We start from the raw sequence: 72,089 nt of genomic DNA on the forward strand, positions 1-72,089 counted from the left end.
TGTCTACCACACACAAAAGATGAATGAATTCTATGGCTTGAAGCAGCTAGGATTATCCCTTGAAGCATATTATTCAAAGTTCGTTTCACTCCTAAAGTATGCATCCCCAATGGATATGACACAACAGGTGTCAAAATTCTGTGTTGGGTTGAATCCACCCATAAACACTCGATTGAAATCAATGCGCCCAATGGACTTGCAAGATGCATTAGTCCGAGCAAATCCAATCGTCCAATAACTTAAATTGGAAAATTGTAGCAAACATGACTATGGAGATCAGGATAAGAGATGCCATACGTGTGGAGAGATAGGGCACATCCGTAGGAGATGTCCCTACCGTCAATGCTTCCATTGTAATGAGCTAGGACACATCCAAGCAGACTGCCCTGATCTAAGTCCAGAAGACATTGAGCCTCCGAGAAAACGAAACTATACAGGCGCAGTCTATGGATATATAGACAAATCAGATGAAGACAAAGATCTAGAGCCCACTAAACCTTATTGGGAGGACTAAAATTCCTAGAAGCTTAATCAACATGTAACACAATTGAGAATAAATCCTACTCTTGCACCTATGGTCAATTCAAATAATGTGAGTGCACTACTTGAAACATTAAGAGTAGCACAGCGGATGGATGGTGGGTCTTAACCCACAGGTCATAAGTCTATTAGTGCTTGTCTTTCCCAGTTTCTTTCGAGATGAGGACATCTCGATTCCTCTTAGGGGGAGAGGATGTAACATCCCCCGTGTGCCCCCGTGCCTTCCCCATGCGAACCACCCCCTTTAAATTTTAATTTTCTTTAAAAAAAAATTATCCCTCTCTCTCTCCCCACCGACAGCACATTGGGGAGAGAGAGAGAGAGAGAGAGGGAGTAAAGTGTGAGATGGGGGCCATGTAGCCCCCCAGATGGCAGGAGGTGCTATCCTCCCCCCCCCCCCCCCCCCCCCCAAGCCACCTCCCCCCCTTATAACAGTGTGCCCTCCTCTAGCTCATCGGCAGGCAAATCCTCCCCCCCCTGTGGCCATCGATTGGACCCCCCTTCTGTTGCGGCAGCTGCGCCCCCCTGGCCGTGACGTCAGGTTCCCCCTCCTCCCCCCCCTGATCAGTGAGAAGAGAGAAGAGAGAAGAAGAAGGGAAGAAGAAGAAGAAGAGGAAGAAGGAGAGAAGAGAGAAGGAGAAGAAGAAGAGAAGAAGAAGAAAAAGAAGAGGAAGAAGGAGGAAGAAGAAGAGGAGAAAAGAAGAAGAAGAGGGAGAGAGAGAGAGAAGGAGAAGAAGAGAAGAAAAGAAGAAGAAGAGGAAGGGAGAGAAAGAAGGAGAAAAAAAAGGAAGGGAGAGAAAGAAGGAGAAGAAGAGGGAGAGAGAGAAGAAGAAGAAGAAGAAGAAGAAGAAGAAGAAGAGGAAGGGAGAGAAAGAAGGAGAAGAAGAGGAAGGGAGAGAAAGAAGGAGAAGAAGAGGGAGAGAGAGGAGGAGGAGGAGGAGAAGAAGAAGAAGAAGAAGAAGAAGAAGAAGGAGGAGGAAGGGAGAGAAAGAAGGAGAAGAAGAGGGAGAGAGAGGAGAAGAAGCAGGAGAAGAAGAGGGAGAGAGAGGAGAAGAAGAAGGAGAAGAAGAGAGAGAGAGGAGAAGAAGAAGAAGAAGAAGAGGGAGAGAGAGAAGGAGAAGAAGAAGAAGAAGAAGAGGAAGGGAGAGAAAGAAGGAGAAGAAGAGGAAGGGAGAGAAAGAAGGAGAAGAAGAGGGAGAGAGAGAAGGAGAAAGGAGGAGAAGAAGAGGAAGAGAGAGGAAAAGAAGAAGAAGAAGAAGAGGGATAGAGAGAAGTGGAAGATAATTAGGGGAGGATATAGGGAGAGCGAGAGAGAAAGAGAGAGGGAGAGAAGACTATGAGATGGAGAGGGTGAGATAGATGGAAAACAAATTGGGGAGAGGGTAAAAGAAGAAGAAGAGTTATGCATGTTGAAGTCACATTGCTTGGCCTTATATTCCTTGTGAACCTGCGTACCACTTCCTTCCGCTAGGGCAAGAGCGGTCATTTTACCTCAAGGGTTGCAAGACTAGGAACGCACAAGGATGGCACCCAAGAGACGAGTTACAAGGAGCACAAGTGCTGAAGTTGCAAACGGAGCTAAATGCAAGCGGAGACATGAATACCACCAACCCTCCAGCAACTATAGCTCATATCCAAGTTGTACCAAGATCTAGATTCTTCTCACACATCTTGAATTCTTAAATAGAGGTAAAATTGCATGTATTCGCCATTGAAAGGGCTTAGGATGGGTTGATCTTCTACCCTAAATAGGTAGCCATGATTAATAAGGGTCAAGGTGAAATCACTTAGATCATTTAAAGGATCTAGAAGGAATTTGTTCAATTGACCTTGCGAAGCCCTAATTCAAGGGGGAGAGTGAACTTTAGGGTAGTTGATTTATGCTAAGCATGTTGCTTGGAACTGTTGAAATGGTTTTAACGAAGGTTGATCTTGTTAAAGATGGAAAAAGTGATTGCTAGACAGAGTGGTTACTTGTTGGATTAGGAAATGATGTTTTCATAGTTAAAGGATGTTAGGCTAGTTGTTTCAGCTTGATTGTTTCCGAAAGGATACTTAAGGATTGGTTGTGGTTTTGGATGAATATCCAAGTGATTATATTTTCATGGTGGGAACTGTAAGGATAAATTGCCATGGGAACAAATGGGATGTTTTTCCTAGTAAATGCTATTGGGCTAGTTGCTTCAGCTGTGGATGATTTCCTAAAGAGATAATTAAGGAAGGATGGCGCTAGCTACCCTCGCGAACCGCCAAACCCTAACCAAGGGGGTTATGAATCCGCGCTGGGAATGTGGACCGAACCCGCCGCCCGAGAGGTCTCTCCGTGGAAAATACTTGGCGTAGGAGGACGCTTCGGTGCCACGGGGCTCTGGCCATAAATCCCAATGCCTCCAGACCCTACACAAGTGTTCTACATGACTCAGGATGGGATTTTGAGGCTCTGGATACTAGTTACAGGGCAGAATCTTGGTAAGATAAACCTTCAGGTTTTTATTGCCGGGAGACGGAATGATTTTTCTACGGAGGTAGAAAGGGACACTTAATCCTCCTGTATGGGCAGGAGACAAACATTAATCTGAAGATAAGTTAAGAAAGTGTTTGATCTTGTTTTATCTTGTCTTAGTGTCTATGCCCTAAATTACGTAAAGGGACTTGTGATTAATGGATTAATTAAGGAAGCTTCTTTTATGTGTCAAACATAATGTGGTAGGTAATTAGATAACTAAAACAACCCCTGAGGAAAGCGTGGTGGATGTGACCGTCGGGTCCATCCTACGGCAGGGTGGTCTCGGTTAGCCGAGAGCTTTCCTCAATGGAATTTATTTGATACGAATGTTCGATAGACGAGGACCTTAGAACTTGTAAGTTAAAAACCTAATTCATATCGTTTTAGGGGACCGGAATGTGACTATGCCCTACGGGCAGAGAGGTCGAGCGATGCATCCCTCTCATTTCCAATTCTCTTTGAACCAAGTGCGGTATGAGTCTGCTTTGGCCCAGTTGTGTCTGCGCAAAGTGGAGCAGTTATAGACCGACGCTAGAAGGCTGTTAGGAAGACCCAATTACAAGGAACCCGGACTTCAGGTCGATCCTAGTGGGAACGGTTGGATAAGTTTTGTTGTGGGGTAGACTTGAGAGACCGTAGTTGGAAAACCCTGTGTCATTCCTTGGGAGTGCCGGGAAGCGTCTTCTAGATATATCTCTTGTTGGAATGCTAAGATGTGTCCCGCGATTTGAGGAGCGGGCACATTAGAGGTACACAGATATAGCCAACCTCTTGGCCACTCAATAGTATCCTCATGGCATCTCCAACCATGAGAAGAAGCTTCTATTGGAATCAACCCCCTACACCCTATTAGGCAGTGCTCTGTACAAGAGAGGCAAAGATGAAGTGCTGCGAAGATGTGTTTCAGAAGATGAGATTAGGATAGTTCTAAAATCATACCGTGATGAGCCCTATGGAGGACACTTTGCAAGAGAAGCAACAGCTAGAAAGGATCTGCTTGTTGCAAGATAATGGTGGCCTGCATTACACAAAGATGCCTATGACTACTGCAAATGCTCTAATTCTTGTCAGCGCAAAGAGTTGAATAGGAAAGCCTACCAAAACTAGTGTTGACACTACAACCCATTCTTTTCCTAAATCCATTTGAGAAGTGGGGCATTGACTTCGTGGGGCCCATCGATCCACCAACCAAAAGGAAGCAGAACAGATAGATTTTGGTGTGTACAAACCATGATGTGACAAAGTGTTGTGAAGCCAAAGCTCTAAAATGAGATGATGGAAATAGCATGGCCCTGTTTATGTACCAGAATATCATCACCTTCTTTTGGCAGTCCCTTAGAGTTGGTAAGTGATAGAGGTACTCACTTTCTCAACAAGATTATGGAAGAACTGATAGCGCTATTAGGAGAAATATGGACTCTCTTTTTTGTCCCTTAAGGAGTGAATAAACAAATATAGGCCTAACTAATGAGAGAGCTGGGATTCCATATTCATGTAACATGAAGCTTCTAGCCATATCTTGGCCCAAATCTTTCCTCAATAATAAAATAAGGGAAAATGTGTAGAATACAATGCTGTCACTTCCTGGAAGTTTGTGACTTAAATTTTCATTTTCTTATTTTTTAATGTTTGACTTTTCATTTCTCTCTTTTTCAGTTTTCCCCTCTTTCTTAGGCGGAACTTAAATTTATCATATCTCTTTCCTTGCTTCTTCTTTTTTACAGCCTCATTGTTGGCTACCCTATCTGTAACCCTGTGAAATTTCATTTCCTATACACAAACATAGAGTGAGTTTCACATGTTTTATGAGATCAGAGTTTATTCTACCAAAGCCCTAAGATTTTATTCATAAAATTTTACAAGTATATTGTTCTTTTCCATGGTTGTTCTATGGTAAAGTTTTATCTTGTTTGGACAAACCCTGTGCAAGTTATGTGCATTCTCTGACATGTAATTTCTTTTGTGTTGGTACTCTAGGAGTCTCTTACAGTCAAGAACAATGATCTTTTAAACACTCAACTTCTTCTTCAACATCTTAACCAATCCACCCTTATTTAACATCAAGGTCTTCCATGGACTCCATCTTGGCCTTGTAGGGATTTGATTAATCCTCGACAATCCCAAGGGATTTACGGCCAGAGTCTCCCTAGCACCCTTGTTGCTCCCAGTCTAACTTCCTCTCTATAGAAAAACCTATCGCATTTGCAATTGGTCCTAATCTCTAGCATGGTCAAACTGTCCCTTAGTAAAGGGCTTCTGCCACTAACCTTGGGTTACATTACAATCACTTTAAGTATTCCAAAAAAAAAAACATCCTTTCTTAAAAAGACAAATTTAATAATCCATCCAACATCTTTTGGGATTTTTGCAAAAGAGGATGTAGCTCCCACAATAACTTATTCATCCTTAGAGTGCAAACATATAAAGCGATACATGCCACTCCCCTTAGATCATACTTAAAATAATAGCACTAGCCATTTTGTTACATCATAAGCTTTTCCGCGATTTATTCAACACTTTACCATGCACAACTTATGTATAACATTCTTATGGCCTTGCAAGGTATCTACCATTACACACTTCTCATCTTAGGAGTATGACATTTCCATGTGCTTAAGGAATAGGTTTTATAAGGCCCTACCCTTACAAGTATACTTATGAGTAGGTTATAATCCTAACTACAAAAGTAACCCTTTGTTCCCTTTCTATTTGTAAACCCATGAATTTGTGCCATGAGTAGGTTATAATCCTAACTACAAAAGTAACCCTTTGTTCCCTTTCTATTTGTAAACCCATGAAACCTCCTATACCATGAATGACTTACCCTCCCTCATCATTATGATGCAAGTGTATTTGGACTTACATATATTTATGAGTCTAAACTAAGGTTCATGTCTCATCTTAATAGAACTAAATAGAATCGATTTTTGACTTGATAAAAAAGAAGTTGATGCCCAATCGAGACATGACTAAGCCTTAGCTAAGGCTTTTATAGCCATAGCTATAGGCTATTTATTTACTATAATCACATAATTATGGTTGATGATATGAAGCTAATTGGGTGGTGGCATGGCAACCCTCATTGCTATCATTGAGAGGGAGTGGTGCATGCTTAGTTGCAACAGTTGTTTGTTTTTATTTTTCACACTTTTTCTCTTATAAAAATACTAAGGGTTAAAACCTTTAAACTTGTCCCCCCTCCTAATGCTAGTTCACGTGGAGGGGGGAGGAGCATTACAAGTTTTAATAATTTTAGTGATGAAAGATACAATCAAAGAACCTTGAAATCCCAAAACATAGCACTAATAATTTGGATGTGTTGTTTAATGATGTCTAACTAATCCAATAATAGTGTAGGCAACACACAAACTAAGAACACAATTATTAAATGGATGTTTGATGATGTCAATAAGGGATCCCTTTAGTGGCTAATATTCACCAACTAGCTAAAATTTTATATATTTGCTTTTTTTTTTTGAAAGTTAAGTTGAGTTATAAATTTGAGATTTTTTATTCACCCACATTTTAAGGTATATCAAGGTTATAGAGACTCTTTCGCCATTCATGTGTGTAATATCTCCGCACAATAAAAGTTAGTTGGTTGGTTCGTAAGTTAGTTAGTCAATTAATAAGTTAGTAAGATTACTAACTAAAGACTAACTAAGGTAAAAACTAACTAACATTAATTATTGATAATTTTTATTTAATTTAAAATATTTTATTTAGAAAAATCAAGAGTCGTAAATTCGATGTTTTTCTCGAATTGGCAAAGACCGTAGCTACCCTTCACGTAAATTACAACGTGAATGAGACTTATGAGTTATATTAATCACTAAGTTCATGTGTATAGTTTGAAAGGTCCAAAAATATTAGATTTTGGGCAAAGCTAGTATATTTTAGATATTATCCTTAAAAAAAAAGATATGGAGATTTTTAGAACTAGATGTCATTTAAAAGAAAAGACAAGTGATATTTTAGTTAGTTTGAAGATTTTATAAAAAGAAAAATAAAGAAAAGTGACTGGCGAAATCGCGCGCGCAGCGATCGCAGTTTACAGGCAGTAGACAGCACTTCGAACAGAGAAAAGAAGAAGGAGTGAACTGAGAGCTTTCTAACCAAGTGTCTTGGGGTTTTACCCCCCTTTCGGAGCCAATGGAACCATCAGATTTATGATCTGAGCATCAGATCACTGATCTTTCCAAGATCCCCCTCCACAAAGAGCTCCACTTCTCAACCACAAGCCCTCTTCTCTAATTCACTATAAATATGAGGCATGGGAGAGGCATAGGAAGCATAAGGAGACCCCGAGAGGCTGCGAGAGAGAGGTAGAGAGGAGGATACTCCTCCAAGAGATTGTGAGGAAGAGTTTGAAAGAGAGCTTGAGAGAGAGAGAGAGAGAAGAGTCAGCCCGAGAGGCTGCAAGGAAGAGAATTGGCTCAATTTCCTCTATCTTGATCCTTGACTTAACCATCTTCTCTTACGCTCTCCCATCTTGAATCTATTCTACCTTCTTAATCTCTTGAGTCTATTTGCGGACGATGGCCTCCAAGCAAAGAATGTCGCGTGTGGATGACAATCCTGCAACCAGCAAAAAGGCTTCGGGCAAAGGCATCACCGTCAATCCAACTGCGGTTCCGGTCGTAAGTAATGTATTTTCAAATTGATTGATGCTTGCTTTGATTCTCGTATGAGATACGTTAGGCCCCATACTATTGCACGAGTATAGGGCATGGGAAAGGATAAATTTCATCTCGCTTACTCGAAAGATGGAGTTTGTGAAGTGCATATATCAAGGGAAGATAATTGCACCTAGTTACATATGACTTATTTGCTAGTAGAGCAATTACAAGGAAGAATCAGTCAAGCATTGTGAATGGCATAGTCATCAAAAGAACGACATTAAAAGATTGGGCATACAAGTGCTAGATTAAAGTATAGTCAAGGGTTATAACTAGCATGATTGCTAAAAGAATATGACATTAAGAATCATGAATAGAGAAGTACTAGTTTAAAGTTTAGATACTTCAAAAGTACTTAGCCTAAGAGCCTAGGAGTCTAATTACTTGAGATCATCTCGCACTTATCTTATCAAGTATTTATATGTTATGCCTATAACATGTTTGATATTTGAGGATAAATTTCTATTTGCCTCATGACTTGACTAAGAGCTAGTACAAGAAATTAATCATAAGGGTTAAAACTAAGATATCTTGAGATCCGTTGGATAAGGATGACTTTTACCAATCCAAATTCAGGGTTGGGTTATCAATCAAGGTAAGTGACCTATAGAACTTACATCATGAATAGTGTTTGAACCCTTAACATATGCCCTAGCCGAAGGAAAGAAGTGTTAAGAACATGTTTGCATGGTATTGCTCTTAGATCCCAAGGGAGAGAGCAAATATACGATGGAAATGTTATATCGTCTATTCTTGCATTGTTTGGAAAGAATGCAACTGATTTTGTTGATTGATCGAACAACATCCTAAATGTTTTTACATTCAATTGGTTGTTAGTTATTGTTTGGATGATTATTCCAAGTGCTTGTGATTTATGGAAAATGCATGGCAAGGGTCTGTGATGACAAGTCGCCATGGGATTAAAGGAATGTTTCCTTGGAAAATGATATTAGGCTGATTGCCTTGTTTGTGCTTGATTCTTAAAGGATTTAATTAAGGAAGGATATATTGTACGGGTGGATCACCTCCATGGTCGCACCGCGTAGTAACCCGAAAGGGCACTGCTCGATTCATGGGCCGAAGGTCGAGTGGTGAAAAGGCCAACCACGGGAATGATGTTTCTCTCCTAGACAGCTTGTGGGTCAGTTGGAGCTCTGGACACCCCTTGCTAGGTCAAGAATGGAGTTGAAGACCTCCGTGGCCCCCAACATCTGGGCATGTTGGGAGATCCTATTCTAGATAAAGGATTGAGTTTGTGGTGCCATGTGAATTGGACCAGTTACTTCTGCATGGCAGAAGGGATACTTCTGTTGGACAGAAGCGAAACATAATTTCTCCTGTATGGGCGGGAGACAAAGATTAACTTGAAGATAAGTTAAGGAACTTGTTTGATCTTGTTTGTCAATAGATTGCTTTGCTCTGTTTTCGTGTCTGTGCTATAATTTACGTGAACGAACCTTGTTCCCTAAAAGGCTTAATTAATGAAGCTGATTTTAAGTGTCACACATAAATGTGGTAGAACCTAATTAGAAAACTAAAGCTATTAAGGGAAGCGGGTGGGCGGAATCCCCGACGGGTCCGTCCTATGGCAGGGTGGTCCCAGAGAACTGGGAGGCTTCTCACAAGTTTTTATCGTCATTCGATCTTTAGATATTGATAGGTCAGAACCCGATTCATGCCGTTTTAGGGGACCGGAATGGGACTATGCCCTATGTGCAGAGAGGTTGAGCAACGTATCCCTCTCGTTTCCCATTCTCTTTGAACCAAGTGTGGCATGGGTTTGCTTCGGACTGGATGTCTCTGCGTAAAGTAGGATGTCCAAAACCCGATGCTAGAATGCTAATAGGAGACCTTGACAACTAAGAAACCCGAATTTCAGGTCGATCCTAGTGGGTTCGGTCGTGAACGTTCCGTTGCGAGGCGGATTCGGGAAACCCTAGGCGACAAAACTCGGAACATTCCTTGGGAGTGCCGGGCAGCGACGCTTAGATTTGTTTCTCGATAGACCGCTAAAAGAGTGCCTGGAACGCCGATGGGCGGGCACCTCACAATGTGAAAGAAAAATTCAAAGAAATTGGTCAAATTGACGCCAATGTTTGCAAGTTTTGGATCACACATAGAAAGATTCGCCACATTGTCAAGTCCTCAACACAAATGCTACCCTTCCCATAGGATAGATTGTAGCTTTCAGACAAACATGCTTTGTTGACACTCCCACTCTTTGGGAGCTTGTTATTTACAAAACAACTACTCACCCCTTTGCCTTCTCTTGTTGCTACAGTGGCATGTTACTCAGCTCTCTTCTAGGCTTGCCACTCCTTCTTTTCCTTCTTGGGTATTTTCACTTCTTCTTGGTATTTGATATTGGTTGTCATGCTTTCAATGTATTGATTAGAAGTCAATACAAGTGAACTGTTGTAATCCACAAATGCCTCTCCTATAGGCCTACACACTCTCACCTCAACATGAGGCATATTTAGGAGTTTTAGTGTTTGTGGAAGGGTTTCAGCCAAAGTGGCTTTCACATCGACATTGGACATGGTCCAACACTCCTCACAAACTCGAGTAGGCTTGATATTCACTATTGAAGATTTGCCAATTTCACGGCAGTAGTAGCCTCTTCATTTCCCATCTTTTATGTGTTGGGTACCTCACTACATGTTGACTACCCAATCAACATTTTCTTACACGCTGGCTTTCATGGCCACAAATTACATGTGCACACAAGGGAGGTGAGAAAAAATGAGGGCATCTCAATTGAGAGGCCAAATGCCCAAGGCTCTAAATCCCACCCATATATTCTCATTAGTTCTTTAATTGCAAATTTTCCTTCTTGAAGGGAGCCTTAAATGGCTTAAAGATGGACACATCCAATGGTTGATGTCGATTGAATGTAGGGATGTGAGAGTGACAATGTCTATGCCCCATAATTTGACCTTTACAACAAACTCTAAACTGGTGTGGCTACTACGATGACCATCCAAGATCAAATAACTTATTGTTTCTCCCATGCTCTTTGAGCTAGCTTTTGAGCCTTCTATTCCTTACATCATTCCTTGTTATCATCAATCTTCATGTCATGCCTCATGATATTGATGATTGTGAGGGTCTTTCTAACAATCTTATCAATGGAAGTATCAATCTCGTAAGCTTTAATGGTCCTTATCATTGCCATAATACCAATCTAATTGGTAATCCATTTATCATGATTAGATGTTAGCCAAATTGAATTTCAATAGTAAAAAAATGCTTGATACCAACACACAGAATCCATTATCTCTTCGAAGTATTTGCACAAACACATAAAAAAATCTAGCTTGCTTTGATGTCTTGCATCCCAAATAGAGGATTGGCTAGCTACACTACAAAACAAGTGTAGATGATCTACACATATTGGAAATAGCTCAAACATTAGAAAAAAATTGAGTTTCAAGTTGTCAAGGGTGGAGATGATATTCTCAACAATTGGCAACTATCACCCTATTCTTAGATGCTACAAAATGCAAAAACTTGCACAATTATAGCAAGATATGCGTGGTCTGTCTTTGTAGAAGCTTTGGGTCCTTTCCTTTGGTGATCATACCATGTGAGTTTGGAATGTAAGAGAAACATAAACATGGAGAAAGAAGGGAAGTGAGAGACTATTATGAACACAACTAATAGAAGTAAAATATTGCATTGATTTGAAAATCGAATAATGAAGATATAATGGACTAATCAATCCTTGCACATAGCCCCAGGTGTCAATGAGGGCATGGCATCAATATAATGATGTGAAGCAATCACATGGGCTAGATAGAGAGGGAGTGTTGAAATATGCAAAAGGAATGGAGGGGCTACTTAAGGGCTATTATTATACAAGTATCTCCAGGATGTGAGTTGACTATCTTAATTGCATCTAACCTTATGCACATGGCTACAATTAATGTGTCTAACTTGCATAAACATGTCACCCACAACCCCAAACATCCTCCTATAGAATGAACACAACCCCAATTCCATTAAAACTAAAATGTTTTGGAATTGGTTTAGTGTCTAGTAGTATAAACTCTCAAAACCACATTGAAAATATAGTATAAATTCCATTAAAACTAAAATGTTTTGGAATTGGTTTAGTGTCTAGTAGTATAAACTCTCAAAACCACATTGAAAACTAAAATGCACTGAAATGCTAGGGGTAGAAACTAAAATGCATGAACACTCATCAATAATCCAAAAATTACAAAGCAATAGTACAAAAACATGTTAGCACCATAAGCATGTAAATGCCCCCAAAACTGCAAAGTAATGAATGGACATGGCACTATAAACTTTTCCTAGTCCCTATCAGTCACTTTGCTTAAGTTTTTGCCTCTCTTATGCAGGGCCAAGTGACCACATAAGGTGTTGCATGACATGATTTTAGACCTAGTATACTTGCATTTATCAATCAAAACCTTTTTTTATCATGATATATCTCCTTCATACGGCTAGGAGACACCTTGGCTAGTTGTACACTTTCTATTTTTTCTCCTAAACAATGGATTTTTAGGTTTGTAGCATGTTCCCTAGCTTTTTCCTTTTTGGGTTTTCTTTTTTCTTATTTTGTTGTTGCTACTACAATAAAGATTGCAAACCTTGTAATCTTTGCTATTGTTGAATGAAGTCTTAATTCTAAACTTAAAGCATAACAAATATTATCCCATGCAAATTCTTGGTGACTCACATACAAAACATGCCATTTAGACTTATACAAATAAGAGATCCTATCTCTCTTTCTTCCTTACTAACAAAGAAACTCCACTTTCTTGGCATGCAAAGATGCAATAGCCTATTGATTCTCCATCATCCAGCCTCCAACAAATCACTTCTTCAATCTAGTAACAAAGAGTGGAGGAGGAAGAGATGAATCGTGTTTATTAACACCCAAACGAGACCCAAATATATAGCACCCTGCTTTCAATTTGCAACACAGAGAGCTAATCATTAGTGTTTGTGCAACGTGCCTGGGTTGCGACACATTTTAATAGTCCATCGAGAGTCTAATCTAAAAGATGCTGCCTGGCACTCCCACGGAATGTCATAGGGTTTGTGAGTTAGCAACTCCTGAGTCTACTCCGCAATAAAACGTATCGGCCAACCTTGTTAGGATCGACTCGAATCTTTCTGGTTTCTAACGGTGTCGTGCCACTATGTGCACATCATGTAAAAAAAATCTAGAGTGTGGCTTCCTTTTAGATTTAGAGAGCCAATGCCATTTTAGACATTAGTGTTAGGGTCCGTGGTTCAAAAGTATTAGATTTTAGTCAATTTTTGATATTCTAAATATTATCTCTTGTAAAAAATCCATAAAACTATAGACAACTTCTAGATTAGGATGACATGTAAAAGAAAGCATGTAGCTTTAAGCTAATTTGAGAGGATTTTATGTAAAAAGAGAGATTAGCGAAATCACGCGACGTGCGATTGCTGTTTTCAGGCAGTGAACATCACTCCGAAAGTGGGAGATGAAGAAGGAGTGATCTGGCATGATTCTAGCCAAGTGTCCTAGTATTTAACCCCCCTTTTGGAGCTATTGGAAGCATCAGATTGGCGATCTGAGCTGCATAGAGGAAGGTATTATTTTGTACACGTTTTTGTCTATTAGAGTTATATTTTCTCATAATGTTGAAAGAAACTGACAGGCTTCATCTCTATTAGTATTCTTCTATATTTTCTGATTCTTTTTGGGAGCATTCTTCTACATCTTCAATCTCTTCGAACCCCTTCTCTTCCGTCTACTCCTCTCCTTGAATCTATCTACACCCTACTGTCTCTTATATTCAAGAACTCGGCTTGAAACCTTCAACCCTTCTCTTATCTCTACCATCTTCAAAGTCAAAGCTCTTGAACCCCCATACATTCTTCTCTTGCCAAACCCCTGTGGTGACCTTCAACCCTATGCATTGCGACATTGGTGAACCCGATGTGAAGGTCGGTGTAAGAGAACTCCAAGATGGGGGATTCTTCAGGAGATACTCTACAACAATTGGTGTGCATACTGCAACAGACTCAACAACAACAAATCCAAATGTTACAACAACAATAACAAAGGCAAGACGAAGAGAAGATTGATTCCATAGCTATCAAGGCCCTAGAGGAAGTTGGGCATGAATTAAAACAATTTAATGGTCAAAATGTCTCTGTTTTTATTCACTTATATGTTGAAAAAATGCTCTTCTTTGGTATACCATAACATGCATGGAGCCGTTATTTTGCCAGACTAGCCAAGCATGGTCTTCAAGAAAGAATCCATGGTCTTTTTCAACAAGATACGGATTGGGCTGCATTCAAAAAAGCCCTACGCGAAGAATTCTTCTTAGAAGACTCTGGTCTAATGACGAAGAAAAGTTTCACTGAATGGGTTGAAAAACCCAACAAAGGTTTAGCTACAACAGCTCTATACCATGAGTTTGAAAGTAAATTTGGACAACAAAATGCTGAAGACCAATAAAGTATGGAAGGTCAGAAGATTGAATTATTCCTTAAGGCTGCAGATCCCATTCTGCAAGAGAAGCTTGCTGATCGCCTAGAAGATGCTACCTCCGAATCAAGAGTTAAGAATGCATGGACAGATGTTACTGATGCAGTTAACATGATTGCTCGAAGAGAGCGGATGCGACTAAGATTGGCCTCTACTTCAACTTCAACAACTCCATTGATGGAGCTTGTTCCACCTTCAAAATCCCCTATTCCTTTGACTAATCAACCAACTCTTTCTTCTTCTGTTCCTTCTAAAAATGATGTAATGGATGAACTCATTAAAAGCATGTGTGACCTTCATCTGAATCTTACAGAAATTAGTTCCAAAGTAGAGAAGTTGGATGTCAAAGTCGAAGAGCAAGGACGAGCATCAACTCAAAGACCCATGAGAGAAGGCTTTACGAGGCGCTGTATTTGGTGTGATAGCCAACAACATGACAAGAGGGAGTGTTTTGCCTTCCGTGAGGCTGAAGCACATAAGCTCGTCTTTTGGAAAGATAAAAAAATTCATGCGGCTGAAACTGGACTTCCAATGGAGCCAAATTTTGGCAATGGTGGAATGAAGAATACATTAGAAGATTTAGCTGTAAAGAATGCCTATGCAGCAATTGATGCACCTATGGGCTGCAAATGGAGCCAATTAAATCAAGTTTGAAAGCATGTAAACCTAATGTGCAATCTAAAGTATGGATGCAGGCACTAGATCAAATGGAACATGGTAAAGCAGCCAAAGAAAATTTGGCTAACGCTAGTCAGTATATTTGAGGAATAACTGGTTGGAAAGAACATGTATATTCTTTTTCTACCTTTGCACATTTGGCTAATGTCAAGAAGTCTTGATTGAAGAAAAGAGAAGAAGAGAAGATGAACCACGGCCTTCCTCTTCTAGCCCTCCAAAACGGGTAACTAGAAGAACACTTGAACAACCAAAGCTTGCTGAAAATATAACCCCAGATCAAGAGATGGAAGATGCGCCACAAACAAAGAAGACCGAAGAAAAGAAGAAAGGCAAGCAGTTAGGCTACAAATTGCAGTTTGACATAGAATCTACAACCGATCTCAAATGAGTCCTAGAAGAACGAATTCTAGGAAGCAAAATTGAATTCACCTTAGGCAAAATTCTTGGAATTTCCAAATGTGAATTCCATGATGTAATTATTAATGTGATCAAAAGGAAAAGACAATATGTTGGTGATGAAGAAATAGTGCATGCTTTTTTGCAAGTTCTTCGAGTTTTTATGCAGAATGAAGAGAAGTTGACTTCACAAGGGATTCAACTTGAAGTAGTTAAAGAATTAATTGCAGCAATTGAAGCTGAAGATAAAGAAAACATGAATGCAAAAATTAAAGAAGTGAAAGCTGAAAATGTAATGGTCAGCTGGTCCAAACCAGTTGGGCAGCCCACCTCTCAAAAAGAAGGCTATCTACAGCACATGCATGAGGAAGAAGAGGCTCGGTTTATTCCAAGCAGTCACTACTCCCGTATGCATTGGGCAAGCGTAACAATGGAGACAGAGTCGTCAAAATTGGAGAAAAAGAAACACCACGTATTGCACTCTTAGACCATGGCTCGGAGATAAACGTCATGGCAAGGAGTCTCTATGAAAGTGGCGGATGGCCCATAGATGTTGATCCAGGTTGGCGAATGAGAGATGCAAACAACTCTTCTAGAGAGTTATATGTTGCATGTCCTAATGTGCAGGTGACTATTGGAGACATAAAAGATAATTTTCACTTTTTTGTTCAAGACTCTTGAAGTTACCCTATCATTCTTGGGCAACCTTACATTTCTGAAGCCTGCTTCGAAACAAAAGCTCTTGATGATGGTTCTTCCTATGCTCGAATCCAAAGTAAGGATAATGAACAAACTGTCCAATTTCTTACTGTGTGTGTTAACCATCATCGAAACAGAGATCGACTGCGTGATTATCCTGTGCCTCCTAATGCCCAAGAATTCAAGGGTTTTCGGGCAGCACTACTATAAAGGGAGGCTATGGTAGTGCATCATGTAGAAAGATTGAACCTCCTTATGCTATAGAAATTGTGTATCTAGCAAATTTGTATGTATGTATAGCCAATAGTACGGGTTGTTATAAGTCTCTTTCGGCCATGACTAAGGCTGAAAGAAAATATTTATGTCATGTAAAAAGGGAGTTGAAAACTTATGACATGATGGATAAAAGTGAAGATATTTCGGGCATTTTTTTTGGACTGATTACTACTGACACATTGGCTGAAATATATACAATTGCTCATGTAGAAAATTAGGCTGAAAATTAGTCCATAGAAGTCTGTACATTGGATTTTTATCAAAAAATTCAAGAATTTGTTGGACAAGAAGACAATGGTTTACTCAACAAGGCTGAAGCACAAGTGGAGACAAAATACAAGACAGTGGATAAGAAAGTCAGTCCCACTGCCTCTTAAAAGTGAAGGGCTCGCTGATAGGGCAGCAAATTAGCCAAGTCTTTGTGATCCTTTCAACATTGGTCACAAGTTCACATCTGAAAGTATAAAAGAGCTCAAAATAGGTGAAAATTCTTTTCTTTCGCCGGTTGAAAAACACTCTTTTATGCAAATGCTAATGAAACATGGAAAAGCTTTTGCATTTCAACCAAGTGAAATAGGCTGTGTGGATCCAAATATTGCGGCTCCTACTATGGTCATTTTTACGGTCCCACATGTGCCTTGGAGCCTTTCTAGAAGAGGTATATTTGTAGTTAACCCTTTCTAGAGCTAAGTCGATTTTTGGAGTAGAAGAAGTCCTAGTGGTCGGTCATCTATGTGGCCCCTATGGACACAAACCTTCTCCAATCAAGATAGATGCCATCAGCAGAATGCAAGAAAAATGCACAAATGTTTCAAAGGTGAGAAGATTTCTTGGTGCATGTGTATTCTATCTCATATGGATACCACATTTTGCTCATGTAGCCAAAAATCTTTATCAATTATTAAGAAAAGGCCAAAGATTATCATGGAATAAAGAGCATACTCTCACTACGCGTAAATTAAAGAAGTTATTAATTTCATCCCCCACTCTCAAAAGGGTTGACTATTCAAATGGTCAACCCATCATCCTTACTGTGGATACAAGTCCCATTGGGATAGGATGGGGTGTTGGCCAAGAGGATCTTGAAGGTAACAAGTATGCAATTCATTTTGGAGCAAAAGTTCTCAATGAACGTCAAAGAAGGTATGCACAAGTAAAAAGGGAATTGTGGGGAGTTGTAATAGCATTAAAGTGGGATTGTGAATACTTTATAGGTGCTTCCGTGGCGGTAGAAACTGATTGCCTTCCACTCTTGGGCATGATTGCCAACTGCTCTACATCCGATATTGCTATGCTAAGATGGATTGCATATATTAAGTCTCTCAACCCCGAATTAAAGCATATTGTAGGAAAGGCAAATCCAGTTGCTGACATGCTATCACGTGCAAGATATGACAATGAAGAAGAGCTGATGGAAGAAGATGAAGATGAAGAATCTATACTTGCTAAATTTCATTCCATGGCTACTGAAAATACATTTTCACTTACTGTATATATTGGTCCAAAGTTGAAAACAACAAGATGGTCAACTAGAAGCCATCATGCTCATTACATTGCTCAAGTTCTAGTTCATTTCCGATTGGCTAAAGATCAGCCAATATTTGAGCACAATGAAGAAGAAGGAAACTTAGACTGATGAGGAGTTCAAACATATCAAGAGGAAAGCTTATGGATTTTTTCTTAAAGAAGGACATCTATGGAAGCACGCAAAGAAGAAGCAAGGAGCACCTGTCCAAGTTTTAGGTAACAAAAGAGTGCAATAATAGGTAATGAAGGAATTTCATGAAAGCATGTGGGCTGGCCATAGAGGCATATGGGGAACCTTTAGTAAAGTCAAAGAAAAATATTGGTGGCAAAACATGTATCGGGACATAGCACATTTTGTTGAAACCTGTTATGTGTGTCAAATGTATTCTATGGTCAAGCATCGAGATGGGTTACAACCAACTTATCCTTTGTCTATACATTATAGATGGGTTATTGATCTTGTAACCATGCCTACAAGAATATGGAATATGCGGTATTTAGTGCTTGCAAGAGAGGATCTAACCAATCAAGTTGAAGGAAAAGCCTTAACAACCAAATCCACTCAAGCTGTTTGTCGTTTTTTGCTTGAAGAAGTGTTTTGTAGATATGGTTGTGTGGGTAAAGTAACTGCAGATAGAGGAGAGTTGGATGCTGATGAGGCACACAACTTCTTTGCTCAATTGGGTATTAAGTTGGCTTTAACATCATCCTACAACCCTGAAGGCAATGGAAAGAGTGAGAGAGGTCATCAACCTATTCTCAAAGGATGAAGACATTGACATGGCAGAAGATACTTCTTCTGACACTGCAAATCTATAAGACTTTGGCACATGCCAGAGGATGTGAAGGTTAGGATGAAGACATTGACATGGCAGAAGATACTTCTTCTGACACTGTAAATCTGTAAGACTTTGGCACATGCCAGAGGATGTGCAAGCTAGGAGGGGGTGGATGTCGTGCCATTACGCACACACCATGTTAAAAAAATCTAGAGTACGGCTTCCTTTTAGATTTAGAGAGCCAATGCCATTTTAGACATTAGTGTTAGGGTCCATGGTTCAAAAATATTAGATTTTAGTCAATTTTTGATATTCTAGATATTATCTCTTATAAAAAATCCATAAAACTATAGGCAACTTCTAGATTAGGATGACATGTAAAAGAAAGCATGTAGCTTTCAGCTAATTTGAGAGGATTTTATGTAAAAAGAGATATTAGTGAAATCGTGCAACGCGTGATCGTTGTTTTCAGGCAGTGAGCAGCACTCTAAAAGTGGGAGATGAAGGAGTGATCTGGCATGATTCTAGCCACGCGTCCTAGTATTTATCCCCCCTTTCGGAGCCATTGGAAGCATCATATTGGCGATCTGAGTAGCATAGAGAAAGGCATTATTTTGTACACGTTTTTGTCTATTAGAGTTATATTTTCTCATAATGTTGAAAGAAACTGACAGGCTTCATCTTTGTTAGTATTTTTCTATATTTTCTAATTCTTTTTGGGATTATTCTTCTACATCTTCAATCTCTTCGAACCCCTTCTCTTCTGTCTACTCCTCTCCTTGAATCTACCTAGACCCTGCTGTCTCTTATCTTCAAGAACTCGGCTTGAAACCTTCAACCCTTCTCTTATCTCTACCATCTTCAAAGTCAAAGATCTTGAACCCCCATATATTCTTCTCTTGCCAAACCCCTGTGGTGACCTTCAACCCTACGCACTGCGACTGCGGTCAAGTCATTCTACAGCCTTCTAGCATCGGTCTTCAAATGATCTACTTTGCACAGAGCATATGAACCGAAGCAGACTCATATCGCATTTTGCTCAAAGAGAATGGGAAATGAGAGGGATGCATCGCTTGACCTCTCTACCTATAGGGTAAAGTCCCATTCCAATCCCCTAAAATGATATGAGCCAGGGTCAATACCCTACATTATCTAAGGTTAATATGTCGTCGTGATTTGAATGTTGAGGAGCCTCCCAATTTTTTGGGACCACCCTACCATAGGACAACGGACCCGTCGGGGGTTCTGCCCACACACTTCCCTTGATAGCTTTAGTTTCCTACTTATCTAAGGGCACATTAGTGGTAACACATACAAGCAACTTCCTTAATTAACCCATTAGTCACATGTTCCTTTACGTAATTTTATGCACTGATGCGAAACAATTCAGATAAATTCCTTGAAAGTAAATTTTATAATAAAATTTCAACTGAGATACAAATCCCATCCATAGGACAATTCCTCCAATCCATAAGGATGTGTCTTATGTTCCTCCAAGTTTCCACCCTTGCATTAGTAATAGGGCCTCAAGATTCCTTCCCGAGTCACAAAGACCATCTGAGTAGGACTTGGAGGCAATGGATTTACAATTAGGAACCCAAGCATCCTCCTACGAACACATGTTTCTAGAGAGAGACCTCTCGTGATGGGCTCGATCCACATTCTTGACGAGGCTATCAAAAACCCCCTTGGATAGGATTGGCGGCTAGCAACGGGTGCTCAACGCTCCTCTCCCAGGGTGTTCACCTTGAATCCAATTTGAAGAATTCTTTATCAATATTTCTATTAGATAGCTCCTTTTTCCAAACAGGTGATCCTAAGTACAATCACAAGTAGAAGTGCACAATTTATACTAGACAATTCTTTATTCTTACTATCAACGGAATTTTCGATTTGATGCGATAGCATCTAGTCTCAGCTTTATTCCCCTTATCGTCTGAGATTTCCAAAGATAGCCTAACTTAATTTCCTCATTATTTTGAATGAAGGAGTATCCTCACAATCTTGATTGTAATTTGGGACATTGGCTTCCCTACAACAAAATCCTACCCATTCCTTGAATTAGGGTTTGTCACATAACTCATAAAGTTACTTAAGGGTTTTGAATTCGTTTCAGCTTCAGGCAAGATAGGGCTTGAAAAGAAATCCTTTACTCCTAATATTTTAGGGTTTGTAATCCTCTTAGCTTCCTAGGAGACTTATGTTAGGGTTTTTCCATACCAAATACCCTTCTTGATTTCATAATAGAAATCATAGCAAACTTGAGGCTTAGTAAGAACAAGATAATACAATCCGCGCATCTTTATCAAAAGTTACATGGGTCATGAGATATTGGCCAACACAACTGGTACTAGCAGTTTTGCACGAGGAAAAGAATCCGATGATTTTCAATCATCGATTAATAGCTAGCTACTATTGTATGGTATGGAACCTAGGTTTAAATCTAAACGTCGTAACCCTTATTCCAATTATTCAATTGACTAGTAAGTTTATTTTACCATAGTTTACACATAACTTTAAGGCTAAAATATTCTAAGTTGTGATCAGCTCACCTACTTGCGGGAAATGCATTCATCTTCTTTTCTTTTTCATGGGTTCAGCTTCACAAGCGTGTTCTATCTAATGCATAATATAAGTGCAATTTAAAGGAGTTATAAAAAAGCCTTCAAAATTATTGTAAATTTTCCAAAGCAAAAAGTCTATTTTCCATTTTCTAATGCAACTGCTTAAATCATAACTTCGTGAATCTATTTGATGCAAATGCACTAACCCCATACGTACTCTAACACAAGTTCAATCTATATTTTATGAGATGTAATGAGATTTCCTATTATTTCAACCAAGATATGGATGCATAAAATTTATTTGGCTTAATTACAGTTTAATGTGTAATCTTGAAAATTTTATATATATATTGGCATGAAATCACTATGCAATTTATGTGCAAATTAATGGCTTCTAAGTGTAATTTTAATCGATCACCTAAGATGAATGTGATGAATAAAATTTTCCTAGTACGCTTACTATCTCAGAACATGCTCAATTAAATTGTGATAATTATGTAAACATTATTTTCTCCCAATTTCTTTTCCTAATACAACGGGGTGCACCTGGTTTATAAGAGATGTGTTTCTCGTAGTTGCAGTCCCTTGGTCCACGGTCCTGTTGGTTGTGGTGGGAGTTGCAACATTTTGGGAGATCTTTCGCTTGGGAGCCATGAATGTGTGTGGAGCTACGGAATAACTTAGTTGTGGGCCTTGAGACAGAGTTTGTCCTAGAGTGTGGGTCTTCCTTCTCGACCGGTGGCTGCCAAAAATTGGAAAGAATTTCTCTGCTTGTTGGAGTAGGGTACTCTACCCTCGAATGGATTTGAATTGACTGCTGAGGGGGGGGGCAAGAGAGAAAGAACACACAAGAGGTCTTCTAAATAGAGCATGTGAAAGCATCCCTTGTAAGAGGTTGTTCTAGAAGTTTCTAGAACCTCCTCTCTTCCTGCTAGAGATGTCATAGGTGAGACGAAGAAGACACAGATGGCTTCCTCCCAAGTCGACCGAAGACTGCTGAGACTAATGGGGAGGGGGTTTTATAGGTGAGTGAGGAGAGGGGAGGTGATTTGTGATCTCCCTCTCCCTTGTAGCTAAGTATGGGGCCGCCCTCCTTCCTTTGTGGCGAGCATGGCAATAGGGCCAACGGGCCATCCATCTGGAATAGAAGGTGGAGTGGGTGGTTCAAAAGGGGAGGAGGTTATGGTATCGAGGTTCTCCCTCCATGATTTTATTTGGCTACAGCTCAATGACTCCTTGGCTAGGCATTACAATTTTTTGATCATTCAGTGCATGGCTAGGATTAAGCACATATTTCTTCAGTAGACTAACATGAAATACGTTGTGAACTATTACATTTTCAGGAAGTTGAAGTTTGTAAGCATTAGGTCCTAGGCTTTTGAGGATCCTGTAGGACCCGCAATACCTTGGACTAAGCTTTTTAAACTCTCCCAAGGATAAGGAACTCTTCTTGGGTCGTACACAAATGAAAACCATATCCCGCTCCTTGAAGAGCCACTCTTGCTTGTTCAAATCCACATAAGCCTTGTGCCTATCCTTGGCGGCTTTGATGTCTTGCCTAATGGCCTTAACCTATTCATCCATTTCTTCTAGCATCTTCTTGGAAACCTCTACTCTTAAAGTAGGGTCCAAGAAATTTAATGGAGAACGGAAATCATGCCCATACAATGCTTGGAAAGGTGTCATTTGAATGCTTTGCTGGAAGGACGCATTGTAGGCAAACTCCACCAAGGGTAGATATTGGATCCACTTCTTGGGTTTGCGACAACAATATGCTCTAAGCATATCTTGAATCACTTAATATTGACCCTTTTTGTTTGGCCATCTGTTTGAGGATCATAAGCCATACTAAAGTAGAGCTGGATCCCAATAACTTCAAATATCCCTCTTTAGAAATTAGATATGAAAAGGGAGACTCAATCATCTCACTGATGATCCTTTTGGGCAGACCATGGAGTCTAAATATCTCCTTAATGAACAATCTAGCAATATTTGAAGCCTTATAATTTGTCTTTACTAGTATGAGATGTGCAACCTTGGTGAGCATATCTACTAAAACCATAATTGAGTTATACCCACTTGGAATTGGAGGTAACCCAACAACAAAGTCCATGTTGATAAATTCCCACTTCATCTGAGGGATGTCGAGAGGTTCTAGCTTTCTAGGCATCTTGGCATGCTCTGCCTTGATGTGCTGGCAAGACAAACATTACGTGAAATATTTGAGTACATATCCCTTAAGTCTTTCCCCATGATAGATCTTCCTAACCATGTTAAGAGTCTTGGCATATCATGGATGACCAAAGAAAGGGGAATCATGTGCTTCCCAGAGTATTCGTTGTTTAAGTCTTTGGCTTGAAGGAATACATAGCCTTGTCCTGAAGTAGGCTAGGCCTTCATAGACATAGTACTCTTGGTATTTAACTTTGATTTTGGGACTTTGGTCCTTTTCTAGGATCTCCTTTATCATTTTTTGATATTGTGGGTCATGTTTAGAGTCCTCCCTAGCCAATTCGAGGATAGGGTTGCTTGGGATTGACACCATGATGGATAGTGATCTGCCAGCCGCCATCGAAGGTTCCTCCATAATGAGATAGTTGATGAACACTTTACAACTTAAGGCATCAAGGACCACATTTTCCTTGCCAGGTCTATATCTGATCTCAAATTCATACTCTTGTAGCACCTTGATCCAGCGTGGCATTTCCTCATGTTGAGTTCAGCCTAGGTGAAGATCCATTTGAGGCTCTTGTGGTCCGTGTGACCAGGGAGAATTTTTTTTTGAGTAAGTAGTGTCTCCAGAGTTTGAGGGAATGAATGATAGCCAACAGTTCTAAGTCATGAGTAGCATAATTTTTCTCATGGGGTTTTAACTTCCTTAAGGAATATGCCACGAGATGGCCTTCTTACATTAGTACATAGCCTAGTGCAAGTGAGCTGGTATCTGGAACAACTTCGAACTCCTTGCTCAAGTCCAGGGGCTTTAGAATTTGCATTGTCACTAAGCTATGTTTGAGTTGGTCGAAGCTTGCTTGTTCAGTGGCTATCCACGCTATGGCAACCTACTTCTTTAGTAGATCTATGAGGGGTGCCGCAATTAAGGCATAATCTTTGATGAAGATTCTATACCATCTTGTTAGACCAAGAAAGCTACGCACTTCCTTAATAGTGGTTGGTGGGGGCCATTCTTGTACATCTTTAACCTTTGCAGGATCCACAAAGATTCCCTCTTTTGATACAATGAAGGCTAGATACTCAATATGTTACATTTGAGGAAGGCACACTTCTTCTTTTTGGAATAAATCTTGTGCATCCTCATGATTTCAAGGACAATGCAAAGTTGAGGTTCATGGTCTTCTTCTTCCTTGGAGTAGAGACCAAGGTGTCATCAAAGAAAACAAGTACAAACTCGTCAAGATATGGTCTAAAGATATCCTTCATTACCTATTAAATGTAGCAGGGGCATTGGTTAATCCAAAGGACATTACTATGAACTCAAAATGACCATATCCGATGTTAAAAGCTGTATTTGGAATATCCTCATCCTTTATGCTGATTTGGTAATACCCTGACCTTAAGTCAATTTTTTAGAAGATTTTTTTTCCTTGTAAGCGATCGAGTAACTCATCTATCCTTGGGATAGGATATTTATTCTTGACGGTTACTTGATCTACAGGAACTCCCCATGGTGAACTACTAGGCCGAATGAACCCCTGATCTAAAAGTTGCTTGAGCTTCTCCTTTAATTCTATGGCTTCGAGAATAGACATTTTGTAAGGTCTTTTTGCAACTGGAGCTGTGTCTGGTATGAGTTTGATCTCATGATCAATCTCCCTTGGGGGCAGTAGCTCCATCAAGTCTTCGTGGAACACATCTGCGTACTCCTTCAGCCATGAAGGTTCTTCTTCAAACTCCTTGCTTTGCTTTAGCTTATTCAGCTTGATCAAGTAGATGGGTAAGCCCTTCTGCATTCCCTTAACTATCCGTGATGCCTTTGCTAATTGGATTTTGGGTTTACCAGTCTCCTCTTGAGTTGTGACTAGTCCTCCTTCAGAACTTTGGAAGGAAATTTGGCCCCTTCCATAGTGAATCTGGCCCCTAAGTTCATTACTCTGAATTTTACAAATGTTGGCTTTCCACCGAGTAGGAATCTCACTTTGGCAGTTTGTCTAGTACAAGTGATTTCACACCCATTTGCTAATTCTACAAGTAAAGTGGGTGCATCTATTATGGTTATTCCTAGCTTCCTTACACAAGTAGGAGAAATAAAAGAATGCATACATCCACAATCAATCAAAGTTTTGAAATTCTTACATTGGTAGTTTGAAGGGGTCTGGATCATTGAGAATTGGCAATTTGGTCCCTTTTTATGGAGAGCGGCATGGACTATCACCTTTTCAATCGTTGCTTTCGTAGTCGGTTCTTCCTCTTCATTTACTTCCTTGATGGTGATATTGGAAGTCCTTGCCCTCCCCATTCCTGCTTGACCCCAACCACACGTAGCTCTGGTTTGCCCACGGAATCATCCTTGGCGGTGGTCCTCACCAAGTTGGGACACTCTCTTTTGAAGTGCATGGGTTCCTTGCAGTAGAAGCATTGCAGGTTTTGGTCATTTCTCTATGTAGGAACAAATTCACTGACTGCATTCGCCTTTGGTTTCTTCCGCTGTCCTTGACCTTGTCCTTGTACTCTTTTAAATTCTGCTTTTGTCATTCCCTAGTTTTGGTCTTTGTAAGACCAAGATCTATTATTCATGGATTTGGGCCGAACTTCTTAGGCAATGGGACCTGCTCTTATCAACGTGTCTTGTAAATCTATAGGACACATAGATTCCAATCAAGTATTCATTGGTGGATTTAACCCATCGCAAAATTTGGAAACTTGTTGGGATATGCTCATAGTCAGGGCATACTTTAGCAAGGAGACAAATTTTGAGTGGTATGCCTCCAGAGATAGACCAAACTGATTTAACTTAAAGAACTTGTTCATCTTCTGAGCCCTATATGTAGGTGGCATATATCTCCCTTGCATTGCTTCCTTGAGTTTATTGCAAGTTACTATACTTTTAGCTATTGCTTGATCCTTGCACCATTACTTCCACTAGAGCCTAGCCTCACTGGTCAACTTGAGCTTGGCAATCATGGCCTGGTTTGCATGTGTTGTTCCTGCTGTACTGAAGTAATCCTCCATGGATTCAATCCATACCTTAGCATTGGCTTCAACAGTCTTATCCTTCCCATCACATTGCGGTAGTTTGATTTGTTTGAGAAGAAACTTCTTCTCTTGAGCCTCTGTTGGTGGCTTAGTGCTGGAATACAATTTTGATTCTACGTTTAGGGTTGTATCTGAATTTGATTAAAATTTTCATGTTAAGATTGCATTTACACATCTCTTCGCAACTTGTCTCAATGCACAAATTATGATTGAATCACACATACTTCAACACTGTGCAACAAGTCAGATAATCATAAAATTCTCATTTATTCAAAAGAGGTATAAGCCTCAAGTACAATCATTTGGGGGAGATAGAGATAAGTTGGATAATTGTCCAAAAGATACATCAATGCTAGGAGAACAATTTCTTACTGGATTCTTCTACAGGGACATGGATAGTCCATCATGAGGACTCCTGATGGATAATTGTCCAAAAGAGTAGTAATATGGATTTGAGGAATGGATTCTTAGGAAGCGGTAAGTTATGGAAAGTTTAAGAAATCCTGGCTTCTGATAGCCATGACGTTGGTATCACCCCATTACTTTAATTCTATCTGCCGAGAAGACTTTGACCGCCTTTTCATAGATGTAGCAAGTCTGTTCTACCTGCCGGCATCTGATGTGCAGGATCGAGTTCACACGTGCCTCATGGAAGATGAATAACTTGATAATCTTCAATTCCTCCAACCATTTTAGCCTCTTCAAATTGTTTTGAAGATAAGAAAACCGGTTGGCATCTATGTAGCAGTAACCTGCACTCCAGGTTAAACACTTTTCCACATACAACGGTGAAGGGTTGTAGAGGCAATCCAGGATCCCCATCATGTAAGTTCTTTGGCGATAGCTTGAGGAGCTCGTAGCAATCCAAAAAATGATATGAAATATGAGGAATCTGCTCCACGCCTCGTAGGTTTGGACACAAAAACAATCCTCATGTGAGTAAACAAAAAAAATATTTTCTAGTGAAAACCTTACTTCACTCTATCTGATTTATTCTTATCTTGAGTACGTTATTTGTTGCTTTGCTCTGATGCCAATTTAGTAGTCCATCAGGAATCTGATCCAAAAGACGTTGCATGGCACTCTCACGGAATGTCACAGGGTTTGTCGGTTAGCGACTCCTGAGTCTACTCCACAACAAAACGTATTGGTCAACCCTAATAGGATCGACTTGAATCTTTCTAGGTTTCTAATGGTCAAGTCATTCTACAGCCTTCTAGCGTTGGTCTTAAGACGATCTACTTTGCGCAGAGCATCTGAATCAAAGCGGACTCATATCGCACTTGGTTCAAAGAGAATGGGAAATGAGAGGGATGCATCTCTCAATTGCTCTACCCGTAGGGTAAAGTCCCATTCCGGTCCCCTAAAACGAAATGAGCCAGAGTTCTACCCTACATTATCTAAGGTCAATACGTCATCATGATTTTAATCTTGAGAAGCCGCCCAATTTTCTCGGACCACCCTACCATAGGGTGGATCCATCGCGGGTTCAGCCCACCCACTTCCCTTGATAGCTTTAGTTTCCTACTTACCTAAGGGCACATTAGTGGTAACACATACAAGTAGATTCCTTAATTAACCCATTAGTCACATGTTCCTTTACGTAATTTATGCATTGATGTGAAACAGTTTAGACAAATTCCTTGAAAGTAAATTTTATAAAAAAAATTCAATAGAGATATAAATCGTGTCCATAGAACAATTCTTGCAATCCATAAGGATGCGTCTTATGTTCCTCCAAGTTTCTGCCCTTGCACTAGTAATAGGGCCTTGAGATTCCTTCAGGAGTCATGCAGACCATCTGAGTAGGACTCGAAATTAAGGGATTTACAGGCAGAGCCCCCTGGCACCCGAGCATCCTCCTACGAATAGACATTTCTATAGAGAGACCTCTCATGACGGGTTCGAATCACATTCCTGACATGGCTATAAAAAAATCCATTGGATAGGGTTGGCGGCTAGCTGGGGGTGCTCAGCGCACCTCTCCCAGGTGTTCACCTTGAATCCAATTTGAAGAATTCTTTATCAATCTTTCTATCAGATAGCTCATTATTCCAAATAGGTGATCCTAAGTACAATCACAAGTAGAAGTGCACAATTTGTACTAGATAATTCTTTATTCTTTCTAACAACATAATTCTTTATTTGATTCGATAGCATCTAGTCTCAACTTTATTCCCCTTATCGTCTGAGATTTCCAGAGATAGTCTAACTTAATTTCCTCATTCTTTTGAATGAAGGAGTATCCTTGCAATGTTGATTGCAATTTGGGACATTGGCTTCCCTACAAAAAAATCCTACCCATTCCTTGAATTAGGGCTTGTCGCATAGCTCATAAAGTTACTTAAGGGTTTTGAATTCCTTTCAGCGTCAAGCACGATAGGGCTTGAAAAGAAATCCTTTACTCCTAGCATTTTAGGGTTTGTAATCCTCTCAGCTTCCTAGGAGACTTACGTTAGGGTTTTTCCATACCAAATACCCTTCTTGATTTCATAGTAGAAATACTAGCAAACTTGAGGCTTAGTGAGGACAATTTAATACAATCCGCGTGTCTTTATTAAAAGTTACATGGGTCACGAGATATTGGCCCGAGATATTGTCCGACACAACTGGTTCTAGCAGTTTTGCTCACGAGGAAAAAAATCTGATGATTCTCAATCATCGATTAATAGCTAGGTACTATTGTATGGTATGGAACCTAGGTTTAAATCTAAACATCGTAACCCTTATTCCAATTATTCAATTAACTAGTAAGTTTATTTTACCATATTTTACACATAACTTTAAGGCTAAAATATTCTAAGTTTTGATCAGCTTACCTACTTGTGGGATATGAATTCATCTTTTCTTTTTCATGGGTGTAACTTCACAAGCACATTTTATCTAATGCATAATATAAGTGCAATTTAAAGGAGTTATCAAAAAGCCTTCAAAACTATTGTATACTTTCCAATGCAAAAAGTCTAGTTTCCATTTTCTAATGTAAGTGCTTAAATCATAACTTTGTGAATTTATTTGATGCAAATACACTAACCCCATATGTACTCTAACACAAGTTCAATCTATATTTTATGAGATGTAATGAGATTTCCTATTATTTCAACCAAGATACGGATGTATACAATTTATTTGGCTTAATTACATTTTAATGCGTAATCTTGAAACTTTTATATATATTGGCATGAAATCACTGTGCAAATTATGTGCAAATTAACGACTTCTAAGTGCAATTTTAATCAATCACCTAAGATGAATGCGATGAATAAATTTTTCCTAGTACGGTTACTATCTCAAAGCATGCTCAATTAAATTGTGATAATTAATGTAAATGTTATTATCTCCAAATTTCTTTTCCTAATACAACAGGGTGCACTTGATTCAATAAGAGATGTGTTTCCCATAATTGTGGTCCCTTGGTCTGCGGTCCTGTTGGTTGTGGTGGGAGTTGTAGCATTTGGGGAGATCTTTTGTTTGGGAGCCATGGATGCATGCGAAGCTACGAGGAATAACTTAGTTGCGGTTTTGAGACGGAGTTTGTCCTAGAGTGTAGGTCTTCCTTCTCAAGCGGTGGCTACCAGAAATTGGAAAGAATTTCTCTACTCGTTGGAGCAGGGTATTCTACCCTCGAATGGATTTGAATTGACTGTCGAGGGAGGGGGGGGGACAAGAGAGAAAGAACACACAAGAGGTCTTCTAAATAGAGCGTGTGAAAGCCTCCCTTGTAAGAGGTTGTTCTAGAAGTTTCTAGAACCTCCTTTCTTCCTCTTGGAGATGTCGGGTGAGACGAAGAAGACGAAGATGGCTTCCTCCCAAGTCGACCAAACACTGCTGAGAGTAACGGGGAGGGGATTTTATAGGTGAGGAACGAGAGGGGAGGTGACATGTCATCTCCCTCTCCCTTGCAGCTACAAATGGGGCCACCCTCCTTCCTTTGTGGAACATAGCGGGTCTATAGAGAGGGACTAGGTGACCCACTAAAGTAGTAGCTACAAAGTTGAGAGTGCTAGAGGTAGTAGGCAAAATTAGTTGGGAAGTAATCAAATAGATATGTAGCAGCTAAGAAGTGTCCCAAACCAACAAGGAAAGAGTTGTATACTTAGGACATAGTAGTAGGATGGTTGATAATTAGGTCATGTGACACTATAGTGGTTGTGGACAATAGGGTAGCACTTCAACAAGGCTCTACAAATTGGCAATGTCCTCCAAAAGGGGTGAGGGAAATAGTGGCCAATAGAGGGTTGAATGATGGACTAGTTAAAATAAATAGATTATGGGATGCACTCACATGCACTCCTATTTATAGAGGACTTGATATTTCACCTATTGCCAAAAATAAGGCATTTAAAAAATAATAATGTAGCACTAATTAGCTCTTGAGAATAGTTTAAGTAGACTAAATAATGGGTTACTGGAAACCCAAAAGTAGTGGCTTAACAGTTATTCCATGGCTACAACAACATTTTATGCCTCAATAAAGCACCTAAATCTTGCCAAGTAGTCAGCCATATAAGCAAAGTAATCTAGAGTAGGTTTCATGTTTGGTTTCTATGCACTATCTTGAAGCACTTCACCCAAGGGGCACTTTGTTGTGGCATGTAATTAAACTATTGTTTAAACATTTTACCCTCATGGTTTATACCATAGGTCTTAATCATTGCTATCCATGCCACCACATTTTGGGAAGGCATCTTGTCAAACACTCCACAAGCTTCTAGTTGCATTTTCCATACATGTCTATCAATATACTATCCACAAAAAGATCATTGTCCTGAATTTCCCTAACCTCATGGTGTCATGGTGGTAAATGAATCGAGTGGTTGGCCTCTATCAACCCTCAATCCAACATCATAAGAGAAAAAACAAGGAAGTCAACACCTTAACGGCAGCCAGTGAAGTCATAGACCCCAAAAAGAACTTGAAACGAGTAAGACGACGCAGCAAGAAACCCTAAAACCTATCAAGACAGCCAAAAATTGATTGAACAATCCTATCAGGGCCTAAGACAAAATGAGAGTGCATAAGCTGCTTAAACACTTGTTCTTTGCACTCACCTTGATTTCCAACACTTGAAGTACACCTAAGAACAGCCGAAAGCCTGATTGAGCACAAGTGTACGAAAAAGAACACACACACACATGCACGTGCTGAGTGGAGGTAATTTGAGGATTGTATGTAATAATTAAGGAACTCACTCAAATAAAAGAACTTGAAGGAACCCACCAATAGGAGAAGGTCCCAAGACATAGACAAGCAATTGATGCCCAGCGTAGGACCAAGCGAACAACAACAGAGACATGGATCTACCCGACCTACTTAACCTTATCGATAGCCTGGTGGAGTACGAGAATGCAACCATGTCAGAAGAAAGCTCAGACTGCAAGCAAAGCGAGGAACTCAACTTAGGAGTTTTCAAAAAATCGATCTAACAACTATGATTCTCACACTTGATATGAGTACCGTGGTAGAACGGCAGAAGCCATCATAGCTGACCTAGAGGATAAAATGAAGCTAGCCCACAAAGCACTGCAAGGCATAGTGGAATACAACTGAGACCAGAAGACTAGGAGCCTGAGGTAGAATGTAGAGATGCAAGAGATATAGTGAGTGTTGAACTGTAATATTTCCACACAATAAAAGTTAGTTGGTTAGTTCAAAAGTTAGTTAGTTAATTAATAAGTTAGTAAGATTACTAACTAAAGACTAACTAAGGTAAAAACTAACTAACATTAATTATTAATTTAATTTAAAATATTTTATTTAGAAAAATCAAGAGTCGTAAATTCGATATTTTTCTCGAATTGGCAAGGACCGTGGCCATCCTTCACGTAAATTACAACGTGAACGAAACTTATGAGTTATATTAATCACTAGGATAATGTGTATAGTTTGGATGGTCTAAAAATATTAGACTTTTGGACAAGACTAGAATATTTTAGATATTTTAGAGATTATCTTAATTTTAAAAAAAAAAGATATGGAGATTTCTAGAACTAGATGTCATTTAAAAGAAAAAAACAAGTGATGTGTTAGTTAGTTTGAAGATTTTATAAAAAGAAAAATAAAGAAAAGTGACTGGCGAAATCGCACGCGCCGCGATTGCAGTTTACAGGCAGTAGACAGCACTTCGAACAGAAAAAAGAAGAAAGAGTGAACTGAGAGCTTTCTAATCAAGTGTCTTGGGGTTTTACCCCCCTTTCCGAGCCAATGGAACCATCAGATTTATGATCTGAGCATCAGATTACTGATCTTTCCAAGATCCCCCTCCACAAAGAGCTCCACTTCTCAACCACAAGCCCTCTTCCCCAATTCACTATAAATACGAGGCATGGGAGAGGCATAAGGGACATAAGGAGACCCCGAGAGGCTGCGAGAGAGAAGAAGAGAGAAGGAAGAATACTCCTTCAAGAGGCTGCGAGAAGCTAGAGAGAGAGAGAGAGAGAGAGAGAGAGAGAGAGAGAGAGAGGAAGAGAGCTAGCTCAAATCCCTTGTCTCGATCTTTAACTAAGCCATATTCTCTACCCTCTCTCATCTAAAATCTATCCCACCTTCCCTATCTCTCAAACTCCTCGTGGACGATGGCTCCAAAGCGACGAAGTGAAAAAACCATGGAAATCAATGCAACCGGTCAAGCAACGGGTATTGCCAATGATACGGGAGTGCCCAAGGTTGCGGGAATTGCCACCACAATTGGAACATCGGGTGTGGCTAATGCGAGCGCGAGTAAAGATGAAGTTCCTAATGTCATCATGCCGCCAAACCAGGTTATTCATTACTAGATTATCAATTTTACAATATAAGATAAATTACATAGGATATTAGCTTTCATATTCTTCGCTTACACATTAAACTGATAACTCATCTAGAAGGACATATTAGTTCAAGCATAAAACGATTAATCACTATGATTTCTAGCTAGAATAGTTGGGATACTAAGGCATAGAATCAAGACAGAATTAATTGTCAAAGGTTATTGTACATATGTCTTTATGCGTATTCAATAGAGTTATGATCAAAATACGACAAGGTTAAGAACTGATTAGTGAAGGTTATAGAAACTGGTTATCTATTTAGGAATCCTAAAGATCATCTTGTTGAGTTTATTGACACAATATATTTCCTTAAGGGATTTTGCTTATGTTAGATAAGTGAATCCAAATGGAAAACTCATGCCTTGCTTAACGTGTTTTAAGAGGTGTACTCAACACTTCTTTATGGGGAGAAGAATCCTCATTAGAATGAAAGGTTGCCTTAGGATAAGGTCTACCTTGGCTATGTGAAACTGTGATTTACATGTTGGGATGATTGTCATTGCACTATTTGATACATATTTGAAAGGACTGTTTGTGTTTGCTAGAATCTAGATTTTGATTGAAATTATTGCCAACAGAATAAAAGGAAGGATCGCGCTAGGCTACCCCCAAGCTAGCGGCGAGACCCTACTCCAAGGGGGTCATGATTATCGCTACGAGAGGCTTGGACCGGCTCCGTAGGCGAAAGGTCTGTCAGTAGGGATAGTCTCGGCAGTAGGAATTGTAGGTGCCAGAGGGGGCTCTGGCTGTAAATCCTGCATTGTTCCAAGAATCTGACGAGCCCCTTCGTGACCCAGGATGGGATCCTGGAACCCTAAATACTAGTTATGAGGGTGGAATCTTGGTGGATAGAATGTTCTTATGGAATTCTGTGTATCTCTCCGCTGGGTCGGAATGATGAAAATTGTAATAAGACTTCCAATACAATAAAGAAGTTTGCTTTACTGTTCGAATTGTATGCGTGTTAGTGAGATAAATTATGTGAAGGAATGTGTGACTAAATGGATTAATTAAGGAAGCTGGTTGTATATGTTCCAATAAATGTGTTGTAGGTAATTAAAAAACTAAAGATGACCCATCATCAGAGGAAAGCGGGTGGGCGTAACCCCCGACGGGTCCGTCCAATGGTAGGGTGGTCCCGGTTAGCTGGGAGCTTTTCTACATCGAATATAGAAATAGGAAGACGATAAATTGACCAAGTAGTCATTAGGTAGAACCGACTTGCATTGTTTTAGGGGACCGGAATGGGATTTTGCCTTATGGGCAGGAGGGTTGACGTACCACACTCCCCTCCGTCTCCCATTCTCTTTGAACCAAGTGCAATGGCAAGTCCGCTTCAGATTGAGTAATCCTCTAAAAAGTGAAACTCGAAATTACTGACGCTAGCTGGCTGCTAGGAGACCCATCCGATTTTAGGAACCCAAGTCTTCAGGTCGATCCTAGTGGGTTCGGCTAGAACTCTCCCGTTGCGAAGTAGACTCGGTAGGGCCTAAGTGACAATCCCGTGATGTTCCAAGGGAGCAGCGGGCGGCATCATTTATGGAAAAACCTACTGATGGACTACTAAAAGGTGTGCCGTGGATTGGGACTAGTGGACACCTCACAGTTGGTATCAGAGCGCACGTTAGTATAGATTACGATGTAAGCTTAAGAAAAATATATTTTTTTTTTCTAAGCATAGCCTAGGACATGTTTTCTTCCTTTTATTAACGTATGTTTTTTGAATTATGGCAGAGTAATGAATCTTGGAAGCGATTCTTGATCTTTCAAGTAATGTTTATGTCAGCTATGCATTCATCCAGTTTTTCCTGGAGAATTCAGATGATGCGAGTACTAGATCAGTTGTACAACCCGTCGCCCCTATATCGTGAAAGACGGTGGATGATTAGTGGAGGATATTGCTATATTGATGCAAGCCGTCTAGCTTATCTTCAAAATAATCTGAAAAGGGTAAAATGGATGGAAGATCTTAAAGTTGTTAAGATCTATCTATTTCATGAGGCCACTGTAAACTCAACCCTGTATACTAGAGGCAAGAAGATCAAACTAAACCAATATATCTATGGGGAAGTTACGAAGATCCTTCTGGCTGACAGAATAAAAGTCATAGGTCGCTCTAGCCGTCGCAACTACAAAAAAGAGGGATTTCCTGAACTCCCTCAAAAATATAGATTCCTAGATATTCACTCTCCGAATCCAAGTTACTTCATAAAGGATGTATCAGAGTGTCATACGTAGATTGTACTAGGGAATCCTTTCCTGAGAGAAAATAAGATGAGCCTGCGAGCCATCTGAATAATGTATTTCCTTCCATCTGATTACCTTGTATATCCGTTGTAATAAAAGATTGATTGATACTTCATCAATCAAAGAAATAATGCAATCCTATTTTTATTATTTTTGTCTTGAAACCTCTGAAATTGCAATTTAATTTTATGGGAAGAAAGTTGATTTGAGAGTTGTTTCAGTAAACTAAGCGAGAGATATTTTGAAGTACTGAACTCTATTATTGACGCTACATAGAGTTGTAAAATTTAACTTACGAATTTCTAAAAATTTCCCAGAATCTTGCACCCACAATAATTCCCAATGAAGCTCAAGAGAAAAGGAATTTATTGAAGCAAGTCAAACCTCCAGAGTTTAATGGGAAAGGCGAAAATGTGGAAGCTGATGCAGAAATTTGGATCGAATCGATGGAAGATTATTTTACTGCTGCTGGAACTATCCCAGCCAACCAAGCCATGATAGCTAAGCTAAAATTAATTGGTGAAGCTCGACTTTGGTGGAAGCAGTGGTGCCGAGATCAAGGTGTCCCTGAAAATACCATTACTTGGGACTTGCTGAAAGAAGCTGTAAGAGGGAGGTATTTACCTCCAGCTTATCGCACCCAAAAGATGAACAAGTTCTTCAATTTGAAGCAAATGGGGCTGACCTTGGAAGCATACTACTCCAAGTTTGTTTCTCTTCTTAAATATGCACCCCCCATGGATACTGTTCAACAAGTGTCCAAGTTTTGCAATGGGCTAAATTATCCTCTGAACACTCGTTTAGAATCAATGCGCCCCATAGACCTCCAGGATGCTTTGATTCGAGCTGCTCCTATTGTGCGGGAAGTACAATCAAAGCCTAATAACAATAAGTTCTGGAGCTACAATAACCAGAACAAAGGAGGATTCAAAGGTCAAGCAAAAAGAACCCAAGGACAATTTTTCCAAGGACAAAAGAAGAAGGCAAAATCCAATGCAGTTGGAAATTTTATTCATACCCAAGGAAACAGGGATGGTCTTAGGTGCTTCCATTGTAATGAGACAGGACATTTCAGGAGAGATTGTTCAAAGCTTGGTAGAAACCATCACCAAGGCCAATTTCGAGGTCAAGGCAGAGCTGCCCAAGGTCATGGTTATGTAGCTATGGCAAGAGGAAGAACGTCAAATATTACCCTAAAAGAGACTAATAAGGAGGAAGACCCTACTATGGAAGAAGATATTGAAAGAGCAACTGTTCATGCTGCATTCCACAGGAAAGGACCAAATCGTCAATATTCGGTAATACAGACACCGGCTAGTCACCAAGGTAAATCATTTAAAGTTTTGATTGACTGTGGAAGTACACACTCATTTATTTCACCCAAGTGTGCTAAGAAGATAGGTATAGATACTGTAAATGCATCAAAGCTGCTTGTGGAATTAGCAAATGGAAAGGAAGTACTTTCTACACAGCAAACTGCCAAGGTAGAGTTTAACCTAGGGGAAAACCTTTCAAGTATGAGATTCAGAGTAATGAACCTAGGAGCCTATGAATGTTTACTAGGAATGGATTGGCTGATTCCCAATGATGCTCATATCCATTGTGGAAAAGGTCAAGTCACATTTCAGGATTTGAACGGTGAAATAGCAACTACACAAGGTGAAACAGGAAAACCTAAAGTTCAATTGGCAAAAGCTTCTCGAATTGTGAAAGGCTTGAAGAAAGGATTACCTGTTTACTTGATCAAGCTTAACAAGGTAAATCAAGATGATCATGCAGAAGAAGAACCATCCTGGTTAGAAGAGTATGCTGACATATTTCCTGAAGAGCTAACTGAGTTACCTCTAGAAAGAGAAGTTGATCATGAGATCAAACTTATTCCAGGAGCCGCTCCAGTGGCAAAAAGACCTTACAAAATGTCTATTCCTGAAGCCATCGAACTAAAAGAGCAACTCAAGCAACTGCTAGAACAAGGGTATATCCGGCCAAGTAGTTCACCATGGGGAGCCCCAGTATTATTCCAAAAGAAGAAAGATGGAACTCTCCGTCTTTGTATCGACTACCGAGGGCTAAACCAGGTGACAGTAAAGAATAAGTACCCAATCCCAAGGATTGATGAGCTTCTTGATCGTCTACAAGGAGCAAAGATCTTTTCTAAGATTGATCTTCGGTCAGGATATTACCAGATTAGAGTCAAGAATGAAGATATTCCAAAGACCGCCTTCAACACAAGATATGGCCATTTCGAATTCATTGTGATGTCATTTGGATTGACAAATGCTCCAGCTACCTTCAACAGGTTAATGCAGGACATTTTTAGACCCCACCTTGATGACTTTGTCCTTGTATTCTTTGATGACGTCCTAACTTATTCTAAGGAGGAAGAGGATCATGAACCACATCTTCGTATTGTCCTAGAGACAATGAGAACACACAAGTTGTATGCCAAGAAGAAGAAGTGTGCATTCTTCAAAAGAAAGATTGAATACTTGGGATTCATAGTGTCTATTGAGGGTATATCAGTAGATCCTGCCAAGGTCAAGGATGTTCAAGATTGGCCATCCCCAACCACTATCAAGGAAGTGAGAAGTTTCCTTGGCCTAACAGGATGGTATAGGGTATTCATCAGAAACTATGCTCAAATTGCAGCACCTCTTACAAATTTACTTAAGAAGCAAGTTGCCATTAATTGGACGCCAATCGAACAATCTAGCTTTGAGCAACTAAAGCATAGTCTGGTAACTGCTCCTATCTTAAGGCTACCTGACTTAAGCAAGGAATTTGAAGTTGTCACAGATGCCAGCTCTCTTGCATTGGGATGTGTACTAATGCAGGAAGGACATCCTATAGCTTACTCTTCAAGAAAGTTGAAAATCCATGAGCAGAAATATGCTACTCATGACCTGGAGTTATTAGCTGTGATTCATGCTCTCAAATTATGGAGACATTACTTGCTTGGAAATAAGTTTTCCTTAGTCACAGATCATAAAAGTCTTAAGTGGATTTTTACTCAACCTGATCTTAATATGAGGCAACGACGTTGGATCGAGGTTCTACAGGAATATGACTTTGAAATTAAGTTCAGACCCGGTAAAGAAAATGTAGTAGCAGATGCCCTTAGCCGTAAAGCCTTCCTTAATGCTCTTATCACTGAAGAACCATCTAGGTCAGAAACTCTGGCTACAATGGTATCGATGCCGACTAATCCTATCATCGAGTTGACCAAGGATGAAGCGAATAAGGACCCAGGCTATCAACAATTGTTTTGGGAAGTTCAGAATAAGGAGCAAGATCCCAAACTCAAGACTAAGTATCAGGAATTCTCTATAGATGAAGATGAAGGACTTGTTTATTTCAGAATGAGACTATGCATTCCTTCAAGTCAGACTCTCAAGAGAAGGATACTTTGGGAAGCACACGACTCTCCTTTTTCAGGACACCCAGGATATGCAAAAACTCTTAATGCTGTCAGGAAAAGTTATTACTGGCAAAAACTCAAGGGTGATGTACTTAAGTATGTCACTGAATGTCTAAATTGCCAAAGGGTAAAATCTGAACGTGTCAAGTTACCAGGAAAACTCTAGCCACTTGACATTCCCCAGATGAAATGGGAATTTATTAGCATGGACTTTGTAGTTGGGTTACCTTCTGTACAAGGAGGATATAACTCAATAATGGTAATAGTAGACATGCTAACAAAGGTCGCTCATCTTCTACCAACAAAAACCAATTACAAGGCTTCAGATATTGCTAGAATTTTTGTAAAAGAGATTTTTAGGTTACATGGGTTACCTAAAAGGATCATCAGTGATCGTGACTCTCTTTTCACATCACACTTCTGGAAGAGTTTATTTGAAGCCATTGGAACCCAACTTTGTTTCAGTACTGCTTATCATCCACAAACTGATGGGCAGACAGAACGAGTTAATTAAGTAATTGAGGATATTCTACGTGCATATTGCAGCAAGGAACCTAAAAGGTGGATTCAGTATCTATCCTTAGTGGAATTTGCCTATAATGCCTCCTATCATCGAAGTATTCAGATGACTCCATTTCAGGCACTGTATGGTCAAGATTGTCGTATGCCACTTAATTTTTCCGATCCTACTCTAAGGGTAGAAGCCTAGAGAAAAATGTTAGAAGAAATGGATGATCAAATCAAGATCATTAGACAGGATATTCAAGCTGCCAAGGATCGACAAAAGGCGTATGCTGATCTAAAAAGGCAAGAACGAATCTTCAAAGAGGGAGACATGGTCTTCATCCGTGTCCATCCAAACAAGAGTTCTTTGTCTTTAGGTGAGTTTAAGAAGCTAAGTCCAAGATATTGTGGACCCTATAAGATTCTCAAATGCCTAGGACCAAGCGCTTACAAGATACAACTCCCTGAGAATATAAAAATCCACAATGTATTTCATGTTAGCTTATTGAAAGCATACGTAGCTAACCCTAACCATATCCTTGATGATGAACAAGTTGTAATACCTAGCCAAGGAGTCCTTGAGCTACAACCTGACAGAGTCATTGATGTAAGGGAGAGAAAATTGAGGAGTAGAACCCTTAGAGAATACCTTGTTCAATGGAAGGATTACCCTGAAGAAGATGCTTCATGGATAGATGAGGATGCTCTTCATCAACAATACCCACAGTTTCTCTCGAGATGAGGACATCTCGATTTCTCTAAGGGGAGAAGGATGTAATATTTCCACACAATAAAAGTTAGTTGGTTAGTTCAAAAGTTAGTTAGTTAATTAATAAGTTAGTAAGATTACTAACTAAAGACTAACTAAGGTAAAAACTAACTAACATTAATTATTAATTTAATTTAAAATATTTTATTTAGAAAAATCAAGAGTCGTAAATTCGATATTTTTCTCGAATTGGCAAGGACCGTGGCCATCCTTCACGTAAATTACAACGTGAACGAAACTTATGAGTTATATTAATCACTAGGATAATGTGTATAGTTTGGATGGTCTAAAAATATTAGACTTTTGGACAAGACTAGAATATTTTAGATATTTTAGAGATTATCTTAATTTTAAAAAAAAAAGATATGGAGATTTCTAGAACTAGATGTCATTTAAAAGAAAAAAACAAGTGATGTGTTAGTTAGTTTGAAGATTTTATAAAAAGAAAAATAAAGAAAAGTGACTAGCGAAATCGCGCGCGCCGCGATCGCAGTTTACAGGCAGTAGACAGCACTTCGAACAAAAAAAAGAAGAAAGAGTGAACTGAGAGCTTTCTAATCAAGTGTCTTGGGGTTTTACCCCCCTTTCGGAGCCAATGGAACCATCAGATTTATGATCTGAGCATCAGATTACTGATCTTTCCAAGATCCCCCTCCACAAAGAGCTCCACTTCTCAACCACAAGCCCTCTTCCCCAATTCACTATAAATACGAGGCATGGGAGAGGCATAAGGGACATAAGGAGACCCCGAGAGGCTGCGAGAGAGAAGAAGAGAGAAGGAAGAATACTCCTTCAAGAGGCTGCGAGAAGCTAGAGAGAGAGAGAGAGAGAGAGAGAGAGAGAGAGAGAGAGAGAGAGAAAGAGAGCTAGCTCAAATCCCTTGTCTCGATCTTTAACTAAGCCATATTCTCTACCCTCTCTCATCTAAAATCTATCCCACCTTCCCTATCTCTCAAACTCCTCGTGGACGATGGCTCCAAAGCGACGAAGTGAAAAAACCATGGAAATCAATGCAACCGGTCAAGCAACGGGTATTGCCAATGATACGGGAGTGCCCAAGGTTGCGGGAATTGCCACCACAATTGGAACATCGGGTGTGGCTAATGCGAGCGCGAGTAAAGATGAAGTTCCTAATGTCATCATGCCGCCAAACCAGGTTATTCATTACTAGATTATCAATTTTACAATATAAGATAAATTACATAGGATATTAGCTTTCATATTCTTCGCTTACACATTAAACTGATAACTCATCTAGAAGGACATATTAGTTCAAGCATAAAACGATTAATCACTATGATTTCTAGCTAGAATAGTTGGGATACTAAGGCATAGAATCAAGATAGAATTAATTGTCAAAGGTTATTGTACATATGTCTTTATGCGTATTCAATAGAGTTATGATCAAAATACGACAAGGTTAAGAACTGATTAGTGAAGGTTATAGAAACTAGTTATCTATTTAGGAATCCTAAAGATCATCTTGTTGAGTTTATTGACACAATATATTTCCTTAAGGGATTTTGCTTATGTTAGATAAGTGAATCCAAATGGAAAACTCATGCCTTGCTTAACGTGTTTTAAGAGGTGTACTCAACACTTCTTTATGGGGAGAAGAATCCTCATTAGAATGAAAGGTTGCCTTAGGATAAGGTCTACCTTGGCTATGTGAAACTGTGATTTACATGTTGGGATGATTGTCATTGCACTATTTGATACATATTTGAAAGGACTGTTTGTGTTTGCTAGAATCTAGATTTTGATTGAAATTATTGCCAACAGAATAAAAGGAAGGATCGCGCTAGGCTACCCCCAAGCTAGCGGCAAGACCCTACTCCAAGGGGGTCATGATTATCGCTACGAGAGGCTTGGACCGGCTCCGTAGGCGAAAGGTCTGTCAATAGGGATAGTCTCGGCAGTAGGAATTGTAGGTGCCAGAGGGGGCTCTGGCTGTAAATCCTGCATTGTTCCAAGAATCTGACGAGCCCCTTCGTGACCCAGGATGGGATCCTGGAACCCTAAATACTAGTTATGAGGGTGGAATCTTGGTGGACAGAATGTTCTTATGGAATTCTGTGTATCTCTCCGTTGGGTCGGAATGATGAAAATTGTAATAAGACTTCCAATACAATAAAGAAGTTTGCTTTACTGTTCGAATTGTATGCGTGTTAGTGAGATAAATTATGTGAAGGAATGTGTGACTAAATGGATTAATTAAGGAAGCTGGTTGTATATGTTCCAATAAATGTGTTGTAGGTAATTAAAAAACTAAAGATGACCCATCATCAGAGGAAAGCGGGTGGGCGTAACCCCCGACGGGTCCGTCCAATGGTAGGGTGGTCCCGGTTAGCTGGGAGCTTTTCTACATCGAATATAGAAATAGAAAGACGATAAATTGACCAAGTAGTCATTAGGTAGAACCGACTTGCATTGTTTTAGGGGACCGGAATGGGATTTTGCCTTATGGGCAGGAGGGTTGACGTACCACACTCCCCTCCGTCTCCCATTCTCTTTGAACCAAGTGCAATGGCAAGTCCGCTTCAGATTGAGTAATCCTCTAAAAAGTGGAACTCGAAATTACTGACGCTAGCTGGCTGCTAGGAGACCCATCCGATTTTAGGAACCCAAGTCTTCAGGTCGATCCTAGTGGGTTCGGCCAGAACTCTCCCGTTGCGAAGTAGACTCGGTAGGGCCTAAGTGACAATCCCGTGATGTTCCAAGGGAGCAGCGGGCGGCATCATTTATGGAAAAACCTACTGATGGACTACTAAAAGGTGTGCCGTGGATTGGGACTAGCGGACACCTCACATGAACCTAGCATGCAGGAGTCAAATTGACCATGAGAGAGCGCTAGAACGAGACTTGACGTTGAGTGAGCTTCTCATGAAGCGATTGCTAGACAACACAATAGCAGAGTAGAGCAATGCAACATTATTGACATCACTACTAGTAGGATTAGGGGTAAACCAAGGCTCCAAGTGCTAGTCTAAGATACCAGTAGTTGCTAAGCAACTTGATAAGTACTATCTTGCCTAGGCCCTCCTTGCACTACAAGAAGCTGCTAAAGCCTAACTCATCGACTTGTTCGAAGACTCGGTCTATGCAACAATGCATGCAAGGAGAGTCACCATCACAAGGATCGCGGATAGTAAGGTTCTTCCAGTGATGGAAGGATAGTCCTCACAGAGATCAACAATGATAGGGGTATACTACTTAACATATAGGGAATGTAGCTTGCAAAGAGATTTTGTAAAACCTTGGTTCTAATGGATCCCATGTAAAATGTTATGAATATGAATACAAATTTTTTGGTGCATCTTATTTTTATTTATTCTCTTGTTATTTGTTTTATTTATGTCTTTGAGTTCTCATTACATGCATTCAAATGAATGCATGTTGTGCACAAATTTGATAAAACAATGCGTATTTAATTTAGGGTACGAATCATGTTGCGTATAAAGGTGACAAATAAAATAAAAAATAATAATAAATGACACATATGACAAAGTACATTTCACGCAAATCCAACAAACATCGGTTTTTATTACTTCAAGAGAAGATTACAAAGTGCATTACATTGGTGATGAGATATCATTTGGCAATAAGTACATCTACTCTCTCCTAGGCTTCTTCAAGCTACACTCACCATGGTCAAAGCTATTCTTGATCATAGGCAGCAGCAACACATTTTTCCCTAGTAGTTCCTACCTAATGACATTTTGGTCTTGAACACCAGCAACCATGCCATGGGCTATCATGGAAAAAAGTGGCCCAAACCTAGTACTAGAGAATAAGTAGAGGAGCTTTGAATGTCAAAGCAACACTACTTTCTCCAAGCTGGAGTTCATCAGGATGGTCTTGAAGGGCAGTGCCCTCAACTTTAGGAAGTTCTCAAGTGAGAGCATGTCTTATGAAATAAAATAATATCGCTCACAAGATGGGTGATGTACTCCTTCAATGTTGAGTCCTACACCCTTCCTTGGCTACTAGATCGGCCACCTTGCTGCTTAGATGTAAACTCATCTATATAGACAATCTCCTACATCACACAAGTTCAGTGCCAGACTCACTGTGTGAGACTCACTATGCATGCGGTGTGCAAATTCACTAGTGGAGCCTCTAGGACATTGGGACCCTTGGGGTAACAAGATTGGGCCCCCAAAGCAGCCCTAGCTAGAGGCTCGCATCTGGGGGACTGAATTTGACCCTTGGGGTAAATTTTTATCAGGATCGAGCCCCCAAAGTACCCTGGCCACGAATTTTAGGCCCCCAGATGCGAACCTCCGTCTAGGGTTGTTCTAGGGGCCCGATCCCAACAAAAATTTTCCCTACGGGTTCCGATGCCTTAGAGGCCCTATTGGTGAATTTACACGTGCATCTGATAATATTACCTTCTCTACATCATCTATCTGCTGTTGTAATGGAGCATATAGGTCTCCTCTTGCAACCGAGCCACCCTCATCTCTCTCCTCTGGGAAGCAACTGTGTAGTTGGGGTCCAGGACCAAATAGGATTTCTTGCAACCTCTCGAACTTTCTTATCTGAGATCTCATGCTGTGGCGCCGCATCCTCAATCTGCTCTTGGATGCTCACAATGATAGAGATGTCGTCGACACTCATACCATCATATTGATCCACCTCATCAAGGTGATGTGGCATCATGTATATCAAAATCTATAAAATCATCAAGTGCATCATGCCCCATGATACATTATAGTTCTTCTTCTCTTGGATCCAAAATTTCTAATACATCCTGCATGAGTAGATATTCCACCCCCTCTCGATGGTGAGAGTGTGGAGAGAAGCGAGGGGTGGCTCATCGCTTGTCAGTGTCTCATCAAGGGAACATTAGGGCATGGATTGTATACTTGAGATTAGACACGAGTGCCAAATTAAGGGATGGAATGCTACATTTGGTGCATGAATAAATACATTATTTTATAGTTGCTTTCAAAGGGTTATTTTGACATTGTTGTTTGTATGTGATCATAAATTACGTAAAGGAACTAGTATTTAATGGTTAATTAAAGAAATTGTCTTTTCATATCAAACACAAACATGTTAGGATAATTAGATAACTAAAAAAAACCCCTAAGGAAAGTGGGAGGGTGATATTCCTAATGGGTTTGCCATCTTATGGATGGGTGGTCCCAATGCGCCGAGAGTTTTTTTTAAAGGTAACGAAATTAGGGAAGAATCAAATGTGTGACTACCTAGTGTGTTCTCTTAGATTATGATCAATGTCATTTTAGGGGAACGGGTTGAGACTATACCCTACAGGTAAAGAGGACGACACATATTGCTCCTCTCATTTCTCACTCGCTATGAACCAAGTGCAACATTGACCTACTTTAGTTGAGTTAGCTTGGAAATGCAGTGGCTCTCAGGGATTAATTAATGCTAGGTGACCTTATGTTGAATTAGAAACTCGAAATTAGGTCAATCCTTACATGTTATAGATGAAATCTTCCATTGTGAAGTGGACTTGGGAGAGCCTAGGCAATAAACCCCATGTTATTCTAAGGAATACTAGGTGGTGTTGTTTAAGAAAATTCTCTTGATGGACTACTAAATCGTGCTACCACAAGGGCCCCTAAATTGGGCATGTTACATGTGGTCTTAGAGCAAAGATGAATAAGTTTGCAATAAGTTACGCATGTGTTGCCTTAACATTTTTACTTGTGAGTTCAAGATAAGAAGAGTTGAAGTTATCCTAAACCCAATAGCCTCAAGACACACTCTGTTAATGCTAAACTCCAAGAAAATAAGTTCCTCTTGAATAAAGTCAAGTCACTTGAGTTCAGATAAAACAATCCAATATTGAGACTATAACATTGAACTTTGGATCAAAAACCTTGAAGATTATTTTAATGTGTTATGTATAAGCACAACTAACAATGCTTTGATTACAAAGATGAAGCTGGTAGGTGATGTACACTTATGGTGGAAGTACTAGTGTTGAGATGCTCCCTTCGAAACCCTTGTAAGCTGAGAATATATCAAGAAGGCTATAAAATAGAGATACTTGCCACCTTCCTATTACACTATCAAGATAAACAAGTTCTCTTTCTTATGCCACCTACTAAGTCTAGAAGCCTGTTATTCCCAATTTGTGAAAATTCAACAAATCAATTGTTGGGACATTGCTCTAGAATCCTTAAGGCCAATAGACTTGCAAGATGCTCTCATAGTAGCCAAAGCTTTGATAAGACCTAATGGAGAAGAACTTCTTGAAGATGACGTTAAAGGACCAAGGAAAGAAGCATCATGAGTACAATGGGATAGGGCACACCTAAAGGGGATTCCCCAATCATCGATGCTTGCTTTGTAATGAGCTTGGGCATATCCAAGGAGAATGCCCTGAATTGGTTTAGGAAGAGGAGGAACCAACAATAAAATGAAGCCGCACAAGTTCAACATTTGGCTTCCCTCAAGAATTGGATATCGATGAAGCCCTAGAGCCCATTATAAACCTAAAAGATTATTAGAAACCCTAAAAGATGTTAGAATATCAAGCTCGTACTATTCTCCTGTTAGTATGTATGACTGACATTAACCTAGTCTAGCTATATCAGCAAGTGTGGGACATTAAATAAGTCGATGGTCTTAGACCCAGTGTGAATGGTCCTACGGACCTTAGTACTATTGTATACACTTACTCTATGTGTGGTTATGAAATAATGAATGAATGGAAGAAGGTGAGAGCATGTTAGCTCTTCACTCTGTCTCTGCCTCTCTCAATATTAACATAGTATCAGAGCCTCATCCATGAGGCTGTGGGAGAATGGGCATGACCACTTGCAGTGCAGAGGCAATGAAGTTAGAAATGAAGAAGGAGCTGGACACCTGCAGATGAAGCCATAGCCAAATGGAAGATATGTATCAATGTTTGTATGCATACGATTGACAGGAGGTCATCAAGGCTTGAACGAAGGGTTGAAGAGCTTGATTTGAATCATGTTATGGAGTAGATTATGACCAGCATTGGAAGCAACATATAGTGGAAACATATATGAAAATCAGCGCCTGTAAAACATCGTGAATAGTCTGAAAATCTGTGCCTGTTTTTGATGGTCAAAGTGATGAACAGACTCCATGCTTGGACATAGGAAAAATATCTTGCATACATTGAAACAAGTGGAAATCTCTCTCCATAAATAGGAGGCTACTACACTGATCTGTAGTCAGATGACAGTGTGATCAAATTGGCAAGGATTCAGCTCAGATTTAGAGGGGATTCAGCGCACTTGATGGTGTAGTTCTAGGCAACTCACGTGGATGCAACAAGTGCAATCAGAGTGGTGATATATTTGACCTTCCGTTTTTTAGCTTATCATTGAAGAAGGGCATTGAAAGCTCAACCCAATGAATAACAAATGGGGGTAGTCACTCGAGCTCATTGAAGACAAAAGCTAGCAATAATAATATGGTAGCTCATGTGGAATATTTCAACTTGCTATCTGCTCCAATTGATAATGGGCTTCCTCCATAGTTGTTGGCCCTAAAGAACAGGACAAGTGGCACCTCTCTTGCCAGCGTGAATGAGCTCAATAGTGGCACCCTTGTTCAACTACAAAACAAGACCTTCAGTAGTAGCAGCAACAACTCAATACAGCAATCCCATAATAATAGCAAACAGGAGAGATGGGCTACAACAGGAGCTCATGGAGAATTACGTATGATGTAGCAAACTTATGTAAAGAAATCTGAATGTGACCAGCAGACCTGTGTAATGCAGGCTAAATACACTTGTTGTGTATGGTAACTCATAGACAACAATGAAGTCTTAATAGACATTGATCATTGAAGAGCTTATACTTGGTTGATGCTTGACAAAGCATATGTGTTATCTCTTATGTTTTTTATCTTCGATTGGGAGTGTCAAATGCTCAGTGTTTGAAGATAATGACATGCTGAAATATGTCCAGAAGTTTTTCAGCACTAATACAGGGCACTGGTTGATCCACCAAGGCTTTGGAATGATGGATATGACTATCAAGAATGCTTGATAAATGTCTATACAATACCCATGTACACTTGGGCATGATTAAAAGGGATTAAAAATTCAATTTTGAAATGCATTTATAGATCTAGAAATTACAAGCCGAAATCTGTAATTTGAATGTATAACGGTTTTATCACTTGAAGGTTGAAACATACTGACATCCATTTGGTACCTGCTTTGCCGAGTACCATGCATACTCAGATCTGTGCCCATACGTATATGACTCAGTTTTGGCTTTGAATAAGATGCTGGTCACTAACAGTTTACAGTTTTCAGACTGTATGTATTTACCTTCGCAGTGAGGTTGTAGGAGTTTAAGCTGAAGCAACTCCAAAGTATATGTATTGACTATTATACTTATGAGTTAGACCACTGGTTGTGGACTATTTTGAGCTGTCATTGGGCTGAAATACCCTGGTTTTTTACTGCAATTAATTACAGAAAACTATCATAAATAGTTGAGGATTGAACTTGCTCAGTCATACTTGTTGGCTTGCACGAAGTCAGGCAGTGACTAAATAGTGTCTGGTACAACATGGCTAATGCAGAGAGGACTGACAACATAACCCAAATAGTGGGGGAAAAGCTTGACAGTAATAATTATGCCATATGGAAGTTCTGCATGGAGAACTTCTTAATAGGGAAAGCTTATTGGGAGTTGGTGACTGGAGCAGAAGCTGAACCTGAGCTCCCAGATCGACCTACGGCTGATCAGAGATGATTACACCGAGCTTAGAAAGAAAGAGCTCGTAGAGTCTTGCACTGGCTCTCTTTATGTATCTCAGATGCCATGGTAATGCAGATAATGAGCTGCAACTCTCCTAAGGATGCATGGGTCATTTTGGTCAAGTATTATGGCACAACCACAAGTGCCAGGAAGATACAGTTGAAGCAGAAGTTCAACAACATGGAGAGGAAGAGTAGATCTATATAGGATTATGTCACGAAGGTTAAGACCATTGTGGTTGTGGATCAGCTGGTATCTGTTGGCTCACAGGTTGAAGATGAAGACATGGTTGCTGTGACTTTGAATGGCTTGGGGCTAAAGTATAAGTCTTTTGACACTTCTGTGTCTGTGTGGGCTGAAATGCTTGATTTCAATGAGCTGGTTGCATTGCTTATCCATGAAGAGGTTAAGCTTGGCTTGGCTGCAGGATCTAGTAGTTCTAAAAACAAGGATGCAGTTTTCTATTCCAATCAACGCGGCCGTGGAAACCGTGGTAGAGGCTATGGATTTGGCAGAGGAGGCTAGCAAAATGCATCCTATGGCAATAACAACCAGCAGGTATCGAATGCAAGAGGTGGTGGAAACTTTAGAGGCAGGGGGAGATCTAGCCCTAGAGGTAGAGGCTCCTGGCAACATCAGCGTCCATCTAACAATCCGAACAAGGATAAGGATTGTCATTACTGCGGGAAGTATGGGCATATTTCCAAGGACTGCTAGAAGAAGCAGGGCAATCAGAAAGGCAAACAACATGGACATTTTGCTACATCTAGTCAGGCAGATGATACTTTAGGGGATAGATTGTTTGCCATGCAGTATGTAAAAGATAGAGTTGCTGAAAAATCCACTGATGATGCAGTTTGGTATATTGATTTAGGGGCATCGAACCACATGACTCCTCACGGTGATTGGTTTACTGATATGGTGGCTGAAAAACATGGCTATGTCTGTACAGGTGATGACACGCATCATAGCATTGAACATAAAGGCAAAGTGCCTCTTGTGGTTCATGATGGCAGAAAGAAAAATCTGCATGATGTATTGCATGTTCCATCAATTACGAAGAACTTATTGTATGTTGGTTAGATGACGGAGCAGAACTTGTAGGTTAGATTCAATAAGCATGGATGCTTTATTGAAGAGTTTGGCAATGGATGCAAGTTGATAGCTCGCGGTCATAGGAATGGCAGAATGTTTACTCTTGATGCTACATTGCCAAAGCTGAATTCAGCTATGTTTGCTCATAGTTCTGGCACTATCAGAGATTTGGAAATTTGGCACAAGAGAGTGGGGCATGTAAATTTGCAAAGGCTACAAATTATGCAGAAAAAACAGCTTGTTACAGGTCTACCCAAGTTCCAATATTTAGATATTGGTCATGTATGCGATGCTTGCCAGTTTGGTAAGCAGTCAAGGTTGCCATTTGTCAGGCATGTAAGGCAGAGTACACATCCATTGCAATTAGTGCACTCTGATGTTTGGGGGCCAGCCCATAATGCATCCATGGGAGGCTCGAAGTATTATGTGACATTCATTGATGATTACAGTCGCTATACTTGGGTTTACATTCTGAAGACAAAAGATGAGGTGTTTGCTATTTTTCAATAGTTTAAAAAGCAAGTTGAAAAGGAATTTGACTGCTATATATCTTGCTTGAGATCAGAGCGGTGGGGAGTATGTGTCAAATGAGTTTGACAACTTTCTGGCTGAAAATGGCATACATAGGCAGCTTACTTGCAGCTACACTCCTCAGCAGAATGGGGTAGCTGAAAGAAAGAACAGGATCTTGATGGAAGCTTCTCGTGCCATGATGAATGAGAAGAAGATGCCACTCTATTATTGGGCTGAGGCTGTTATGATAGTCATGTATATCTTGAATCGGACTCCCACTACAGATATTCATGAAGTGACACCATTTGACAAGCTGTATGGCTATAAGCTGGATGTAAGTCATATGAAAGTCTTTGGTTGTCTTTCTTATGTGCATATTCCAGATGAAAAAAGAAAGAAGCTAGACCCAAAAGCACATAAGTGTATTTTCATTGGATATTCGCAAGAGAAGAAGGCATACAAATGCTATGACCCCTCTACCAGGGAGACCTTGGTGAGCAAGGATGTTATTTTTGATGAGATGGGTTCTTGGTATGTATCACCAGCTATAGTGCCATCGGATATGCCTTCCACTCATGTATCTACAATTGATATGCAACAGAGCACTACTATGACAGGACCTAGTAGTTAGACAGTATCTCCATGGACAGGGAGATTGAGGAGCTCACCATCCACTAACACCAGTATGTCAGTGAGGGGGAGATATGATGTCGTGGATAGCAAAAGAAAAGAGAAAGTTATTGAGGATGTATCTGGGATGATGACACCTGGTAGAATGACTTTTGGATATGAGTCTACTGACACTTTAGACAGTGAACTTGGTATTCCGACTATTTATACTCTTGGCGCAAGGCAGAGCAGGTACATTCCGCCTCATGAGAGAGGGGAATCGAGTAGTGCACCATAGCTTAGACGCTCACAGAGAGTCAGATACCCTATTGACAGGTTGACATATAGTGGCTACACTACAAAGCATTATGCTTACATGAAAAAAGTGATGGAGATCAAAGAACCAGGTACATATGCTGAAGTAGTGGAAGATGAGAACTAGTGTGTAGCCATGGATGAAGAAATGAATGCCTTGGCTGAAAATAAGACATGGGATCTTGTGCCACTGCCTGAAGGAAAAAAGACCATTGGCTGCAAATGGGTCTACAAAATCAAATGCAAGTCGGATGGTAGTGTGGAAAGGTACAAAGCCAGGCTGGTTGCTAAGGGGTATGCCCAACAATATGGACTTGATTATGAGGAAAAATTCAGCCCTGTTGCCAAGATGGCAACCATACGCACTGTGATTGCTTTGGCTGCTACTAGAGGCTGGAAATTACAGTAGATGGACATTAAGAATGCATTTCTTAATGGTGACTTAGTAGAGGATATCTATATGGTTCAGCCAGAAGGGTATGTTTACCCTGATTTTCAGCATTATGTATGCAAGCTAAAAAAGGCACTTTACGGGCTAAAGCAAGCTTCGAGAGCTTGGCATGCTAGGATCAGTAACTACTTGCAGAGGTTGGGATTTACTGTTGGTAGGGCTGATCACAGCCTGTTTACAAAGAATACTAACAGTGGCTTAGTAGCGCTGGTCATATATGTTGATGATTTGATAATCACTGGTGATGATGACTTGGGCATACAGCATGTAATGAAGATGTTGAAATCTGAATTTGACATGAAAGATCTCGGTGAGTTGAAGTACTTTTTGGGTATTGAGGTAATCAAGGCTGAAAATGGTTTATGGCTGATGCAGAAACATTATGCCATGGAAATGCTGAAGAAGTATGGCATGGCTGAATGTAAACCATTGGATACACCCCTTGATCAGAATGTCAAGTTGGACATTAGGACTGGAGCTAAAATTCAGGATGTGACTATGTACAGGCAGATGGTTGGAAGTCTGATCTATCTGACCATCACTAGGCCAGATTTGAGTTATGCAATTGGGCTCATAAGTCAATTTATGCAGAAGCCCAGGAAGCCACACTTGGATGCTGTTAGGCGGATTATGAGATATGTTAAGTCCACTGTAGATTATGGGCTATTCTATATGAGAGATAAACCCTTGAAACTGGTTGGATACACAGATGCGGATTGGGCAGGATGGTCATATGATCGCAGATCTACGAGTGGTTATGCTTTTGGCTTTGGAAGTGGCATGATCAGTTGGAGTAGCAAGAAGCAACCAACGGTTGCATTGTCTAGTACTAAGGCAGAGTATAGGGGTGCTGCATTGGCAGCATGCGAGATTTCATGGCTGCTCAAGCTTATGGCTGATTTGGATATCCAGGTGAATGCTCCAGTGACCTTATTATGTGACAATCTACGTAGTGTACTCCTGGCAACGAATCCAGTCTACCATGCCAGGACAAAACACATAGAGGTACACTACCATTTTATTAGAGAGATGGTTCTTGCAAGGAGAGTAGATCTTATGCATGTGAAGATTGATGAACAGGTTGCAGATATCTTTACGAAGTCTTTGGGTAAAGATAAGTTTAGTAGTTTTAGACAGCTACTTGGAGTTCATCAGATGATTTGAGCTTGAGGGGGAGTGTTAAAATATCAAGCTCATACTATTCTCCTATTAATATGTATGACTAAGATTAACCTAGTCCAGCTGTATCAGCAAGTGTGGGACATTAAATAAGTCTGTGGTCTTAGACCCAATGTGAATGGTCCTACGGACCTTAGTACTATTGTATACACTTACTCTATGTGTGGTTATGAAATAATGAATGAATGGAAGAAGGTGAGAGCATGTTAGCTCTTCACTCTGTCTCTGCCTCTCTCAATATTAACAAAAGGGATCTTTCTAAGATGTAATAAGCCCTAATATTTGTAATAAAACTACCTTGTAATGGTTATTCTACCTTGCCCTTGTAATCACTGTATCACTTTTAGTTTGAGAGCTTACCTTTAATCAAAGGAGTGCAATGAAAGCATGATGGATCCTAAACCACAAGCCCTATGATCCAACTTCCTCTCTAGGTTTCTTTTGAGATGAAAACATCTCAATTCCTCTAAGAGGAGGAGGATATAAAATTCATTCCCCCCTCCATGGGAGCTAGCATTAGGAGGGGATGAGTTTAAAGGTTTTAACACTTAGTATTTTTATAATATAAAAATCTTAAAAAATAAATAAAAAGATCATTGATTGAGAATGCACTGCCACCCTCCTTGATTTTATTATGGCTTATGTTGCCTAAATTGTGCAATTGATATCAATAATCATGATCATCATTGTAGTCTTGCCATCTCTCTCTCTCTCTCTCTCTCTCTCTCTCTCTCTCTCTCTCTCTCTCTCTCTCTCTCTCTCTCTCTCTCTCTCTCTCTCTCTCTCTCTCTCTCTCTCTCTCTCTCTCTCTCTCTCTCTCTCTCTCTCTCTCTCTCTCTCTCTCTCTCTCTCTCTCTCTCTCTCTCTCTCTCTCTCTCTCTCTCATAGCAATGAGGGTCACCATGTCACCACCTAATTAACTTTGGATCATCATCAACCAAAAGCAATAAATGAGGATATCGCCTAGCAAGGATCGGAAGGAAAAATTTTGTATGCACACCTTGGAGTCTTATGGAGGCACTATTGGGATCAGAAAGTCAAGACGACAATATGAGGATGACTCCATCAAGCAAAGCAACATTCGATCCACAATGCTTATAATGCTAAGGACCCTAGGTGCTTTGTAAAATCTATTCTACTTTTGATCATTACTCTTTTTATCAAGTCATAAATCGGTTCATTTCTATTTGATTATATTAAGATGAGACATGAACCTTATTTCAAATTGATAGAGATACGTAAGTACAAATACACTTACATGCCAATGATGGGGGAGGGTCGGTCATTGACGGTACATGAGGTTTCTTGGATTTAACAATAAAAAGGGGACAAATGGTTACTTTTGTAGTTAGAATTGACCAGCTCATGGCACAAATGAATCTCAAATCCCCACTTGTAAGAATACTTGCAAGGGTAAGGCCTTCAAGAACCTAGTCATTAAGTACATGGAAATGTTGCACTCCCGAGATGAGGTGTGTAAGGGTAGATACCTTGCGAGATCATAAGAATTTTATACATAAGTTACGCATGGTAAAACATTGAATAAATTTCAAAAGACTTATGATGTAACAAAAAGGCTAGTGATGTATTATTTTAAGCATAACCTAAGGGGAGTTGCATGTATCATTTTATATGCTTGCACTCTAAGGATGAATAATTTATTGGAGATTGCATCTTATTTTACAAAGCATCCAAAACATGTTGTTTGGGTTATTGAATTTTTTTCTTTTAAAAAAGGCTAATTTTTATGCAATATTTAAAGTGATTGTTGGATTCATATTATAGAAAATTAATGTTTTCCTTTTCTAGCTGACAATGATAGGCTAATTATTTGATTGTGTGTTTGCACAAAAGTTCTTGTGCCCTCTTAGGTAGATTTATATTTATGCACTAAACCTCCCCCAAGGTTAGTGGCAAAAGACTTTTACCAAGGGGATGTTTGACCCTGTTAGAGGTTAGGACCAAGCCCAAATGTGAGAGGTCTCTCTGTTGAGAGGAGGTTATAGGCTAGGAGGTGATAAGGGTGCAAGGGGGGGGGGGCGGCTTTGGGTGTAATATCTTAGGTACCCCTATGAGCCCATGATGGAATTCTTGGAAGGTCCTCATGCTAGATAAGAGTGGATTGGTAGATCATATACTTGAGATTGGACACGAGTCCTCAATAAAGGAACGAAATGTTGAGTTGGCATTGCATCTTGAAAAAGGCACATGAATAAATACATTATTTTATAATTTCTTTCAAAGGATTATTTTGACATTGTCTTTGTGTCTGTGACTACATAAATTGTGTGATGGAACTAGTGTTTAAAGGTTACTTAAGGAAGCTATCTTTGCATGTAAAATATATATGTATTAGGATAATTAGATAACTAGAATAAATCCTCAAGGAAAGTGGGAGCATGAGATCCTTGACAGATTAGTCCTATGGATGGGTAGTCTTGATGAGCTCACCATTTTTCTTTAAGGTGATGGAATTAGGAAAGAGCTGAGTGCATGACTACCTAATGTGTTATCTTAGATTTCAATCAAAGCCATTTTAGGGAGTTGAGACTATACCCTATGGAGTAGAGGGGTTGATGCATATTTCTACATCTCATTTCTCACTCAGAATGAATCAAGTGCGGCATTGATATGTTTTGGTTTGAGTTGGCTTGCGAATGTAGTGGCTAAAGGACTGGCGCCAGTTAAGTTGTTATATGATCTTAGTGCTGAATTAGAAATCTAGATTCCTTACGGGCTATGGCTAGAACCTTCCATTGCGAAGTGGACTCAAGAGATCCTAGGCAACAAACCCTATGCTATTCTAATGAGTATTGGGTGGCATTATGAGAAAAGCCTTTGATGGACCACTAAATCGTGCCATTGAGAGCTCCTCAGTCCGGAACATTATAAAACACTTTTATGAAATCTTAAGAGGTAGATTGTGATTAATTTTATGATAAAAATAATATCTTATATATATTACATAAGGCTCTATTAGATTCTTTTCCAAAAAAAAAACTTACAATAAGAAGCTTACAATTATGGTATAAAGTTACAGAAAAGTTTAGAAAATGTCATGAAATAGGTTACATAGGGATATATAAAACATGCCATGAACACATGTGATATATAGGATTTATGGATAATGATCCCCCTTCCCCTTTCTCCCCCCTTGAGTCTTCGATTATGATTTTTAATCAACATCTATTTATTTTAATATTAGTACGCTTAATTTCATTTCATTTTGTTTTGTTTAAAGATGGTGGCACATATCCTCATCTATGTGGTTGTAAGCACCATATTGCTTTTTGGTGCAATTTCTTGCTTATTCGGTAAAGCATTGCAAGGGAAGGTGGAGGCATATGACAATGAGCAAAACATTGCACTCATTCCATGTATGATGTGTATATGGTCATGAGGAGACCCATATCCTTGTGTCTAGAATAAGTACCAGGGAGTGAGCCCCATGTGCACCAATAAGACATGCTTGTTGGGATTTTCTAGAATTTGTACTTGAAAATCAAAGATAAGCTTAAGTAGCTTTCAATTTTCATTCTATTATATGTAAGCCAAACTTGGGCTTTCTATAAATTCATATTTTAGTTACATGTAAAGATGAGTACAAGTTTCTCCCTCTCTTTTTTATTCTATAACATATTGTTATGGCAAGCAATGATTTGTGTATATATTCTAATATAATTTGGATTAGGTTCATATAAACAATGTGTAATGTGCATGCAAGGGAGAGTAAAAGAAACCAATGCTAGTTACAATTCTGTCATTAGCAACTCCTTGGTTTCTCTCTCCCTCGCTCGCACATTTATTATCATTGAGTATATCCATTAAAATTATAGGCAAGTGCATCAATAAAGGCATAAGAAATCACATTTATTTTGCAAAAAATAAGTATATTTTTGACACACGTCTTTTGATGGGGTCTTAACTATGAGTTTAGACATGCTCCTCCTTAAGTTCTTTCTGTAGTCCAAAAAAGTGACAATGTGGCCCTTTATGGCATGAATCCTTTGTAGTAAAACACATCGAAATCATCCTTCAAAAAGTTACTACGCAGAGCCATGAGCTTCTCTTTGGGAAGAACACTACCCACTTTGAGATGATGTTCCATTCCATCTATGTCCATAAATGTCAATATTCTCACCTTCCATTTCTCTTATGAATGTGCTGTACATTGCTTCGTGATATAGGTTGAACTCCTTCAAGGGTGTTGCTTCTTCATCTAGTGCTCCATTGAAATTAGACTTTTTTGCAACAGGTTTCGAATGTTTTGATGCCATAGGGGAGTAAAAGGGAACACTAGTCGTTTCTCACTATATTTTAAGTGAAACCTCATCTTGACTAGAGGATTCATATACTGATGATGCATATACAAAATTCACACAAGAGGGAACTTCTAAGCTTCTTTGCTCCTTTAGATTTGGTGCTTGTTGGCATGGGGCATCATCATCATCTTTCTTCACAAAGGGTTGGTGGTCAAGGTGATAGAAATCATTGATTAAAAAAATCTTATTATGCTTGATTCACTTTTGGTATATCTTCTATACTCTTTGGGGACCATTAATTAGCCCAAAGGAAATCATCATCACTCCATCCATCATCATACGGTCTTCATTCACCAAGGCATGAATTCTTCATTATCACTATCATCTTTTGATTGTAAGGATTCCTCTTTGTTACTTTGAGACTCATCCTCTTCAAACTCTATTTTTACTTCTATAGGTAGCCTATAAGAGAAGAACATGCTTTATATCTCCCACTCTTCTTCAATCTCTAGCTCTAAAGTGGCCATGTAATAAGAGAAACAATACATCCATGCTGCTTCAATATCCATGTTTAAATTGACTTGAGAAGTTACTCCTAGATTAGGCAAGGGATATTCAGTCATTGATAAGAACTTTTCTTGTTTTGGTAATTGGCTTATAGTGCCCACTATCAGGGACTATGCCTCTATTTTCCTAGAAAGGATTTGACTCACCGCTTCTTTTTCTACAGAGATTGAGTCTTCTATTTCTTTGGTAGAATTTGAGGATATTTCTCAAGATAGGATCCATTTCCCTTTTGAGAGCCATACCACTTCAAGGTTACTTTATTTTCTCCCTTGCATTAAGGTTCCTTTGAATATGTTCACTCCTTGCCCTTGCTTCAAATAGCCACCACAATCTTCCCAACAATATTACATAAGAGCTACCATGTGAGTCATAGATGCAAGCTAGTAATCTCTTCATGCAAGGGTTGTTTTGGCATAGGGGAGGATGCCAATAGGTTTTATCATGCTTTAATATGCTAGCGAGATGAGCCATTGAGCACACTACATACATTGCAATTTGAACTCCCTCATTGTCGCACCTATCATTATGCTAACTTAGGAGCCTTCATCTATTCATGCATCTATAATGAAGCATCCCTCAATCCATATGTCAAGTCTCTAGAGTGCTAGGATCTATGAGGGCATTGGCCAAATTTGTTTTCTTCATAGGCTTTGAAGCTTTGTTAAATTTAGTTACTGTCATTGGATTGGCAATCCCTAGTCCATGTCTCCCTATTAGAATACTCTTGAATCTTTTTTAGTAGATAGGAGACAACATTAACAATTGACAAAATGTTAGGTTTGATTGAAATGTGAGGTCCTTGATCAAGTCATACCATGGCTTGGAAAAGGAGTAATACCCATTTTTATTTTCCTTCTCTCTTCAAGAAGAATTGCAATTTTACCTATTTGAGGGTTTGTGAGGTGTTCGCTAGTCTCAATCCACGGCACACCTTTTAGTAGTCCAACAGTAGGTTTTCCGAAAATGATGCCGCCTGGTGCCCCCTTGGAACATCACGGGGTTTGTCACTTAGACCCTATTGAGTCTACTTTGCAATGGGAGAATTCCGGCCGAACCCACTAGGATCGACTTGAATTTTCAGGTTCCTAAAATTAGATGGGTCTCCTAGCAACCAGCTAGTGTCAGTAATTCTGAGTCCCACTTTTACAGGATTACTTGATTTGAAGCAGACTTTCTATTGCACTTGGTTCAAAGAGAATGGGAGACGGAGGGGAGTGTGGTACGTCAACCCTCCTACCCATAAGGCAAAATTCCATTTTGGGCCCCTAAATTAATGCAAGTCGATTCTACCGTATTATTGGACGAACCCATCGGGGGTTACGCCCACCCGCTTTCCTTTGACGATGGGATTATCTTTAGTTTTTTAATTACCTACAACACATTTATTGGAACATATACAACCAGCTTCCTTAATTAGTCCATTAAATCATAGATTCCTTCACATAACTTATCTCACCGCCATGCATACAATTCCAACAGTAAAGCAAAATTCTTTATTATATTGGAAGCTTATTACAATTTCCATATTTCTGACCCAGCAGAAGATACACAAAATTCCATGAGGGTATTCTATCCAACAAGATTCCACCCTCATAACTAGTATTTAGGGTTCTACGATCCCATCCTAGGTCTTGAAGGGACTTGTCAGATTTTGGGAACAATGCAGGATTTACAGCCACATCCCCCTCTGGCACCTACATTTACTACTGCCCGAGACTATCCCTACTGTGACAGACCTTTCACCTATAGAGCCAGAGTCCAAGCCTCTTGTAGCAATAATCATGACCCCCTTGGAGTAGGGTCTTGCTGCTAGCTTGGGGGTAGCCTAGCGCAATCCTTCCTTTTATTTTGTTTGACAATAATTTTAATCAGAGTTCTAGATACAAATAGTTCTTTCAAATATATATCAAATGATGCAATGACAATCACACCATCATGCAATTTACAGCTTCACATAGCTAAGGTAGACCTTATCCTAAGATAAACTTACATTCTAATGAGGATTCTCCTTCCCATAAAGAAGTATTGAGTACATCTCTTATAACATGTTAAGCAAGGCATGAATTTCCCGTTTGGGCTATCTTACCCAACATATGTGAGATTCCTTAAAGAAATATATTGTGCCAATAACTCAGCCAGATGACTTATAGGACTCTCAAATAGACAATTAGTTTCTATAACAAGTGTTACTCAACTCTTAACCTTGTCGCATTTGACCATAACTATATCGAATGTGCATAAATACATATGTACAATAACCTTTGGCCATTAATTCTAATATGATTCTATGACTTAGAATCTTAATTAATCTAGTTGCAATTCATAACGATTAATTGTCTACGCTTGTACTAGTTTGCCTTCTAGATGAGTTATCAATTTCTGTAACTAAAGAATATGGAAGATAATATCTTATGTAATTATTTTATATAGAAAAATAATAATCTAGTAATAAATAACTTGGTTTGGCAGCATGACGACATTAGGAATTTCTTCTTTACTCGCACTTCCATTAGCCACACCCGATGTTCCATTGGTAGTGGCAACGCTGGCAACCTCGAGCACTCTTGTATCTCTGGCAATACTCGTTGCTTAATCGATTACGGTGGTTCCCATGGCCTTTCCACTTCATCGCTTTGGAGCCATTGTACACGAGTGGTTCGAGAGATAGGGAAGGTGGAATAGATTCGAGATGAGATTGCATAAGAGAGTATGGCTTAGTTGAAGATTGAGACAAGGGAATTGAGCTAACTCCCTCCCTATCTTCCTCTCTCTCTCTCTCTCTCTCTCTCTCTCTCTCTCTCTCTCTCATGCTCCTTCTCACAGCCTCTTGAAGAGATATCCTTCTATCTCTCTCTCTCTACCTCTTTCTCATAGTCTCTCGAGGTCTCCTTGTGGAGGGGATCTTGGAAAAACCAGTGATTTGATGTTCAGATCATAAATCTAATGGTTCCATTGGCTCCAAAAGGGAGGATAAAACTCCAAGACACTTGATTGGAAATCTTTCAGTTCACTCCTTCTTCTTGTTTTATGTCTGTAGACTGTGATTGCGGCATGCACGATTTCGCCAATCTCTCTCTCTTTCTTTCTTTTTATAAAATCTTCAAAACTAACTAACACATCACTTGTCTTTTCTTTTAAATGACATCCAGTTCTAGAAATCTCCATATCTTTTTTAGGATAATATCTAAAATATACTAGTCTTGTCCAAAAATTTAATATTTTTAGATCATCTATACTATACACATTAACACTAGTAACTAATATAGCTCATAACTCTTGTTCGCATTGTAATTTCCATGAAGGGTGGCTACGATCCTTGTTAATTTAGAAAAAATATCGAGTTTCGACTCTTGATTTTATTTATTTATTTATTTTTAATGTCAATTAGTTGTTAGTTAATAATTTTTACTTTTATTTTTTACTTTTCAAAGGTTAATAACCTTACTAATTGACCACCTAACTATTAAAATAACTAACTCACTTTTATTGCGTGGAAATATTATAGGGTTGGAGGTAGATCCATTTCTTCCAACTCTTGCACCTCTTGGTCCACCTCCCACACTGTTGTATCATTGTACCTCTTGCACCTCTTGCACCTCTTGGAGTCCCCTATTACATTGGATTGCTTTGCATTGTATCATTCTCTATTGTATTATTCTATGGCTTTGTTGGAAATGTGAATTTTGAAAGTATTATCTCTTTCTTCTTGGCACATCTGATTGCACTTCCAACTCCACCAAGTTGGAGGTGGATTCTTGTGCATTGAGTTGACCTTTTGAAGGTTAGGAATTTTCTTTTCCTCTCATACATGATCAAAGTCATGTCCAAGAATTATCTCTCCTCTAGGTGCTCTAGTTGATCAAAAGAAGATTCAACATTTCACTGCAACTCTCAAAACTAAAAAAGGAATATCATGATGACTCGAGCATCTAATCAATTATTATTTTCTCCCCATCTTGGTGTGAGTGTTCATTTTTCCATGGGTTTAGATTTTGTAGCTAGTTGTCCATTGGAAAATTTACTCTCAAAGTACTCCAATTGATAATCTTTGAGGTGGAAGAAGAGTACTTCTATCTATAGCAATGCCATACTCATCGTATCCATTTTTTACTATAGTCAGTTGAGTGATTGAGACTATGATTTGGAGTGTCATCTACAATCATCACATATTGCCCAAGAAAGAACTTGTCTACAGCCTCCTTGAACATAGTTTCTTGAATTTGGTTCCCATCTTCATCTTTGAGCTCCATTAATGAAAATGTTTCCTTCTCCTTGAGCATTCTTGAAGGATCACTTTGGCCCTTTTGCTTGTAACTTTGACCTTGATGGTCCAATTTCACTCGTAGGGATTAAGAGAGACAAGAAGATAATCCATTTGAGATGTTTTTAATGCTACTTCTTTGTCATTTGTAAGGTTGGCTAGACTGGACATCAAATATTACTTAGTCTTAAAAGTAGCAGTGAATTAGTGTAATGTCACCCCCGCCCCCCCCCCCCCCCCCCGGTGGAGCCGTACTATCCCCCCATAGGAACTCCCCCCTTTTATTTTTTTCAAAATTTTTTATCTCTCCCCCTGCTGTGTGCATGGCGGGGAGAGAGAGAGAGAGAGAGAGAGAGGGAGGGAGTGGAGTGTGGGAGATGGGGGGCATGCAGCCCCCAGATGGCGAGGAGCTCCCCCCCACTGCAGCACGACCCCCCTCTGTTTTCTAACAGTGCCCCCCCCTTTGGTTGTGAATATGTGGCCACCACGGTGACCCCCCCTCCCCCTCGTTAAAACACTATATAAAGGCATAGCCTTTATGCATTAAAAAAAAGGCGATGATCAGGCCATCATGATGATAAGAGAGAGAGAGTGAGAGAGAGAAGAAGGAGGAGAGGAAGAAGAAGGAGAGGAAGAGAGAGAAGAGAGAAGGAGAAGGAGAAGAAGAGAAGAAGAGGAAGAGAAGAAGAAGGAGAGGGAGAGAGAAGAGAAGAAGAGGGAGAGAAGGAGAAGGAGAGAAAAGAAGCAGAAGGAGAGAAGAAGAAGGAGAGGGAGAGAGAAGAGAAGAAGAGGAGAAGAGGGAGAGAAGGAGGAGAGAAGAAGAAGGAGAGGGAGAGAGAAGAGAAGAAGAGAGGAAGAGGGAGAGAAGGAGAAGAGGTAGGAGAGGAAGAGGAGAGGAAGGGAAGGAGAGAAAGAGGAGAGAGGAAGAAGGAGAAGAGGAGAAGGAGAGAGAGAGAGAGTAGGAGAAGAAGAGAAAAGGGAGAGAAGGAGAGAAGGAGAGGGAGAAGAGAGGAAGGGAAGGAGAGAAAGAGGAGAGAGAAAGAAGGAGAAGAAGAAGTGAAGAAGAAGTAGAAGAGGTAGAAGGAGGGAAGAAAGAAGCAGAAAAAGAAGAAGAAGAGGAAGGAGAGAGAGAAAGAAGGAGAAGAGAAGAGGAAGAGGAGAGGGAGAGAGAGAGAAGGAGAAAGAGAAAGGAAGAGAGTTGGAGACAAGTTACCCCCTCATCGACAAAGGATTTCCTTCACGCAGCCTTTCCCTTCCGAACCGGTCATCCCGAAGGCCGCTAAGGCCTGGACTACCCAAACCTCGAGTAGAAATGGCTCCCAAGAAGAAATTCGCAGAAAGCATAGGTGCCAAAGCTACCATTGGTATCGGTAATGCGGGAGAGGTGAGCGGAGTGGCCAACGCAATAAACGCCCCTACAATCATAAATCAAACCCAGGTTCTTTAATCTTTGTAATTACGTTTTATTTCTCGTGAAAGAAATGAAGGGGTTAGCTACGTGCATGGAACATGGACGAGTCTTAGGCGCTAGGTTGCATGCACGAAATGATAAAGTATGGAGTTCGCATAAGTTTAAATGCTTGAAATGATAGCTTTTACACATATAGAATGATAAGGTTTTCGCATTATTTCACATAAAATAATAGCTTTTAAACCAGTTCAGTGCATGATAGTTATTTAGAGTTCATGCTTCGCGATCATGACTGAAAGAAACACATGAAATGATAGTTTCTGTTCATAGGATGCATAGAAACATAGACCTTCATGAGATCCGGTGCATTAGGAACAAGTATAATTGAATGCGAATTGTTTTATCGATCTTGCTGTGGACTATTGCAAATGGATACGCTCCTAGCTTAATTGAAGCTGGTGACCTAACCCTAAGTGGATTGTTGATCCAAGTTATGCTTGGTGGTCTGAAAAGGTTATAAATCCCTTAAGCAAGTGTTTTGATACATCCAAGTTAAATTCTGATTGTGCATGCAATGGGATTGCGATGCCTTGAAGCAAGAGGTTGTGCATTCAACTATTTGTTAATGTGGTTTATGATGTTAACCCAAGTGGGGTGTGTTTGATGATTGCATGGCCGGGTCTGAGATGACTGATTGCCATGGAAACAAAAGGGATGTTTTCTCTAGTAATTGTTTTTAAGCTGGTTGCTTCAGCTGTGATTGATTTCCTAAAGGAATAATTAAGGAAGGATGGCGCTAGCTACCCCCCACAAACCGCTAAACCCTAACCAAGGGGGTTGTGAATCTACGCCGGGAATGTGGACCGAACCCGCCGCTAGAGGTCTCTCCGTGGAGATTACTTGGTGTAGGAGGACACTTGGGTGCTAGTGGGGGCTCTGGCCGTAAATCCCAATGCATCCGGGCCCTACACAAGTATTCTACGTGACTCAAGATGGGATCTCGAGGCCTTGATACTAATTACAAGGTGGAATCTTGGGAGGATAAACCTTCGGGTTTTTATTGCCTGAAGATGGAAGGATTTTTCTACAAAGCTAGAAAGGAACACTTAATTCTCCTGTATGGGTGGGAGATAAACATTAATCTCAAGATAAGTTAAGGAAGTGTTTGATCTTGTTTTATCTTGCTTTCGTGTCAGTGCCCTAAATTATGTAAAGAAACATGTGATTAACGGGTTAATTAAAGAAGCTTCTTTTATGTGTTAACATAATGTGGTAGGTAATTAAATAACTAAAACAACCCCCGAGGGAAGCGTGATGGATGTGACCAATGGGTCTATCCTACGGAAGGGTGGTCTCGGTTAGCCGAGAGCTTTCCTCAAAGGAAATGTTAATGAGAAATGTTAGGAAAAAGTCAGTCTATGACCTTAGACAATGTTGGCTAGGAGCCCGGACTTCAGGTCGATCCTCGTGGGAATGGCCGGATAAGTTCTGTTGCGGGGCAAACTCGAGGCAAACCCCATGTCATTCCCTGGGAGTGCCGGGCGGCATCTTCTAGATATATCTCTCGATGGACTGCTAAGACGTGTCCTGCGATTTGAGGAGCGGGCACGTTGCAATTAGATCCTATGAAATCCATCGTTTTTGCTACAAGGGCATCCATTAAACATTTTATGGATACCAAACACAATACCCATGAGAGGAGCCATAAACAATGTCATAAATCCCATGAAGATTTGATTGACAGGCTACATTAGCACATATTCAACCCCTAAAACAACTTATGGCCATTTAAACAAGATTCCATTGGCATTTGATCTTCCCTCCTCATGAATAGGGGTTAATTTTGGATGTTGATGCATCATGGTTCTTTGAGGTGAGAAAACATCATATATGTTTGTGTTAAGACTCAACGATAGACACATTGAAATCTGTGCTCTTTGCAAACTCTCCTTTGTAAGAAAAAGTAACTTTGCCTCGAGAGAAACTCAATGATAGACACATTGACATCTTTGCTCTTTGCAAGTTATTTTTTGCAAACAGAAGTACTTTGCGATCTGAACTTGGGATTGTGACAATCTATTGGGAACTTTTTAATCTGAAAAAAGTTTATTCCCCTACTTAGATCAACATGCTCATCTATAAGAACTTTGTTAAAATATAATTGTAAATCTGAAGAATCTATATGCTTAGGAGCTTCAACAATTTGAAAATATTTAGCAAATCATGAAATCACATTTGGAATTGATTGAGGCATGCCATTTTCAATATTAACACCTTAGGCCTCTATTTCAAAAAAGGCATCTATTGGATACACATTTGAGGAAGAAGCTAGTTGTTCTAGCCTTGCACATCTAAAGTGGCCATTTCCTATTTCAAGAACAACTAGTGTGATCTGACAATATTATAGGCGCAAATTATGAAGGCCTAGAAGGTTGCACATGAAACTAACTTATAAGAAGAAGCAATAAATATTGCAAATGAGATTGCAAAGAAGATAGCTTCAACTAATGAAGCCTTATGCATTCTACATATTGATGTTGGGCTAGATATGAATGCACTTTGTGATGCTCTTACCAAAGGCTTAGAGAAGCAAAAGGAAATGGCTACCCTCTCTCAACAAACTGTAAAATTGAGCTCATACTCATACAACTTTGCAAATCAGATATGATGATCAATTGGAAGGGCATCAAGATTTATAACGACAAGAGCCCCCAAGGGGCTGGGCAATGTCATCACAAGTAGTTGCAATAACAACAATAGTTTTATTAGCATTAGTAGTAGTAGTTAAGCTCATGAGCAATGAGTAAGTAGCAATTTGGCATGATCAGTAGCTAGTTGCAACATGATTTTTGGATTTGTAATTGCCAATAGATACATGCAAAACTAGCTACCATTTTGAGCTTGTACTCTTCATGTGAAGAGAACTAGATTTGTGCAATCAATCAACCTTAGGGGTACTCTATGGACTGGAGTAGAGGCAATGATCTCTTGATTGGGAGCAATGAGTAGCAATAAAATCCAAGAGAATAACATGGGGCCAACATGGGCTGAAATATCATGATGTCTCTCATGATGCCATACTCATGCCATATAAAGGATTGAATATAGCTTGATGAATGGTAGAAAAGAAACTATTTGATGTGTCTATGGTTGAAAGCAATGGCAAAAAAGAGAGCAATAGTGAGCAAGAATTCCTCAATCTTGGCAGTCTAAAATGAGTACATTAAATGCTACTTTGTGTAGACAAGAAGCCTAACGCAGAAATACAAAATGAATTAATGTCTAGGATGGATAAAATGTACTTAAGTGGGCCACAAAAAAAGGATTCTATCAATAAATTGACTTCCCAAAGAAAGGATTCCATTGATAAATGGGCATCCCAAATTGATCAATGGATAACACTTCTTAAGGTTGAGAATGAAAATAGGCAGTGCTTCAAGAGAATAGGGCAATGGTTGAAACATGCATGGATTGCAATTAACATGGCCAATGGTATGAGTAGCAATAGGGGTAATGGTACAAGCACCATCATGACCATTGGTATGGGTGCAATGAGCATAGGTAGTAACATATGTATACTTATGGTCAACATACATCTGATGGTGGAACATACTATGCACAACAGTATGCAAATGTATATGGGCATGCAAATGCATATGGACAACATGCTAACGCTATTGGAAATCACCCTCTTGAATCATATTCTTATAGTCAGCAAAGACATGTTGATAATGCATATTCTCTTTGGTAGAACATGAACACCATGGACAACAACATGTCAAATCTATTGCTACTGAACTGATTAGTGATGACAATTATGTGGGAATATTTTTGTCTAATGCTACTCAAGTTATGTGGACAACATGGACAACAACATGTCAAATCTATTGTTGTTGAACTGATTAGTGATGACAATTATGTGGGCAAAATTTTGTCTAATGCTACTCAAGTTAGACACCTCAATGGTGATAAGATATGGGAATTCATGCTCAAGGATTTTGCCTTAGGTGTGATAAGACTATATCTACTACTGATGACAAATACAATTGTAGGGAAAAGGATGCTAAACTATTCATTAAAACAATTTTTGGTAGAAGATATTAAAAATTACCAAAAATGTTGGAAGGAATTAATTTAGAAAAGCTTTGCATGTTTCCTAGTCATATAGTTGTGATTTTGTGAATTTAATATTTTGTACCTATTTCTTCCACTTTTGATTTTTTTAAAATTTCTAATTCACTTAAAAAAAATCATAGGTTATATAGAGAGTGGCTATAACTATACAGTGACATAATAATTGAGACCATATACGTGGTTTGGCTATTGTTGCTCTTTGATCTGGCATTGTTGCTGACCTGTCAACAAGTAGTTCTCAACTTCCTACTTTTGGGGCAACTAATACTTCTCAACCTCCTATGGTTGGGGAAATTGATACTTATGCATGTTGTAGGAGCTTTGGGGTTTGTAGTAGAGTTTACTGATGAAGAGGAAAACCAAGAAAAAAAATGAGTTGGTTGAATCTCAGTCAACTTGACTACTCCAAAATATGATAAGAGCAACTTATTGGAGCTTCATGAGAGGGACCTTCCTTCCAAATGTGAGGTGAAGATTTAGTAGCACCACGAGAATGCAGTGATGATTTTAGCTCCATATGTCTTATTCCACATGATATGATGGTGCTTGATTACCTAAAAGACAAGAAAATGAATGGTAATATATAGATCATTGGAGATTTATTACATGAGAGATTGTTTATTTCAACTTTGCTTGACTATGCCTTCTTTGGTGATGATCCAATGAATGGTATTGATCTCACCTTTCACTTTAGTCCAAGTGGATGAAAAGGGGCTTGAAAGAAGCTCTATATAGATGGGATATAGGTTAGTACTAAACTTTTCATAATCCCCATATCTTCACAATGATCTTTGGATGCAAAGGATGTAAGTTAAGAGCCTTGTTCCACTACAGTTTGCTTCCTCCTAGCTCTTTGTTTTGAGCTCTTGTAAATTACAAATTACTTACAGAGAATTACAACTTACATAAACTAAGAGTACAATAAAAGAGCTTTATATAGATCTATTAGACACTTGGTTTAGTTCATCCTACTCAAAGTTATGATAGTTTTTCTATAGTGGGGTTTACATGGACAATATGCTTACTCTATCATGCTATAGCTCATGATTGAAGAAGAATATACCAGGTTACCATTTCTATGATTCCACATTGATGTATGCATGTGATCTTATGCTTACGACCAAACAAATAAACTTTTACATGAATATTTTGGGAGATTATAGTCCCTTTGTAACCCCTATATAGAGTATCTTATTACAATTTTGTCACCCATGTTATAAGTCCTCATTTCTTTGTTTTTGAGGACAAAAGTATCCAAGTAGGAATGGGTTGCAATGGAGGGGGATATTTGAACAATACTTAGTGTCACATTGACCTAAGTATAAAAGGTGTGAAGGACACTTGTATAGATAACATTTTGAATAATACAACTTGTCTTTTCACCTTCTCAAGCTTCTCTCCTATCCTTTCATTGACTATCAGCTATCTATCTCTCTTCTTCCTATCTTTTTCTCTCCATTTCTAGTCTTTCTCTCTCCTTTGCACTCTCTTTCTCTCTCTTCTAAAGTCTTCTTTCTCTTATTTCTCTCTTCTCTTAGGTCCCTTCCTTACACTATATGGGCTAAAGAAAGCCCCAAAATCTTGGTACACTAATATTAACTTCTTCTTGCAAGCTCATGGATTTTGGGACAATAATGTTGATCCAAATCTCTATATAAAGAAGGAAGGTAAGGATATTATGCTAACTATTCTCTATGTTGAAGATTGCATATGTGTAGTAAATGATAAGAGATATGAATCAAGTTTTCTAGGTTTCTCATTCTCTCTTTTTTCACGTACAATCTCTCATACAATGCATTGAGACTAGCTCAATATATTTGGCAGACTGTGCCACACTGCTATTCTACCTAAAAATTGTACATTAGTAAATATTAATTCAGTATGAGCTAGAGTTTAGAACTTGACGATCCTAATGATCAACATGTAGACCGTGAGTAGGAGAATAATTTGTGGAAGAGATCAACTTGATCTAATGGTTAGATTTTTCTAGATCTACCCTCAAAGTTAGATATGCACTACAGTCCTTGAAATACACGAAAAGTAGGTGGCTAAGGTTTGAGCACTTATATTTCAATATGAAATAAGAGTATTCTTAATTCCAATGATTATATTTTGGAAAAAAATCTTAGAAATTTTTCCTCTTTTTACATTCGCAAAAGTTAATAGCAACATATGAGGTTATTGAATCTCGAAGTCTACATACACTATTGTAGGGAGTTGGGTAGTTGAGAAAAATTCAAGATTGAAATGTGGGAGCACTTTTGCCCCATGTACTTGTGTAAACTAGGATATTTAAGATTAATATATTTATTGAGATGTATACTATCATGTCATTATTATGTTATATTGATTATGCTTCCATTTAAAATCATTGTGTGCTAGTAGTTAATAGTCTCTCGTATGTTAGTTAACAATGTTGTTTGTAGTAACATGTATGCTAATAAACATTGTATGATAACACACAATCATATAATAGTTAGCACAATAATCTATGTGCTGATCTGCGTGCTAATAAGTAGCTTTATGCTAGTTAGCAAGTATATGTTAATTAACATCTACAATCTATCTACTAGTTAATAGCTGCTCGTGTGCTAATTAGTAACTACTTGTGAGCTAATTAGCAACTGAGTAATTGACTCGGAACATTACTTAGAGTGGACACAAGGTTCTCATATGGATCCTTGTTTACACTTGCAAGCAGTATGGCTATTGCTTCATCTTCATCAATATTCTTTTTAAGAGTTGCAAGCTGGGTTTTTAAACTCTTAAACTTATTAATGTGTATGGTCATAGAAGCAATGTCTGTGATATCTAGTTTATAAAATTGCATGAGGAGTTTTACCTTTGAGTTCTTTGCTTTGGTACCAAACATTCTATCAAGTTCCTCCCAAGAGGTTCTAGCATTTCTAATGCCAGATATATGATGTAGCACATCATCACTTAGTCCCCAGGCAATGATGCCTAGCGCCTTATTATTCATCTTCTTCCATTCTTTGGTTTTGAACTGGTCATCTTCAATGAACCCGTCTTCATCATCTTCCTTCTATCAGATACTCGAGGATCTTGTGAAGTTCTAGCATGTTGCTAGGGATATAGAAAGAGATAGACATTGGTCGGCTACTTGAGCTCCTAGCCATCATGCAATGTGGCACTGTGGGGCCCTTCTTTGACACACTCACAGTTTTTGCAGCCTGTTTGTACGTCTCCTCTTCATATGAGAATGGGAGATTGATGGTCACTAGGATGTGCATCCAATCTCGCTCATTCTCAGGGCAAGGGATGTACTTGGTTAATGGCTCGTACGATTTCTTTAATGCTTCATCACCCTTGAGCATGGCAGAGATGGCATCCAAGTTGATAGGGGTCATCTTCCATGTGTCCATCTCAACCCTTACTACTTCCATTTGGTTTCCTAGGAAGATTAGATTATTTCCCCAGTATTCAATGACTCGAGAGTTCCTCATCCAGGGTTGGCCTAGTAGAATGTCATAATCCACTCCCTTCATGACAATGAAGTTCACAAAGAACTGGACACCCGCGATCTTCACTAGGAAATTCTTCAAGACTCCAAATGGCCTTACTTTCATTCCATTGGCTAGAGTGACAGTGAACCTAGCGGTTTTGATAGGCGGATTTCCCCAAGCCTGGAGCACAATATGGCTCAACACACTCACTCATGCCCTAGTATCTATGATTCCCCTCCATGTTATGTCTCCTAGGGCTAGGATAGGCAAAATTGTGTGCGTTTTCATGCCCTCCCAAAAGGTGTTAACATGTAGTGACTTCGGCGCTAAGTGCAATGTCAAACTGGGTATTGTTGATAAATATAACATATCCTAAGTCATATCCTATGGTTGTATATATCTAAAGTACAAGCGTATGTAAAATGTCCTTAAGCTGAGGGTATCTATCACTTTGAGGATACCACTTGTGTGTGACTATGAGAATGGAAGAAGGAAGAAGAAGATGAACATGAAGAGAGCTTGAGCCTCCATATCCCATGCCATCCACTCTCCGTTGCGGATCTCTCCCCCTATCTTTTCATTTGGTATTAGAGCATCCTTGTGCTGAGGGAGTCATGAGACTTGTCGGAATGTATTTGCTTGCTGATGGGCGAGATGGTTCTATGGCCTCGGTTGGATTTGAAGGTTGATTACTGGAGACTACAACCTTTCTAGGTAAGCCCCCATTTGGTGTAACATTTGGCATGCGCATGTCCAACTTCAATAGACTCCTGCCTCTTGTCAAAGGGAAGTGCCCTGAAAGTTGCACGAATTAGAGCTGCCGCTTGAGTTGCATTTCGTGCAGCAACAAGAGAAGCTTGCCAAGAGAGTTGGTCCTCCAATTCACTTGGCTCAGTCATCATTGACCAGTCATTTTCCCTCGTTAAGGATTCGTGATTTTAAGATGGATAATCTTCCAGGAGACTGTGACTCTTGCTAAGAGAACAAGC

The sequence above is a fragment of the Lygodium microphyllum genome, chromosome 12 (assembly GCF_053477565.2).
Source record: "Lygodium microphyllum isolate KBCC chromosome 12, Lygodium_microphyllum_v1.1.10, whole genome shotgun sequence".
Lineage (NCBI taxonomy): Eukaryota > Viridiplantae > Streptophyta > Polypodiopsida > Schizaeales > Lygodiaceae > Lygodium > Lygodium microphyllum.